General features: G+C 42.4%; 10 protein-coding genes and 1 non-coding gene across 16 annotated transcripts in view; 8 read left to right on the forward strand and 3 right to left on the reverse strand.

The window, feature by feature from the left end:
- The window catches only part of vsnl1a (visinin-like 1a), a 17490-nt gene extending 16652 nt beyond the window's left edge, over positions 1–838 (forward strand). For both annotated transcript variants that reach the window (XM_047022223.1, XM_047022222.1), the window contains exon 4: positions 1–838. This exon is cut by the window's left edge and continues 1094 nt beyond it. The gene's annotated coding sequence lies outside the window, so the exon portion shown is untranslated.
- Positions 839–2005: 1167 nt separating this feature from the next.
- Positions 2006–3590, reverse strand: sf3b6 (splicing factor 3b, subunit 6). Its single transcript, XM_047022224.1, has 4 exons — positions 3466–3590; positions 2970–3088; positions 2627–2765; positions 2006–2470 (listed from the first exon to the last, which is right to left on the reverse strand). The coding sequence occupies exons 1-4, from the start codon at positions 3493–3495 to the stop codon at positions 2381–2383; spliced, it is 378 nt and encodes a 125-aa protein (XP_046878180.1). The 5' UTR covers positions 3496–3590; the 3' UTR covers positions 2006–2380.
- A 2536-nt stretch (positions 3591–6126) lies between these two features.
- Positions 6127–15087, forward strand: tdrd6 (tudor domain containing 6). The gene is made up of 14 exons (XM_047021664.1): positions 6127–11968; positions 12063–12187; positions 12272–12349; positions 12432–12495; positions 12601–12677; positions 12801–12875; positions 12976–13027; positions 13150–13217; positions 13300–13348; positions 13538–13665; positions 13830–13869; positions 14064–14116; positions 14192–14240; positions 14405–15087. Exons 1-14 carry the CDS (start codon positions 6151–6153, stop codon positions 14518–14520), a joined length of 6792 nt encoding a protein of 2263 aa, XP_046877620.1. The 5' UTR covers positions 6127–6150; the 3' UTR covers positions 14521–15087.
- A 205-nt stretch (positions 15088–15292) lies between these two features.
- On the reverse strand, positions 15293–21217 carry pla2g7 (phospholipase A2, group VII (platelet-activating factor acetylhydrolase, plasma)). Its single transcript, XM_047021667.1, has 11 exons — positions 21132–21217; positions 20698–20822; positions 20416–20566; positions 20202–20295; positions 19944–20012; positions 19069–19237; positions 18553–18666; positions 18164–18258; positions 17850–18020; positions 17021–17169; positions 15293–16476 (listed from the first exon to the last, which is right to left on the reverse strand). Exons 1-11 carry the CDS (start codon positions 21193–21195, stop codon positions 16376–16378), a joined length of 1302 nt encoding a protein of 433 aa, XP_046877623.1. The 5' UTR covers positions 21196–21217; the 3' UTR covers positions 15293–16375.
- Positions 21218–21698: 481 nt separating this feature from the next.
- ints9 (integrator complex subunit 9) lies at positions 21699–28297 on the forward strand. The gene is made up of 17 exons (XM_047021666.1): positions 21699–21790; positions 21977–22104; positions 22249–22309; positions 22391–22453; positions 22810–22949; positions 23047–23133; positions 23217–23337; positions 23557–23691; positions 23887–23998; positions 24391–24571; positions 24816–24876; positions 24986–25157; positions 25417–25541; positions 25688–25855; positions 26119–26217; positions 26458–26595; positions 26812–28297. The coding sequence occupies exons 1-17, from the start codon at positions 21782–21784 to the stop codon at positions 26986–26988; spliced, it is 1977 nt and encodes a 658-aa protein (XP_046877622.1). The 5' UTR covers positions 21699–21781; the 3' UTR covers positions 26989–28297.
- On the reverse strand, positions 27720–29632 carry glrx5 (glutaredoxin 5 homolog (S. cerevisiae)). The gene is made up of 2 exons (XM_047021676.1): positions 29180–29632; positions 27720–28603 (listed from the first exon to the last, which is right to left on the reverse strand). The coding sequence occupies exons 1-2, from the start codon at positions 29472–29474 to the stop codon at positions 28431–28433; spliced, it is 468 nt and encodes a 155-aa protein (XP_046877632.1). The 5' UTR covers positions 29475–29632; the 3' UTR covers positions 27720–28430.
- A 466-nt stretch (positions 29633–30098) lies between these two features.
- On the forward strand, positions 30099–30385 carry LOC124469247. Its single transcript, XR_006956271.1, has one exon. It is a non-coding gene; the product is annotated as a small Cajal body-specific RNA 13 (non-coding RNA).
- Positions 30386–31004: 619 nt separating this feature from the next.
- clmnb (calmin b) lies at positions 31005–35748 on the forward strand. Its single transcript, XM_047021665.1, has 10 exons — positions 31005–31253; positions 31721–31782; positions 31927–32016; positions 32196–32279; positions 32403–32495; positions 32719–32939; positions 33011–33204; positions 33386–33468; positions 33722–34971; positions 35152–35748. Exons 1-10 carry the CDS (start codon positions 31169–31171, stop codon positions 35267–35269), a joined length of 2280 nt encoding a protein of 759 aa, XP_046877621.1. The 5' UTR covers positions 31005–31168; the 3' UTR covers positions 35270–35748.
- Positions 35749–36917: 1169 nt separating this feature from the next.
- Positions 36918–47757, forward strand: LOC124468744 (alpha-1-antitrypsin homolog). 3 transcript variants are annotated; one of them, XM_047021668.1, is made up of 7 exons: positions 36918–37022; positions 37576–38254; positions 38454–38724; positions 39391–39538; positions 39789–39973; positions 46864–46931; positions 47182–47757. In XM_047021668.1, the coding sequence occupies exons 2-6, from the start codon at positions 37585–37587 to the stop codon at positions 46886–46888; spliced, it is 1299 nt and encodes a 432-aa protein (XP_046877624.1). In that variant the 5' UTR covers positions 36918–37022; positions 37576–37584; the 3' UTR covers positions 46889–46931; positions 47182–47757. The 3 variants fall into 3 exon arrangements, 2 of the variants coding, with proteins under 2 accessions (XP_046877624.1, XP_046877625.1); XR_006956223.1 differs by lacking the exon at positions 46864–46931 and having other exon boundaries at positions 39789–40302; positions 47530–47757; XM_047021669.1 differs by lacking the exons at positions 46864–46931; positions 47182–47757 and having other exon boundaries at positions 39789–40364.
- On the forward strand, positions 44367–47757 carry LOC124468746 (alpha-1-antitrypsin homolog). 2 transcript variants are annotated; one of them, XM_047021674.1, is made up of 5 exons: positions 44367–44395; positions 44972–45647; positions 45847–46117; positions 46784–46931; positions 47182–47757. In XM_047021674.1, the coding sequence occupies exons 2-5, from the start codon at positions 44981–44983 to the stop codon at positions 47371–47373; spliced, it is 1278 nt and encodes a 425-aa protein (XP_046877630.1). In that variant the 5' UTR covers positions 44367–44395; positions 44972–44980; the 3' UTR covers positions 47374–47757. The 2 variants fall into 2 exon arrangements, with proteins under 2 accessions (XP_046877630.1, XP_046877629.1); XM_047021673.1 differs by lacking the exon at positions 44367–44395 and adding an exon at positions 44413–44718.
- Positions 47758–51687: 3930 nt separating this feature from the next.
- On the forward strand, positions 51688–55110 carry LOC124468745 (alpha-1-antitrypsin homolog). 2 transcript variants are annotated; one of them, XM_047021672.1, is made up of 5 exons: positions 51688–51716; positions 52293–52971; positions 53180–53450; positions 54121–54268; positions 54485–55110. In XM_047021672.1, the coding sequence occupies exons 2-5, from the start codon at positions 52302–52304 to the stop codon at positions 54674–54676; spliced, it is 1281 nt and encodes a 426-aa protein (XP_046877628.1). In that variant the 5' UTR covers positions 51688–51716; positions 52293–52301; the 3' UTR covers positions 54677–55110. The 2 variants fall into 2 exon arrangements, with proteins under 2 accessions (XP_046877628.1, XP_046877627.1); XM_047021671.1 differs by lacking the exon at positions 51688–51716 and adding an exon at positions 51939–52039.
- The last annotated feature ends 12341 nt before the right edge of the window (positions 55111–67451 follow it).

Consider the following 67451-nt stretch of genomic DNA (forward strand, 5'->3'; position numbering starts at 1 on the left):
TGCACCTGTGGGTGTCATGTTTCCTTGTAGATAAAGGTGTATGTGGCTATAAAGTCCCTTTCGCACTCCCTAGTTTAGATATATTTTCAAGAAGGTAGATACTGAATATGGAAAATAGACATTAAAAAATCTACTGAAAAACATATTTGGCCCCACAGATGAATAATACAGGAATAATCATGCAATGGACAATTAGAAATCAAACACATCATTGAATATAAAGGCATAATTTTACCTGGAGGTTTAGAGAGTGAGACATTTTGATAATTTCCATCCACCCACCTATTGAGAAAGTGCATGTTGTCCGACCTTTATTGCCCACTTAGTCATGGCTAAGTTAATTATGTCATTTATTCAAGACAGCTACAGGTTGCTTATCAATGTGCTGAATTCAATGACGTTTCCACATGCCAGTAGTGTAAAGGAGACATGGAATTAGGCCACTGCAACACTGTGTGAAACATTAATTGTTATGTCACTTTCTCTGTTCGTCTCGCAGTTAAAAAAATAAGTGTTGAAGTGTTGACCTGTGTCGAAGGAACAAGTGAATGCCATTCCTTATGAATTGTAACGAGAACAACGCTTGAATTGTAACGAGAACAACGCTTGAAGACATGTTTGGTATTTGGTAGGCTATACAGTTTTCCCCGAAGTGAACCTCGCTCCTCCTAACTAACTTTTTGTACTTTTTTATTACCCTCTCTCATATTGAAGCATACAGACTGTATAGAAGCTAGCTCTTCGCCCCCATACAGGTGCTGCATCTTAGCCCATCGTCTTTCCCCAAGATAGGAAATAACCTACGATCCCACCGGTCTTGACTGGCGCCAAGGGCCTAGGTTTGTTTTCAAATGTGGGTGGAACAGCTTGTTTTTTTTTTTTACTGAGTATGCGGCCGTTAAATATAATTTCATATTAAAAAAAGTGAGGGACAGATTTGCCGGTTTAGAGAAGTGGGTGGCATGTTTAATGAAACCTACGCCTTGACTGGCGCACATAGAACTTCACTACATGCCAGTATGTTAACGACTGCGGAATACAGATACAGATCGTTTCCTTCCTGCACAAATATTATATTGCAGTGTGGTGAAGACAACATTTATTTTATGAGCCATCTGTGCATATTATCTGATTCATGTTTATATTCCCAAAACACTTAAATGCCAAGACCCAAACACAACACCTTGTTTCCCTACATTAGACTCTTCAGTTTCTAATCTGAATTTTACATAGACATATTTGCCCAGAAATGTTTATACCTAAATCTGTAGTATTATTGCAATTAGGATACCAAATGCTAGCACGGCAACTGTGTAAAATGATTATTTTGTACATGTAGCATGTATTGTGTCCCCAATTACATGGCTGCACTACTCCTATTGTGTTGTGATTTAAACTAATAAAAGATTATATGGGCTGTTGTCTCAAGTGTAAATTGGAGTCACATAATCAAGGTGTTTTTGTTAACAGAGCCATTCTCTGCATGGAATGGACATATGCATTTCCATGACCTCTTCAAAGACAGGAGAAAGCTGATGGTTCCTCCCTCAGAGCGAATTGATGAACCTGACCATATAAGTAAATATTTGGAAGACTGGAATTTGGCATGAATCCTGCATGCCTCTTGACGTTTGGCTTAACTTCTGATGTGACATGGCTAAACACACTGTGGTTGAGCACAAGCTCTACTTTATCCAATGGTACATTACTAACTTCAACAAATGTAAAGGAAGGAAATATTTACATTTAGTCATTTAGTAGACACTCTTATCCAGAGCGATAAGAGCGAATTTACATGTATGTGGTAAAACACGTTCCAGTCAGAGGTATAAAGTAACTGCTGCACTGCATGCTACCACTAAATGTTGCCGACACTTTCAAAACATGTGAGTATCTTGCAGTGACTTTTAGCAAGAGTGCCTGACTTGGACATGACCACGATTCATGTGCTTGTAACATGCACATGAATCAAAGTCATGTCACATGAACTGTATTTATGCAAGTATTATGGTCAGAGGTTTTAATAAAATGACATTTTATTACACACAAAAATCTAAACAACACAATAAGACAGGACTAAGTAATGAAAATCTACCAGAATGCATTAAAATAAAAAATGAGGTTCAATGGGAATTCTCCACAGGATAATAATCAATAATTATCCTCCTGACAAAAAAAAAAAATAGCCAAAAGCCATAAATTGGTAAATGCAAAGATGTTCACTAATGATGAGTGTGCAACATGTGTTTACTGTACCTTGTGACAATGACAATGTTCTTGAGTGTGTAAGTGATCACTGACGTGTAAATTTGTACATATGTGTAATTTAATTTGTTTTGTTTTGTTCTTATCAAAGAGGGATGAAAAGTCTTCAAGGTAGCTACTTCGGTGGGTCTGTATTGATGCCATATTTCTCTTTCAGCAGCTTCAACTGCTCCTCCTTCTTCTTTGTGTCCATTTTCTGGAAAGCCTGCAACAGTTCAAAGATATTTGCATGTTACTTACATCAATCTTATACATTATATAGAACAGATAACTACATATGACAGTGACAACCTTTGGGATGTACTAGGACAAATACCCCAAATGCAACAAAAGTTATGAAAAACTGATAAGTGATAATTACCCGGTTAGCGTTGTAGTACAAAACCACCAAGTATCTGTTGCAGACGTTGAAACCTGACAAGTGATCACACGCGTTCTTGGCATCAAATATGTCCTCATAGACTACATATGCTGTGCCTCTTGATTCTGGTGTATTCCCCCTGGAAAACATAACATTACATTTTAGAAGGCATTTCAGTAGGGAAACAGGGAAAAATAATTAATCTGCTTGTATGTGCTTTAGTTTTCTATTCAATCATTTTATTAAGTCCGCAGTATCAGACAAGGCAATATAATTCTTTCAAGTTCCAACACTTGACCACAGCTCAATACCACGTGTACTTTAACTTAACAAATATACATACACTCGAATCTGACGAATTGGTCCATATTTCCCAAAGATGTCGTACATCTCTTCAGCTGTGATTTTGTATGGCAGGTTTCTTATGTACAGGATTCTGTTAACTTCTGGAGGTAATCGTATCTGTGGAGACAGGAAACATCCAATGTTGGTACTGTACTACAGTCTGTAGCTAGCTATGCTAGCTAGCTGTTAATATGTGAACCAACACCCACAAATAAATATTTCCTCATTAATTATTCGTCAATTATAGTACAAGACAACATTTCCATTCAGTAGTTTACAAATATTTTGTGTTCCATTACATTTGGATCTGTGATTAGAATACATTAGTAAAGGAAGCTAGCCTGTGTGGCTTTGCCCCCGTAACACTAGCCTAACTTACTAACGTGCTACTAGCTAGCTTGTGAGCATATTATTAGTATGGGGCTAAGCCATTTCGTTTGCTAACATCGACTAATCAGCTAACATACTAATCTTCAACTAATATATTAACTTACGTTAGCTCGTTTTGCTGCTTGCATAGCCATGATTAGATACACTCAAACTATCACGCCACAAAAGGCCTTGAATTTTTTTTTTGTGTTCTGTTTAATGGGCGCAGTATACTGACGTAGTCAATGACCTACATCCGTTTACAGACGGAACTGCTACACGCCTAGTCAGAGCCAGAGCCCGAGCCGTTGAAAGTGTATTGCACCGTTTGTATTTTCATTCGCTTTGCTTTTGCCCTTCTTAAAAAACTTACTAAGACGACAGCATATTTTCTATGTAAAGCACTAACAATAAATAATCAGCATAATTAAGAGGTAGAGAAGTGACCATATTAAACACGTCTCTAAAGTGTTCTAATACGACACTGGAGACCATCCCTAGAGCTCTAGTCACACCATAGATATAGGATTATAGAATGTAGGCCTAAACTCAAGTTTTTCAATGTCAGAAACTGTAACTAGATTATTCTTGTCTCAAGCAACACCAAAAAAATAAAACACACGATTATCATAGTGATCCCATTGACAGTTTTCGCCGAAAAGGTGTAATGGAATGTATCTTCAAATCGGATGACATTGACAAACGTTAAACGTTAAAACATGAAATGTTTTCATGTTTTGTTTATAACTTAAGAACAAAATCAAAACAACAAAAACAGGCAGTTTTTTGTTTTCAGATTTGGCATTTGTAAACCAAAAATCAACCATTTTAATTGTTGGATGCAAAATTATTGAACTGACTGAAAGGTCAGCCATCCTGGGCCCCGGATGAGAGGGAAAAAACCCCGATTGAACGTCATTTACAGACATGCGTGACACATCGTGCCGAAATAGCCAGCCAACATACTGTATCACTTTCAGTTAAATTTGTGAATACGTTGTCGGTTATTAAGAGTGGGTATTTGTTTAAGAATCCACCGCACAAACTTTAAATACTTTCTCTAGTTAGATGAATTGGGCAATTAAACTCCCGCCGTGGCGCAACGGCTAAGAGGGCCTGTGCAAACTACTAGCAATTGTGAAATCTCATTGGAACGAGACGGCAAGCTAGCTGTTAAATCCAGCATGGGGACGGCCCAAAATCTCGGAAAACTTCGTTGATCAGTAATTATTTCAGAATTGGACCACTTAGGAGGAACCGAGGTGAGTAAAATGTAGCTAACTTGTACAAGCCAAATTTATGGTTTTACTAGTTCTGCATCACAAAAATGGCTTACTGCAGTAGCTAGCTAGTGCAAGCAAGCTAACAATATAGAGTTAGCTAAGCTAGCTCTTATCAGTTTTTCCTTCTGGTTGTTAGAATAGCAAACCAGACCGAAGGTCAGCCAGATATGGATTATAATGTGATTGTCAACTGGATGATCATCCGTGTCACATAATTGTCTTCAGATACTTAGCTAGTTACCTTTATCACTTAACCATCCAACAAACGGCGTTAAGAGGGATAGGTTATATGCATTCACACTTTCAAACCATTGAGAAACATCGTAGCTCGTGATTATCAGGACTTTTGGTAAATCCCATCAAAGTCCCTTTTATTTCAATGCTGTTTTTGGCAATATAACTAAACAGGGCTGCCAACTTTTCAAAAACTTGGAATGAGATTTGGTAGGGCCAACCAAAATGTTGCTGCATGCAAAGCAACCCCCCCCCCCCCCCGACGAAATTTCACAGGTGTTCGCGCGTCTATGTTGCTCCACTCGGTGTATCTGATCTGCGCCTCGTCTATCACTGCTTACAACGTTAGCGGTAGAACTAGTTGGTTGGCGTAGCCTTCTGAGCGTGAGAAATACAATGTGTGGCGTGAGAACTGTGAACTGGTAAAAATGCGTGTCTCACGACCAATGCGTGACAGTTGCCAGCCCTCCAACTAAAGCAAAAACAATGTGTTTGTCTATATTTGGCTTTTACATTTTCTGTCAAGTACACCCAGTTAATTTATACACATTTAGCCAGACGGTTTACTTTTGCCTTACTACTTCTGTGAAGTAATCTTATTTGCGAACGATACTCTATTTTTGAACGAGTCTTGAATTAGTGAATGAAATGAACTGAATACTCCAAAGAGATTAGTTTCTTTAGTTTAGAGTCTGTTAGTCTAATCGAATTGAATGAACTAAAAGACTAATCAATTTTAGGTCAAAATTATAATTAAAATACACTTGTGAAAGATTGTGAAACCACCCCGAATGTAAAAGCCTACATAGCAAACATTGTCAAGTGTCAAATAAAATGCACATTAATCTATACTGTTACAATACTTTTGTACTTCTGGTAGACATTATTGTAATTATTTCATACTAGGTTTTCCAACTCATTGGTCAGTGTTGTAACTTAATTCAATATCAGAATAAGATTCTTAAAATCATGATGTTTTATGAGTGTAGCCTCTGATGGTCAGTAATCAGTTAAGTTTAGCAATGTCCGATTGTATTTCTTAAATAATATTATGTAGCCTATACAGTAGACAATAATTGATTTGGGTAGGCAAACAGTGGTGTCAAACTTAATGTTAATGTAGTATACTGAAATGAACAGTACAATATTAGAACCCACTGTGGTGATAATATTTAAGTGATTGTTTTCCTATATGGGTGTTTTATTTTTGTCTTTCAGATTAGTCCGCCATTAAAGCAGGTTGCTATGGGAACTGAGAATTGATGGAAGGCTGGATTGTTTAAACAAATCAAGATGTGTTCAATTCCTGAACTCCCAACACCTGGTTCAAATGTATCAGTTCTCATCAAGAGAGTGAATTTGAATCCTCTCTGTGTTCTCGTAGAGTTCTGGTGTAACTTTGATCAAGAGAGGAAAATTGCTCATCAATGTTTACGAAAAGATATTCAGTGTCCCAGAGAAGCCTTTCAGGAGCTGGAGGGAAATCCAGGGGACCAGTGCTTGGTCAGTGTATTTGAAACATGGTACCGGGCACGCATAGTATCCAAAAATGGCTCAAACTACAATGTCTTTCTCATTGATGAGGGCAGAAGCTTAAGTGCCACCACTGGCATGTTGGCATGGGGTCACAGTGAGTTTTTTCGTCTACCACCAGAGGTCGAATTCTGTGTTCTCTCCAACGTGTTACCGCTGTCTACAGAAAACCGGTGGTCCCCAGTGGCATTGGAGTTCCTGAAATCTCTCTGTGGACAGCAAGCCACTGCTTCTATCCAAGATGTCCTGGTGCCCCACAGAACCTTCCTCCTGGATATCCCCAGCATATCCAGGCAGATGTACGAAATGGGATTTGCCAAGAAGCTTCCAACTGAAAGATTCAGGCTCTTTGTTTCAAGGTCATTGCAGGCACACAGTGGAGCAGCAACGTCAAACCAACCTCAGCAGATCTCAATGAAAAATGATCCACTGGACCGACACGAACAGATGGAAAAGCAACAACAGTACATGTATCCTGAGCTTCAAACGGAAACCGTGGAGACTGTTATCATCACTGAAGTCACAAACCCCCTGCGTCTTTTCTGTCAGCTAAAGGTCTTCTCGCAAGAGCTGAGGAAGCTTACCGAGCAGATCACCCAGTACTATGAGGGCAGAGTTCAAACGGGCCTCAGCAGACCTCAAACCCTTGGCTCCCCATGTGCCTCACGAGGAAGTGACGGGAAGTGGTACAGGTCAGTTCTACAACAGCTCTTCCCAGCCAACAGTGTAGTGGAGGTACTGCAGGTGGATAACGGGAAGAAACAGTTTGTTCAAATGGAAAACATTCGATTCCTGGCTGCAGAGTTTTTCAGGATGCCTGTTGTGACATACGTCTGTTCCCTCCATGGCATTATTGACAAAGGAGTCGGATGGACAGTCCCTCAGATCGATTATCTTAAAACCCTTATCCTGAACAGGACTGTGATTGCCAAATTTGAGTACCAGAGTCTCTCTGAGGGCGTGCATTATGTGACACTCTACGGAGATGAAAACATGTGCATCAACAAAATGTTTGGCTCTAAGGAGAAATGTATTCTTGAGTGTGAAGGATCTCATGGAGATTATGCTGTGTGTAGCAATACTGCACCAAAACTTCAACACTTGAGTGGGATAGAAACTCAACTAAGTCCTTCCTCTGGTGATGCGACTGAAACACGGGTGAAGTTCACAGCAGAAGATCTCCAGCTCCAGTCTTCCCATGTGGCAGTGGTGCAGCACGTGAACAACCCATCAGAGTTCTGGATTCAAACACAGAGGTATGCTGTTGAGTTTGATCAGCTGATGAATGACATGTCTGACATGTACAGCAACCCAGAGGGTGCAGACATGATCAAACATCCAACAGTCGGTCTTTATTGTGCCGCCAAGTCTGAAGATGATGCTTTTTACAGAGCAACTGTGTCTGGCATCACTGGCCACCAGGTTACGGTATTTTTTGTTGACTATGGAAACACAGAGATTGTTGAGTGTGGCAATCTCCGGGTGCTTCCGGACAGGTTGAAAGAGTTACCTCAGCTCGCCTTGAAATGTAGCCTAGCAGGCATCAGACCAAAAGATCGAAAATGGAGTCAAGATGCTTCTGACTTTTTCACAACAATAGTGGTAGACAAGATTGTCGATGTGCATATAACTTCCAAATGGGATGGCGGTTATGTTGTTAATCTTACAAATTCATCAAGTGATGGAGAGAGGGATCTTAGTGAGCTGATGTGCACAGCTGGCTATGCAGTAAACAACGAGAAGACATCAAAAGTCGTCAGTGGGCCTACTGCTCTCCCCACGGCACTGAACCCAGGAGACATTCCATATGACGCATACAAGACAAGTTTCACAGCTTTATCCACTGAGGATTCAACTGGAAAAGAAAGCAGAACTGCCTTCAAGGAGCATTTATTCCCAATAGGAAGCTCATTTGAAGTCAACGTGTCCTTCATTGAAAGTCCAAATGACTTTTGGTGTCAACTGACAAAGAATATGGGCCACCTTAAACTGCTCATGCAAGACATCCAACACTTCTACACAGACAGCCAGTTTCTGCCCCCTGTGGAGACAGCTTGTGTCGCCCGTCACCCAGACAATGGAATGTGGTACAGAGCCTTGGTCATCCAAAAGCATGCTACACCTCATGTCGATGTACTGTTCATAGACTATGGTCAAACTAAGACTGTCTCCATTCAAGACTTGAGAAATATAAACCCTTCCTTCCTGAAACTCCGAGGTCAAGCTTTCCGATGCAGCCTGTACAACCTCATTCACCCCACTTCCCATAGTACTGTCGAATGGACAGAAGATGCCATAGCCCAGTTTCAGGACTTTGTTGATACTGCAGCAGACAACTATGTGGCACTGAAGTGCACCATCTATGCAGTCATGTTTGATGCCCAAAAGGTGGTCTTTAACGTAGTGGATCTGGAAACACCCTTTGTGAGTGTCTGTAGCCTAATGGTTCAGAAAGGACTCGCCAACCGTGCTCCGTCTAAGAAAGCACCTCCCTACCCTTTCAGGTTGGACACGTACTACTACTCCACCCACGGCATCAAAACAGGAATGGAGGAGTTGGTGACAGTGACTAGTGTGAAAAGTGTTAATCACTTCTACTGCCAGCTAAAAAGGAATGCCACAATCATCGAAGGACTGGCGGAGAGTGTCAATGCCCTGTGTCATCAGCTGGAGCGTTCAAACTGCCCCCAAACATTTGGAACAGTTTGCTTTGCCAAGTATACAGATGGACAATGGTACAGAGGACAGATCAAGGCTACACAGCCCACTGTCTTTGTTCACTTTGTGGATTACGGAGACACCATTAAAGTTGACAAATCGAACTTGCTTCCAATCCCTATTGAAGCTAGTGAGATCATGTCCGTCCCCGTGCAAGCTGTGGAATGTGGACTGTCGGATATCCCAGGTGAGGTTTCCAATGAGGTCAACAGCTGGTTTGAAACTTACATGACTGACTGTACATGCAGGGCTCTTGTGGTGGCAAAAGAGCCAAGTGGAAAACTGCTTGTTGAGCTTTATGATGGGAAAACACAAGTTAATGCCAAGACTAAGGAGGAACTTCGCATTAAAGAGCACAGGATTGAAAACCAGGGACACAATGACAAAGTCACCAACCAGAGCGCTCCTAAAGCAACTGGACCAGCAGAAGAAATCCCTAAAAAGAGAAGGATTCCCTATCAAGCACCTTACACAACACCACATCAGAGGCAGACAACTTTCAGGAATGGAAATGTCCGAAATGGTGCAGAGCCAAGAGAAGTCGGTGTCATTGAGATGAAAACTGTTCCCCAGACCGAGACAAAGCGTTTCCCAATTCCCAAGTCACCTCTCAGCCCAGCTCAACAAACTAACTATTTTGGGCCAAAAGCACAAGTGCAAACTCTTCCGAAGTTATCAGACTTGCCCGCAAAATGCATCGAGACTGGTTTGGAGACAGATGTCTTTATTTCGCACTGCAACAGCCCGTGGAGCTTCTTTGTACAGTTGACCAATGAGGAAGATGACATATTTTCCTTTGTAGAAAAACTCAATGAAGGACAACAGATGACTGAGACTGTAGATGTCAGAGATTTGCATCAAGGTGACTTGGTGAAAGCCGTGTTTCCAGATGATTCTTCATGGTACCGTGCGGTGGTACAGGAAGTATCAAGAAGTGGGACAGCTTCTGTGGAGTTCATAGACTTCGGAAACACAACCACTACTTTAGTCTCCAAGATGGGTAGACTCGACGCATGTTCCATAGAATGTCCCAGGTTTAGCATTCACTGCCTGCTAAGTGGAACACCAGCTCAGGAAGAAAAAGATGAACTGAACCGAGAAATCTTGTCCAAATTCAAAGAAGAAATTGGAGCAGGTGGTGACAAAGAGCTGAAATGCAAGTTTGTGAAACAATCTGGATCTGTGTGGGAAGTCAGCCTTTGGGACAGTGGCCGACAGGTCACATGTGGCATACCTCCTAAACATCCAGGAACCTTATCTGATGCGACACCAGAGAGCACCATGGCACTCAGTCAAGTAAAAGAAAATCCCCAACAAAGTTGTTCGGTAAAAGAGTTGGCACCAGAGAAAGTCCAATTGAGCAACATTGAATCTGGGTGTTTCTGCAAAGCAGAAATTGCAGTGGGACAGACCATGGAAGCCTATGTCTCAACTGTCATTGGCCCTCAGTCTTTCTGGTGTCAGTCGGCTAATTCAGATGAACTTGACAAGATCACAAAAATGGTCAGTGAGGTGCAGTACAAACCAGTTGAGATTGACACCCTTTCCACTGGAAGTCCATGCATTGCTATTTTTACAGATGACGAGCAGTTGTATCGTGCAGAGGTCAGAAGCATAGAAGGAGATTACCTATCCATTCTCTTTGTTGATTATGGAAATGAGTCCCGAGTTAACATAAAAGATGTACGAGCATTGCCTCCTCTGCTGTTTAAGATTCCTCCACAAGCTTTCCTCTGCCAGCTCGAAGGGTTTGATGCATCTCAAGGCACCTGGGATGACAAGGCAGCAGACCAGTTATCGGAGCTGATAACAGACAAGCTTCTTCACCTGACTTTTTTGACAGTGTCCAGTGATGAAGCGGGCCAGACCACATGTCTTGTCCAAGTGGAACTTGAAGGCCAAATGGTAAATGAGGTGATGAAAGCTTACTGGAAGAGCAATACAGTGGACGAACCAGATGCCACAGGCGAGTCAACTCCATGTGCCAATCCGTCACTGCCATGTGAATCAGTGCAGATTGGGGAACAAACAGCTGTGATGGATCCTTGTCCACAAGAACCATCTAAAACCACCACAAAACAAACATTTGACACTTTAGTTCAGAGTACAGTTCAAGAAGAACTTGACGATGGTTTCCATGAGGGCCACAAGGATTGTCCAACAATCATTCCAGGTACAGGTCAGAAGCATGCTGACGAGGACCCATACTTAGAGAGCACACCTGAAAATACAGATTTGGACATTGGCCAGAAAGATGACACTGAGTCAACCACAGATCTCCTGGATAAAGACAGAGAACCAACTGAGAAGGATGAAGTACTGCAGACAGTTGAAGAGAAGACAGATTTGCCTGTAGTGTTATCCAACATTGTGGAAGATGATACAAAGACGGTAACCGTGATTGAGATATGTAAAGAGCAACTCAACGAAGCAGAACAACAGACAGATTGTTTGTCAGACAGTGGTGTTTCCAGTGGTGATAAACTTACAGTGGCCTTGGTTGCCAACCAGAACGTGCTCAAAGAAGACTGTGTGGATCAAGATAGGTTGCAGGTTTCATTGTTGGACCAAGCGTCAAGTGTGGTTGACTCAGAATCTGCCCGGTTATTGGAAGAGATCCCTAAAGAGACGACTTTGCCACATCGTGACCAGAGCCAAGATGATATGTGCACAGAAGTCTCCAAACTGCATGTAGAGAATACCTTGGAGAGCCCAGAGACCAGTCACACTGCCCCACAGGATCTTAAAAGCAAAGATAAGGACTCTTGCGTCACATCTGAAGAACTCAAAAATCTGTGTGAAGAACATGAGTCCATAGACCTGAATGAAGAGAGCATCTCTGACACTGTTCTTGAGACTGGTAAGTGACACCCTTGAAATTATAATCACATTTCAAGTGTTAACGACCCCTGAATTGATGCACATGACTAAATGTTGGGTCAATTGTCTTTCAGAGTTTGGTCGACTTCAGAGGGCCGGGGAGAACATTGCTGTTGGATCCAGTTATGTAATCTGGTCGATAGCCAGGAAGACCTGGTGCAAAGCAAAGGTTTTGAAAGTCTTTGAAGACTCTGTCAAGGTAAGATAATGTCCTTGTAATTATTTTTGATTTATTTACATTAATTGTTGTGACAATTAATTATGATTGTTTATTTTATTTTAGGTTCTTCTGGTTGAGCATGATTCTGAAATGGTGGTAGATCCGCAGAATATCTTATGCACGTCTTCAGAGTCTGAGCAAGTGTGTTTTGCAGCATTGAAATATATTTTTAAATATTTTTGCCAACCTTTAGCTCATTCAACCATATTGTGAATGTTTACAGAGTGAATCGGATGAGAGTGAACATCAGTTTGACACTGGCTCGTCAAATGAAGGGTCCCAGTATTGTGAGTTGGTCAACTTGGGGATTCCATGTCTTTGTAAGACTTGTCAGTGCAAGAATGTTTTGAATTCAGTTGAGTTTCTTTGTTTTATATTTTGATATTTGCCAGACTTGGATGAGGATGCTGACGACAGCGACAACACAATCTCAGGAGATGATCCCAACAATACAACTTCAGAGAAATTGGTAAAGTATTTAATAATTGGTCATTTAATGTTTGAAACAGTCAGTGTCAAGATGTTGGGTACCTGACTCAACATTGTTCGCTTGATTGTGAGAGATTAACAAGATACATTTTGTTTCTCTCAGGCTGTTTTGGAGGAGGTGGTTGGTCCAGACCAGACAGTTGAGGTGCCACCAGAAGACCCAGATCAACTGTGCAGTGTAGCGTCCCTTTAGATTTGAACTATACACACATTGTCAATTTACATCAATTTGCATTATATGCTACATTTAGAAACACAATAATTCTGAATCATCCCAGGTCCAGGACATTTTCGATCTCTCTCTTTCTGCACCATTGGAGGACTGTTGTGGTAGGTGCTCCTCATCAACCCTTGAAATGCAACACTGCAGATATGTTGACCCTTCCTATCTTCATGACTGGTGGTGTGTTAAGAATGTCTCATGTGAATGTGTACATTTTACTTATGTGCAGGGAAGAGAGTTGAGATTACAGATGCGACCACAACGGATGCTCTATCCTCTTTCCCTGCACAGGACAAGGTAAAGTTTTGATGGCGGTCACACAGTTTCGATTCATTTAACATATCTGTCCTTCATATCATTGCTTTGTTTTTTGTTGTAGTTGAGGGTGGACGTAAAAGAGGTGCAGCTTTCTTCTGAACCAAGTACAGGTACTCAGTTTGGATGTGAAATGTGTGGCACACTTGCAGAACGATTTAGCTATATGTACATCAGGGATGTATCACAATAAACAAAAATTCTACAACAAAAAAAGGATTAAAGGCGTTTTGTATGAATATAAGACAAGAATCCAATGCGAACAGTAACAAAACAACATGAAGTTGACTTTTCAATATCAGCTTACGATACACCCGTGTCCGAGACTGAAGAGGCAGTGTCCGAGACGGAAGAGGCAGTGTCCGAGACGGAAGAGGCAGTTGCAGCTAATGTGGAGAGCGAGTCCAGGGTTATTACCCAAGAAGACAAGGTAACAAAACTATTTCAGTGAACTCTAGAGTAAACTCTTTTCATAAACTCTAGATAAACTCTAGAGTTCTAAAGAGTTTACTCTAGAGTTTATGAAACCATGACTTCATTTACCACAAAAAAAGTTTAAAATCGAAACTTGACATTTTTTCTGTTGTTCTTCAGGATGTTTCAGAAGGCTCCTGTCCTGAACAATGTAGATATGGTACGTTGTACTAACTTGTGACAAAACTGGACCTGCTTGGAATGTCTGTTAATCTTTTTTAATTTATTGGCCTTCTTCAAGATTAATCTTAAACTGTCTGTTAACCCTAGTAAAATACTTTATTCTGTATTGAAAAAGTCTGATTTGCCATCTGCTAATGGGTTATTTACTGTCTCCAACATTTGCGCTGAAAGAGTTTGAAGGGACCGAGGCAGATATTGTGGCCAATGCTGTCTCACAAGATGGGGTAAATGCAAACATATAGGTTATTAGTTTAGTATTATGTCACAATTATTTTAACAATACTCTTGTCTTTTAAAAGGATAATGTGCTAGCTGATTATGTGAAGGCTTCCAATCTTGATGATTTTGGTGAGTGATCTTGTCAGTCTATCACAACATTCATGTGCATTAGATGAGTGACTTCTTGGTAATTTATAGATCAGAGTTCAAAATCAGTTAATCTTGTCAGAGTTGGATTGAACTAATGTAACTGTATTGTCAGGTAGTATGTTCTCTCTTTGTAATGTGTTCAGAGCATCAGATGAACTCTGTGACCCATCTCACCTTGAAAGTTGAGGACTGCTCTGACGAGGACAGTGTTATATTTGTGAGGGAGACACTCCCTGCCCATCAGCATTTGAGGGACTAAAGAATGGACTTCATCAGCTTGTCAGACTTGTTTTTTTTGTGTATGGAGATTTTCAAGTTGGGTTTGCCAGTTCATTAAGCTGCTTTCAGTCATCATACATGGCTCTAGCAAAATATTATTTTCAAGATGAGCAATTTGTTTAATTGCAGTTACTTGAATTAAACACTTTTTTTTCAGGTGGATTGGCTTTATGCCTCACTCATGTTGATTTGTGTTGATATACTAACAAGTGGGAAAGTTATTGTGAATACCTTTTGTCCCCACTTTTAACAGCTTTTGTTTGAGTATAATCTGCAACATTGTGTCTGTTTAAGTTAATTTAGAAATTTATTTTGTACAATTGTTAATGTTTCATTGCTGTTGAATGCACATATAACTGAATTAAGCTTCTGCTCACATCTGAAGTGAAACACGAAAGTGTTGATTTCAGAAGACGGATTGTCGTTTCTATAAAAGGAAAAAAAAGGAAATAAATGTGCAGTGTCATCTAAGTCATTTGTTTAAACAATAAATATCCGGACGTTTCAAAAGTGACTCTTTCTAGTTTAAACTGAACTGAACCCAGAGGTTAGGCAAGTCAAGTGACACCATTACTACATCAAGTCAATTCTCCAATTACTTGTTTTACTCAAGTTTTCTGTTCTCATATTTTGAGTTTTTTTAGGATGTTAAAGTAGGGTGAGTTTCATTACCTAAAAGTTAAGGATTGAAAGTACAGAAATGTCATGGCATAATACAGGATGTTACAGGAATCTGCTTAGCCTAAAACCACTGAAAGTGTAGTTATTTAATAAGTACTTTTTTTTGGTTTGGTGTATACATATACAAGTTAATGCAGTACAGTTGTGTACAAAGTAAATTAAAGCAGTACAGTTGTGTACAAAGTAAATTTCAGACAGCATGATGGATTGCAAAACATGTAAAAGATGGTTAGAAAATCTGTTACATTTTGATCCAGCCAGGGACATGGTTCTTTAAGGCAGATGATGTATGGAGCTAGTAATCTTTAAGAAACAACTTATCATTCATCGCTCAACAAACTTTTAGTGTTTAAAATGTTTGGTTTGTCTATCAATTCACTAACCCTGACTTGTAATTAAGTAATCTGTGCAATCATGCTTGATAAATACATATTAGTTCAACAATGAGGTCATATACAGTCTTCAATCTACAAAATGTTGAAGTCATCCAGGTGCCTTGGCCAATTATCTACAATCACACTGCAACCATAGTTAACATGTTAAAAGAACACAAGCTAAAATATGTTCAATGACTATGACAACTGATGCATACAATCAAGTATTTGTATGTCCTGTATACATCTATGTATATAAACATCCTAGGAATCAAACTCATCGTAATCATAACATTCCTCACAAGAAATTACATGCCCAGGCATGGTTCAGATTGACAAAAGTTTTTGAATGTTTTACATTAGACCATCAATCACTCACAACATGCAAGGCTGAGAGTGGCACACAGGTAAAGTGAGTGAGTGCACTTGTATTGACTTGCTAATAACCTCCACTGACAACTAATCCCACTGGTTTAGAGTAAGGTACGGTGGGTCAGATGGAAGACTGGAGCAGAGTGAGTAAGGTACGGTGGGTCAGATGGAAGACTGGAGCAGAGTGAGTAAGGTACGGTGGGTCAGATGGAAGACTGGAGCAGAGTGAGTAAGGTACGGTGGGTCAGATGGAAGACTGGAGCAGAGTGAGTAAGGTACGGTGGGTCAGATGGAAGACTGGAGCAGAGTGAGTAAGGTACGGTGGGTCAGATGGAAGACTGGAGCAGAGTGAGTAAGGTACGGTGGGTCAGATGGAAGACTGGAGCAGAGTGAGTAAGGTACGGTGGGTCAGATGGAAGACTGGAGCAGAGTGATGTTGGTTCCTGGTATGAGGTTCTCATCCTTCCCATCAATTAGATGATCCCACTGGTTGAAGTCTTTCTGAAGACCTGCAAAACAATTCCACTTTTGATCATCAGCATTTGCTGACATTAGTAATCCTGTTTCTAATCAAATTATATCCCTGTGGTGACACAGGTTTTGCTTTATTAACCAAATGTACTTTTTTATCTAACAGATGCTTTTATCCAAATGACAAAATATAGGCTACAGAGGATGTTGGTAAATGGGGATTAGCAATGTCGACATGACTGAGAATAGAGACATTCCTGTTCACCCATGACCATACTGTATATGAGGGAGATGTTCGAAATTATCATCAAAAATGATTCCCGGCAAATGTGCCGAGTGTCTACAGTGGTTTTTGTTGTTGTATTAATATGATGTGAGGTCCAGTTACCTGCGTCATACCAAAACAGGTGTAGTAATGGCTACTTTTCACTTTGTCAGAGCCCACACTTATCTACTTTAACGAGTGAAAAGGTGTAGTCATTACTTCAACTTAATAAGACCAGAGTCTTATTAAACATGAGTATCTGTACTTGTACTTGTGCAAGGATGTGTGTACTTTTGCCATCTCTGCTTCCTTCTCACCCAAGTGTCTTTGCAGGAAGGCTAGACAGGCTTTGTTACAGAGGTCCATGGCAATCAGGGGGTCGATCTCTCCTTTCAGTTTAAGGATCTTTCCAATCCAGTTTCCTGTTAGAAAGGTGAAATCTGGGAAGCTCTGATGGACTGTCCCCCTGCAGAGGAAGCATAGAGATGTGATCCAAAAGCAAACATGATAGACATTTACAAAAGCACAAAATTATTACAATAAATGACTTTAATAAAATAAAAATATATTTTTTTAAATTGTGTTAATATCATGATCCTAAGCCACTAAAGGTGCCATTTTAACTTGGTTGCTGTGTCAGTGAATAACCATGAGGGGGATCTTTCGGACGCTAGGAATGCATGCTCGAGTAACCAACAAAAACACAGAGGCCTGTCCTCGACCCACAAACCGAAACTCGTTGGCCAAACTCCTACATTTAGGCTTTTCTGTGTAACTGGAGCAAGCTATTTTCAAGAAGTTGTCTTTACATCGTAGCAGCACAACAAATATTTATGAGGTTCATATCGACATTTAAAAGATAAGGGTTAGGCTGGAGCCCCCCCAAAGTTTCATTAGCCCCCCGAAATGTTTTATATAAACCTTCATATTTTAAATATAAATGTGTTAATTCTTCTTCCTAACCCAACTAGAGGACACTATTTAAAAATATATTTTCAAAGATTTCTTCTGGGGGAATATGCTCCCAGACCCCCCTAGTTTTGCTGGATCACAGGAAAAATTATAGGTTTTATCTAGGGGCTTAGCCCCCCCAAAAGTGGGAACCTAGATTCGCCCCTGGTAACATGTACAGTATGAGCATGCTACCTTATAGTAATCATTTTCCTCTGAATGACAGCGGAGTCCAGCTTTTTCATTCGGCTGATGTTACCCGCCCACTGGAACTTCTCAGAGTTTATGAAGAAGATGGGCTGCTTCACTCTTGGGTAGATCTCATCATCCAGGGGAAACATCCACGCATCCAAAGCAATTCCGCACCTGCACAGGTCAAAGGGCAAATATTAAGAGCAAGATGGTTTTGTCAGTAGTTGTAATGTGGTATGTTTAGTTGAACAATATCCATGTACTGACCGTGCACAGACCCTATACACAGAAAGCCTAATGTTTCCACCTAAACATACCTGAATTTGACATCCCCCTTGCAAAGAGCTTCAACTACAGTTGCTCCCCCGAAAGAATGCCCCATCACTGCTATCCGACAGAGGTCCATGGAGTTCTGAGGGAGAGGAGGGGAAGAGAAGAGGGAGGTGGAAAAGAGAGGAGGGGAAGAGAAGAGAGGGAGATAGAAAAGAGAGGAAGAGAAGAGAGGGAGGTGGAAAAGTGAGGAGGGGAAGAGAAGAGAGGGAGGTGAAAAAGAGGAGGAAGTCAGTCGTTGAGGACAACAAGCACTTCACACTGGAGGAAGTAGTTCATGAGGTTTCAACACAACTACGCTGATGATTGCAAGAACTAATGCTGACACATTTTGGAATCTGTAAGGACCAACCGATTCATGACACTTGAGGTTTACCTCTAAAGTTATCCAGTCGAACTCTGTCTGCAGCACGTTCTCCACCGAGTTTCCTGAGTGAATTTCAATAAGTCTGTCCAAGGCTTGGATGCATTCCTCCGCACGTTGTTTCACCTGAAAAAAATAATGACAAAAAACAGGCCAGGCGATGTTTATTGATTAAATGTATTTTTCAGAATATCAACAAACTCTTCAGGCTGAGATACAGGGATAGGTATGAGCTCAGTGCTGGAGTATTTCAATTAAAGACCAAGATGTCCAAGGTTCAAATCCCCTCTTGTACGCCTCTTTGGAGACAAGTTTGACTGGACCACTTTAGAAGTAAACGTCTAAGTGTGGATAAAATATCAGATAAATCAATCCGTCATTCATAATCAAGACAAGCTGAATACTTTACAATACAAATCATGCTCTTGAGGGTTTAGGTTGGGCTAGGTGGAGTACTATCTGTGTATGTGAAGCCCACTGTAACATCGCTTGAAAAAAGGGCCATACAAAAAGTTTGATTTGATGAACCTGTTTATTCCTGAGAGGGAATTCTAACTCCCCAGGCTTCAGGGATCTGTAGTACATCCACTCCTCCACCAGGTTCTCAGGCACGTGTGGAGGGCCTTTCGGAGAAGTCTTGCCCTTCTCAGAATCAGGCTTCTCATGGTAGAAGTATGTAGCAGACGCTGATTCATCCCTGGGTTTAAACAAGACGAAAAAAACACACCTCTATACCTTCATATTTGTTTTCAAGTTTTTTTTTTTTAAATTGTCAGGTGCACAGAACAACACAAGGTCAGACTGGGCACTAAAATTCTTAGGACAAGACAACGCATAGCTTTGGTGTTTGGTGTTCGTATTCTTTCATGTTTGTTCGATCCGTGGATCAGGAAGATACATTTTTTTTGATATAACATCTATAATTAGTATATGGTGGATGTTTTCTTGCTCTAGATAAGAGACACAAATAAGACATGACAAAATACGCACATATTTAAATCTAAATAAAAAAATAAAAATGTTGAACTGGGTCAAACTGGAGCAAGATGAGGCTTAACCTAAACTATAGTGTGCGGCTTTAGGCTGGACTACCATCCCCCATGCAGGTCATTGCTACATGGTCTCTGTAGTCCATACTGGTAAAAATGTGATGACTTGGTATGTACCATTGTCCATGCAACCTTTCCACCCATAGCCTAAAATAAACAATAAACGTCCTGTGGGGAAGGGAGGGGGCACGGTGTACCTATTGTAAATGTTTTGTTATTGTTAACATGAGTACACCAACCGTCTAATGCAATCTCTTCCATGTCTGTTTAATAGGCTCATACCAATGTATTGTATCGTGAAATAGCCTTGAATGAAGTGGTGACGGGTAGCAGAGACAAAGGACAATAGCCTACCTGTGCTCCACGGATGCCACTATGAATCCCTGGGACGCCAATTCGGCACATATGGCTGAATATAAGGTTCTGTAACGCAGAAAACAGACAAAGCCTTCTGAATGAACTATTTGCAATAATGATTAGATTGGTCTGGTACTGAAGCTATAGAAGCTGGCAAGGCAACGATTACATGATTCCAAATTGGAGAATAACTGATATAAAGTGTGTGCGTACATTGTGTGGCAAAAAAAACATTACATAGATATGTTAATGTACCTGAAAGCTCCGAGGCCATGGGAGAAGACTACTACTGGGCATTTCTCATTTGACTTAAATGGAGCATTCAAGGCTGCAGGTATTTTGTAGGAACCTTTCAAAATAAATCAAAATGAGTGTTTGTCATTTAAACTCTCATATCGGTAAAAACATAGATATAAATATACATTTGGAAGAAATATGGCAAAAGTTTATAAAAAATGTTTTTTTTTACCAAAGAGGTAATTGAAAATCCTGTCACTTATGGTTCTATTGATTTTCATGAAGTCCGCCAGACCATCGAAATACTCGTGTCTTGGGATCCAGTCAGGCGTGTCTGGATTCTCTGTCTCGGCACAGGGATAATACAGACGAAAAAACGTGCCCTGTCGACAACAGTTGATTATATGCTATTCGAGTGACGCATTTCATCTGTTAATAGGCTGTTTGTCTTCGAGTAGGCTACTTCTTTTCTCTGAACTTTGTCAATTGTAAACAACATAAAACAATGTGTTACCTGCACAGTGTGATCCATCATGAAATCAGTGCATCCAACTGGATTTGGCCCTTTCGCTCGGGGGATTCCCAGGTCATTGCTGCAGGTATTTCCCATTGCTAATAAACTTAGCTTACACCTGTGATCTGTGAATGGGAAACGCTTCAGGGTCAGTTGAAAAGATATCTTCTAGCAGTCCCTAACTTTTAGTGCGAAGACAAATTTGTCACAATCTTAAATGTTACTAGCAAGTCAGGGAAATCAATTTGCTTCCTCTAGTTACAGTACTTGGTTGTACGAGCTCTGTCAGTTAAGTTGTCATCTCAGTAGTATTAAGTCATATGTGAAGCGAAGCTAGCTAAAGCCATCGTCACTGTCTCCAAATGACCTCAAGTCAACTAATGATACGACGAACCACATTAAGTAACTGTCATACACACTTAAGCGATCCATACCTGTCCTTGACCACTCGTAAAACTTCTTTGCTACCGACTGTATAAGTCCTCCATTAACGAACATGAACTTCTGGAGGTGTAGCTTAGCTACCTGTTAGCTATCCTGGTTAGCTAACGCCTACTAAAACAAGCCAGCCGCTATAGAGTGGCACAACGGGTGTTTCGTAACATTTGGCCAATCTTATGCGGGTGTGGTTTGGCAGGTAGCTGGCGTAGATCCTTCCTGCTAGGTAGAACCAAGACTGTTGTAATATCGCTCCGACAGAACGAATAACCCACGAACAAAATAGCTGGTAATGTCATGACGTTAGCTAGGCAGGGTCTGCCTGTGTGGCCACGTGCCTTTGTTGATTTGTCTTGTGGTCGGCTGCTGCAGTCTGGGTTGGCCGCTGCTATAAAGTAATGCATGTTGGAAAAAGAATAGCAAAACACGTTGGTCTATATAGCTCAAACCAACTGTCTTCTTTACTTTCACTAAATGTATTTTGACATATGAACATAATATATTCCAATGCTGTAGGGGGCAGTATATGTAAAAATTACTATTTACACAATGTGGGACAAAACAAGATACGTAGCAGCCCACATGAAATTGACGCTACATGATTGATGCTACTGTAGTGGAAGCTACCTAGCAAACAGCTTCTACGATGAAACTGGTGAGTGGAGCTACAGCTGGGGCAATTTTCATACCGTTTTATTTGTATGCTACAAACCAAGACCAAACTATCTTTAAACTTGGTAGCTAGGCTGCCAGCTTACTAGCTAGCGTTCTCGCGTTGTTGTTGCATTTATGCTTTCTTAGATAGCATGTGGCTAATTTTATATTTGTTGTCTGCTGTTAGTACTGCCTATCTGGACACCCTACATTGCCATGCAATGTTCTCAAATTTAAATCCACCACCATCATGTTGGACTGTGGGCTGGATACCACGTCTGTCCTTAACTTCCTTCCCCTTCCTCTGGTGCACAGGTGAGTGTGGCCCACACTGTGGGTCTATCGGAACGCCATATAAAGCAGTGTTCGTCATATCCATATACATTAACACAACGCTACATTTGTGCTTTACTTTTCCTTTAACTTTTCCTACTGCCTATGCTTTCTCCTTTCTTTCAGTCCAAGGCTCTCCAAACTACCTGGTTGGATTTCCAAAGATGGCACGGTTAACCTGCAGAAGGTATTACGAAATTGTGTACCCAAGTTATCCACGTTTTGATGACTATGTATTCAACTGATGTTGTACCTGTCGGTCTTTCAGGAACTCAAGGAGTGTTCAGGTCGTGTGTTTGTGGACTCACAGCCAGAGTTCTGTCTCCCAGAGGTAAAAGAATTAAGTTGTACAGCCTTTACCTTCTGAATAAATAGTACATGTTATACTATTTATATACAAAATTGTTATCATATATAATTTATCAGTTTGTGAAGCTTGCAAATGGGGCAGGGGGGAGTACATTAGAATAGTCTTAGTCGTGAAGCACCAAACCAGCTGTAAGACAAACTACACGGCACTGTACACAGTGTTTTGTTTCACCACCTATGTGCAGATTGATTGTACATGTTTTCATTACAGACAGTTAGCCATATTTTGAATATTCCACTTAAGTTCAGATCATCATTATGGGTCTCTGATAACAGCTGTTTACTTTTAACTTTCTCTCTTCTCTCTGTCTTCCTCAGAAAGAGCTGCTTGACTTATCCACCATTGATGTCATATTGATTTCTAACTATCACTGTATGATGGCCCTCCCCTATATCACTGAACACACCGGTTTCACTGGAACAGTGTACGCCACAGAGCCAACTCTCCAGATAGGCAGGTGAGGGAAATTACATCATCACAGTAACAGCTCTGGAGAATATGTATCATCAAACAGAGTTTGAGTGAGAGTTAGAACTTGACTTCAACATTTTCAGATTGCTAATGGAGGAGCTGGTGAATTTCATGGAGAGGGTACCCAAGGCTCAGTCTGCCGTCTGCTGGAAGAATAAGGAAATACAAAGGTAGGCAAATCTTCTCAAAGATTGTCTCCTGAGTGGGGTCTACCAACTGTTTTGGGTCATTCTGTGTAATGTTGTGTTTGTAGGCTGCTACCTGGAACACTTAAAGATGTTGCTCATGTGTGGGCATGGAAGCGATGCTACAGCATTCAAGAGGTGAACTCTGCTCTCAGCAAAGTCCAGCTTGTGGGCTACTCCCAGAAAGTGGTGAGAGTTTCCTCCTGAAAACATTCAGCACAACACCCACACTAACCATAGAGATGCTTATTTGATTGTGTTGCTTTGTGTAATAATAGTGCAGTACGTTAAGCAGACACATTTTTTATTCAACGCAACATACAGGAGGGGAATTTGAACCTGCAACCTCTTGATCTGCTGTCAAAAGCTGTACTGACTTAAAACATATCCAATATCTTTGCTGCCCAGGAACTGTTTGGTGCTGTGCAGGTCACACCCCTAAGCTCCGGCTACTCATTGGGCAGCTCAAACTGGATCATCCAATCCCATTATGAGAAAGTGTCCTATGTGTCTGGATCCTCCCTTCTCACCACTCATCCTCAGGTGAGTCTCACACACACAGCCACTGGACTGTGCATTGTGTAGATTTTCAGATGCGGTACATTAGGCTAAATCTTGAACTTCAAAGAGGGAAAGATATTAATTTGAATAAAGCACAAACTGTATTTTCACATAACTGGAAAAGTGTTGTTGTAGATTATATTAATGTGAGTATACCTCAACATATCCCTTTTCCAGCCAATGGACCAGAGCTCACTGAAGAACAGTGATGTTCTCATCCTGACTGGCCTCACTCAAATGCCAACTGCCAACCCAGATGGCATGCTGGGGGATTTCTGCAGTAACCTGGGTAAGTAGGCTTTGAACTGAATATCTGTCCTAGCTACCCAACAATGGGACCCTGAAGATTTCTCAAAATCTCTTTTTATTTGTGGTGTGTGATTCTAGAAAAAAAAGAAAAAAAAAAACATTTTCATTTATTGGGAACTTTTATCCAGACCGACATACAGAGGGGGATTTCAACCTGTGACCTCTTGATCTGCAGTCAAATGTTCTGCTGCTGATCTATACCCATCCTTAAACACAAACATGTACAGTCGTATAGAATGAGCGAGTTTGCAAACAAAGACACACAGGAGTCTGCAAAAACTCCACTGAGTAACCAACTGAACCAGAATGATGCTAAAGTGTCTCCACTGGTCTTTCACATGGTGTGACTGAACTGTCCACTATTGTTTGCAGCCATGACTATTCGCGCAGGGGGCAACGTATTGGTGCCTTGCTACTCCTCTGGAGTGATCTACGATCTTCTGGAGTGCCTGTACCAGTTCATAGAGAACGCCAACCTCGGAAACACACCTTTCTACTTCATATCCCCCGTGGCCAACAGCTCCCTGGAGTTTTCACAAATCTTCGCTGAGTGGTCAGCATATCTACATTTGATAAGTTTGGCAGATGCTTTTATCCAAAGCTACATATACATGCCCTGAGCTTTGGAAGAATGTAAGATGGAATATGTGAACAGATAATAAGGCAGTAGCTAATTTACTTATTGTGACTAACATACTCACACAGGAAATCCTTGATTTCTCCTTGTGTACAGTGGTTGTGTGCTTGGTTTGGGCAAACGTTCCCTTCTTTACCAGCTTGTCTTCTCTTTAATTCAGGCTCTGTCACAACAAACAGTCAAAGGTCTATCTTCCAGAACCTCCTTTTCCACATGCAGAGGTAAGACCAGAAACAGTTTCATTATTTATTAGTATTCAGTTACTAAAGCCCTTTGGTTCCCAATTGGGGCAAACTCTAATAGTTAAATCTCTTTAACCGGTCTGTTTAGCTGATCCAGACCAACAAGCTGAAGCACTACCCCACCATCCATGGCAGCTTCAGCAGCGAGTTCCGTCAGCCATGCGTGGTGTTTACCGGTCACCCTTCCCTGCGTTTCGGTGATGTGGTTCACTTCTTGGAGCTGTGGGGGAAGTCCAGCCTCAACACCATCATCTTCACTGGTGAGATTAATAAACCTGCGTTGCAGGAAAAACGTATCTCTCACACACACACACAATGGCAATGGCATATGTCTTTGTGTTTTAGTTTGACCTGCACCAATTGAAATGTGTGTATGCTCGGGATTGAAGATTTAATTGAAAAAGGCTAATCAGAGGGGGTTGTGCACTGCATTTGCCAGTCATAATTGTCAAACCATCAGTACAATTTATTCACTGTAGTTACAAGACTGTGTGTGACCCTGTTTTTCTACCTCCCCAGAGCCCGACTTTTCCTACCTAGAAGCCCTGGCCCCCTACCAGCCCCTGGCCATGAAGTGTGTCTACTGCCCCATCGACACACGCCTCAACTTCCACCAGGTGTCCAAGCTCCTCAAGGAGGTCCAGGTATCCACCGCACACCTCTAATACCCTCATTTTATCCATATCAGATTGGAATTGATTCAGAAAGTAGCTGGGGTGAGTTTGTTTTGAAAAGTGATGGTTGAAGCACTACAGGCCCATACGTGCACTCTCGTTCGTGCTCCACACAGCCCCTTCATGTGGTGTGCCCAGAGCAGTACACCCAGCCTCCCCTGGCCCAGCCTCATCGTTCAGACCTGATGCTAGAGCTGCAGCCTGCTCCCATGCCGTACCGGCGCTGTTCCGTCCTGAGCCTGCCCTTCAGACGGCACTACGAACGCATCCAACTGCTGCCTGAGGTGGGGACTAACGTTGATCAATACTTATTTTTTAACGGTATACATTTATACCCTCAATAAAAAAGTATTTATTGAGGGTATAAAGGCTCTTGTTCTGCAGTCAAATACTGAGTTAATAGCACTGAGTAATGCTCACCCAATAAACAGGATGTTACTGGTTGAATGGTACTGCAGAAATTTGTGTCAAAGGGAGACTAGGCCCAAATAGCCTCAGGTTGTGTGCGTCCTGTGTTCTGTAATGAGTTAAAGGTGTAATTCTACAGTTGGCCCGGTCCCTTGTTCCCTCTGAGATCAAGCCTGGCATCTCTGTTGCAACAGTGTCAGCTGTCCTACAGTCCAAGGACAACAAACACATGCTCCAGGTAATACAAGATTGGGGTACGCATTTATGAAAGGAAAATGTTTCAGACCGAGTACATACAAGTCATTTCATTTGATATATATATATAATATATGCAGTTTACCTGCTTTTAAATTGATTTATTATGAATACAGAAAATATAACAGTTGTCCTGGAATTCACTTGAATTTTTGACTTTCCTCATAAACTGATAAGTTGTGTGTGTACAACTGATCTATCTTTGATCTCTGTGCATGGCCAGTCGGTGCCCAAGCCCCCTCCCGTGCCCCCTAGTAAAAAGAGGAAGAGGGTGATGGAGGAGCCCCCAGAGCTGCTGGCCCCCAAACCTCTCCTCAGTGGAGCAATCCCCCTGGAGGCCTTCCTGGCTGCCCTCCACAAGGTGAGTCTTGTCAAAGCTTTGACTGCTGGCAGTACTGCTGGATTTCCTATTCTTTTAATCCATTCTCCTAATCTGTGTACGTATTACTAGGCTTCCATCCCCGTTACCCCATCATATCATACACACCCTTTCTGCCCTCATCCATAGCGACGTACAGAGGTGGTGGGGGGGACCACTGAGCCACAACCATTTAGTTTGCTTCCGTCCTCTCTGCAGCACGGCATCACGGAGGTGAAGGTGGAGGAGACGGCAGACGGCCACATGCTCCACCTGCAGGCCGAGGACACTCTGATTCAGCTGGAGGAGGACGGGACGCACATTGTGTGCGACAACAACGAGACGCTGCGCACCACCCTGCGAGACCTGGTGCTGAGGTTCTTACAGAAGCTCTGAATCCTGACCTCAACATCCCCTTCTCCCTCCCCTGTCTGTACCTCCCTCATCCTCCAGGACTGAGTAACAGCTGGTCTTTGATATTTCCTCTGTGCTCTATTAATACCTAGGACCTATTATAAGAGAAGTTTGGATTTGGGAAGTGTTTAGGTTGACACAGTATTTGTGGTCAACCCATATTGTTGTGTGTTACCATTATCTTACAGTTAATATTTGTAAAATAGCTTTTTTGTTATAAAATTCCAATTTGGAATATGTATTTTTAGACTTAACTTGAACCTCAGCTTTGGTGTTTCTTAAGTGAACATGGGACATTGTTAGACTTCTATTTGGGGTTTTGGCAGGTAACACTAGACAGGGCAAAAGGTGCCTTAAATAGATTAAATCCAACAGTTGGTTAAGCTGATAATCCTCAATACAGAAGCTTTTTTAAGGACACATCGTATCTTTCTGTGCTACTGTGCAGGCGAACAGAAAAGGCTTGAGTTACATTTAGCAGACGCTCTTATTCAGAGTGACTTACAGTAAGCACAGGGACATTCCCCCGAGGCAAGTAGGGTTAAGTGTCTTACCCAAAGGCCCAATTCCCTAACTGCTTAGCCATCTGACCCCCCTTATAGAGTTATAACACCGTGACTGAGCACTATTTACAAGCTTAGCAAAACATGTAATTTGAGATCATATCAGTTTTTTCAGGATGAAGGTATCAAATTAAAAGGTAACTTCCAGGATAATCATCGCAAAATATTTTATTCCATAATTCCTCAGTTTACATGCTGCTAAAATACATATATTTTCAATGTACATTAACTTAAATATACAGCGTTCTACACAAGGGTAGCTTGGATAACACAGATGTACTATATGCAGAAGATGGAAAGGGTGTTGTATAGGAAATAAGTGGTTGTGAAGTTAGTGTGAGCAAATTAACTTCTCTTCCCTTCATTTGTCACGTTAACAGATACTACAGAATTTGTCAGGAAAAAAACTGCTTCCCTTACATTGGGAGCTATCTGTAAGCAGGAATAGAAGTTTGTGAAGTGTTTAACCAGTTTAAAACAGCTACTGGTGGCAGTGCGTCTGGGAGGACACTAGCGCTCGTCCACCAGATCTCCTCGATAACCTGAGGGCAGTTTGGTCTTCAGCAGGTCGCATGACGCACCTTCATACATAGAGGTTTATGTGAACTTCAGGTCAACGTCAGCTGTTTCTCTAACCTATAGATAGGCACTTGTAGATCTGAGAGGCTGGAGCAGGTACAAGCGACATTCTACCATACTTGTAAACCTTTAAACTGAAATCAAACAAACAAAACAACATTGCTTGAGAAGGGGTTTTCGCCACATCGATCTACAGAAGTGTCTAACAGGTCAGTGTCCATGTGAGTTCGATTGGTGATGAGTAGTTACAGTCAACCTCCGGATTTGTATTGGTGCCCATTTCTACTTGGACTGCTTCTCTGCGTCCATCAGTGCAGAGCGGATACCAAGCTTCTGAAGTTCCTCCACCAAGTCTCCACTCTGGTGCATCTGTAACAGGATATCACAACCCCCGACAAACTCCCCATTGAAGTACACCTGAGGGATGGTGGGCCAATTAGAGAAGCTCTTCACGCCTGTGGGAGACAAGGTTTACTGTAAATTACATTTATTGTTGCGTATAAATGCTCATACATTGTTTATGACATTATTTTGATTCATTGACCAGTATTTCAACATTTGAGTGGTAATATGAATATCAAATGACAAGTCTGGTACAGTAACCATGACTGTCCAGCTAGCAAAGCATTTGTCATAGCTTCCTTGTTTTTTGCAAGTTTGCGCAGATAGAGCTTGCGCAAGTAGAATGCCACCGGCATTATTCTTGGTATTGTCAACTGTTGTAACTAGTCAGGCACGTCATGTCCAGCTTTCTACATGTAGGCCCACCACCACGCCCATGGGCCGGCTGCAGAATACTGATAAAACGTTAGGAATAAAAAGCTACCACTACCTTCAAGTCAAGAGCCAAAAACGGAAAACACAAAAAACTGGCTTGAAATAAACGTTTTGTAAACGTTGTCGTTAAGCTAAGGCTAGTCTTGGCTAAGAAGCCCAAAACGTCATGAGTTTTAGGATGAATTCACAAAGACATCCAAAACCCAACGAGCAAAACAACAAGCTAGTACAGTACAATAACTTGTCACACTGACCTTGTCTCAGATCCTGGTCGTCCAACACGTTGTAAGCAGCATAGTCATCCACTCCATGCATCCGGAGGATTTGAACAACGGCATTGCTGAAGCCACACATCGGCTGTGCGGGTGTACCTTTCATAAACACAACAACTTTGTCTTTCTTTACCATGTCACCAAGGTCTTTATGTTGGTCTGCCGCACACATTAGCCGGGCGGACACAAACGACACATGTCCATCAGCTTGCTTTGGCAGATACGCCAACGAATTCGCCCGCAGACAACGAACAGTCGACCTGAGGAGGTTGTTCATGTTTTCAGTCGACGTCAAACGAGAAATTGAATCACAAATTTAGAGATCTGATATTAACTATCGCCCTTTCACACACAACACAATTTACAGTCGCGACACAAACATTCTACTCCTCAGTAAGTCAAGGATGGAAGGAAGTAATATGTAAGAACGATCATTCATTGGACTTTACAAAGTCAGGCTTACGTGTCATTGGTTACATATTACGTCAATCACTTCGCTTACGCAAGTTCTAAAATGGATTTAAACAGAAGTTAAATTATTAGTTTAAAACAAAAATCGTACAAAGGATTTAATAAATGTATCTATATAATAGGCAAAATAAACATATATAACAATGAGGCAAGTTAAAATAACATGTCATTTTCAAACGGTTAGGTGTGTTTCCGGGGTGATACCATATACGCGTGTCTAAACCACAAAGCAAGAAGTCGTTGTTGACGCATTCACTCTGAATTCAACTGAAGTAAGCTACATGTAAGTATTTCAGGTGTTGCCGTAGAACATAATTGTTAGTCTTGTCAGATAATGGAATTTAGTGCTATATGTCTAAACATGCAGAACGTTTTTCTAGGAAGAACGTTTTTCTAGTAAACACGACTATCACAGTCCCACAGTCCCTCAATTGCCATCTTGTGATGTAGCTCCAAACAAAGAAAGTTGTTGGCAGCTAAACAAGGTAGCATAAAGTAAAGTCAAAGAAGCTAAGGCGTGACTTCTGGAGTCTCAGGAGTTTCACGTGCGATGTTCCTAGTACATTTCTCCTTAGGAATCCCTGCTTTCCACGGTGGTGACGGTGCCGTTTAGTAACCGTCACCTTTCTTGAAGCAGGCAGAGAAAGCATTGCGCGGGGGGCAGAAATTGATTGACAGGAAGAGATGTACCTGACAAACAGTTCGGCCTCCACATCGTCTATCTGACCAGGGCCACCACATCTCTTCTGAATTTCAATTATGCCACTATCCTCAATCATTCGAAAATAATGTATCTACCTGCTTTTTTTTATTATTACAGGTTAGACCCACTTTTCCCAAAGCAGAAAATTATAACAGGTAATTAATCAACCAACCGAGAAATTGCCCAATATTAAATGTATTTAATGGGTCACCTAATATATCTGTATGGGTGTGCTTCTTTTCCAGGAAAAGCTGAACCTCTCTGGGCTTCAACTGACCAGATATCCAATAGTGAAAGGCCTCTTTGTACACCAATTGCCTGTAAATTTGTTTCAAAATAAAGTTGCTTTCAATCGGTCACGGGTGTCTGCAACGTTTCATTGAAAGTTAATGCCGTAATGTAACTTTCCATCAAAATTACATAAATGTTTCAGATGCAATGAGAAACTTGGTGGAAAGTTGCACTTGACGAGGTATCAGTATCACTCCAAGCATCCGACATGCGCTTCTGACATGACAAAAACAAAAGTATAACTGTTTCTTCATCCACTCAATAATTGGGTGGATGTTAAGAGGGATGGTGAGATGTAGGAGGAGATTTGGCGTGTTGAGGCAAGGTACTTAGCTGCTTATCACTATTTCACAATCTCATTCACTGAGCTTCTATCTCACCTTATCCTCCACCGTCTTGGGAGTTTTGTCACACATGTTCTAGGGGAACATTTAATTGTTCTTGGGAAGTCTTGCAGTACTAGTTCAGCTAAGGCTGTTGCCTTTTTGTGAATCGCTTGTCATGACATGTCTTTAATGGCAAGGCACCTGGATAAGAGCTTATTTGATCAGGGGGAATCTACTGGACAGACTAATGTTGGCGTACTCCAAGGTAATTGCATTGACCAGAAATGGGATGTTGAAGTGACGGGTGTTAACTTTGTTACTGATTTCAGGCGTTGCAGTTTTTTTGCAGTTTTTTTTTGCAGTTTTTTTTTTGCAGTTTTTTTGAACAATGTAATTCTTTACAACTTTTATTACATGTAAATACTTTTTAGACACTGTCCTTGGCTTGGTGACATCTCGTTGCAAAACCACGTAACACCATTCAAATTCATTAAAGAAAAAGGTGCATTGAAACCAAATAAAGGATTACTAGTAACCCAGGGTCATATTTAAATTCAGCTTTCTGGATGCACATATTTGCAGTACCGCTCAGGTCTCATCATGTTCCCTTAGTCATCTACTTGGCCTTTTACAGTCACAGTTATGTTCACTTTAACATATGTAAAGTTTCTTCAACCAATGTGTACAGTTGAGTTGTGCAAGTCAAGACAAACCACCTTCTTCCTCTGCCAGGTGAGAGGGAAGCTATTCAGAAAAGAACGTTCACCAGGTGGATAAACGCACACTTGGAAAAAGTAAGGCACACAGAAAGTTGTCTGAACACTTCTCATCTTACTTGTTGCCATGTTTTGACTTTGAATGGTCACTGGCATTGATTCACATAACTTAAAAGTATGATATGTCAAGTATCAGTCCAGCCAACTAAGTATCTCCTCCAGTTTCCAATAAAGGTTGAAGACCTCTTCACGGATATACAAGATGGGAGAGTGCTCCTGGCGTTACTGGAGGAGCTGTCGGGATGCAGACTGGTGAGGAATAACAGTGCTATAGGTGGACTGACTAACTATTGAAATGGAGAATGTTTCTACACAGAGTCAATGATTATGTATGAACATCTATCAAATTGTCAGTGTAACTGACATGTGACCATTCTCTTCATTACATATCTACTGTTTAAGTAAACTTTTACTCTTGTGTTCTTTTGCAGTACCACAGATTCAGACCATCCTTACACCGCATCTTCCGACTCAACAACATTGCAAAGGCATTGGCTTTCCTTGACGACAGACATGTAAGTGACAACTCTGCTTTTCCTTGAGCAATAGAGGGCCAGACTGGCATAATTGGCAATATATCCTTGTAGATCAAGATGTAGTTGTACTTTTTAAGTTTATTTGTTTTGGTTTCTTTACAGGTGAAGCTACAGAGCATTGACGTTGTTACTATTGCTGATGGCGTTCCCTCTGCTGTCCTCGGCTTGATCTGGAATATTATCCTATTTTTTCAAGTGAAAAACACTCTTTCTCTCTTCCTCTTTCACTCCCTCTTTCTCCCCCATGCCTCCCGTCTCTCTGACTTGTCTAACTCTCTCCCTCTTTCTCTCTCCCCTCACATTTCCTTTCCTTTCTCAACACTTTCTCTCCTTTTCACTCACTCTCTCTCTAACACACATACATTCTAAATCAGTTAAGGTACCTTTATGTTATGGTATGTCATCTTTTTCCTCTCAGATAAAAGAGGTCACAAGTGGCCTCCAGAAACATCTCTCGTCCAGCCTCTCATCATTACCCATCAGCTGTTTCCCTTCACCCTGTGACCTTTCACCTGTCACTGATGACTTCAACCACCCTAACACCCTGCCTTCCAAGGGCAGGAAGGCTGCCAGCAACCAACAGCATCATGGAAAAGCTATCAAGACACTTCTGCACTGGGTACAACGACGCACATCAAAGTAAGTTAGGAGATATACGAGAGAGTTATAAATGTGTTTCCTTGTCTGATTGACTGCCTCTTGTCTACCAGGTTTGGCGTAAGTGTACTTGACTTTGGAAAGAGCTGGAGCAGTGGTCTGGCTTTCCTGGCTCTGGTTAAATCCGTAGCCCCTGGCCTGGTGGACTTGAGCAACAGCCTCTCCAGAGACCACAGAGATAATGTGAGGGAGGCCTTCATGATAGCTCAAAGCAGACTGGGGATCCCAACTCTCCTGCACCCGGACGGTGGGACAACAGCTTCCTGTTACAATCATCGTCGCAAAACTCGTGTCAAAGAAATATGATAAACCAAGATGGATTTATATACATCAAATCAAAGAGTAGTTGTATAGCTCTTTTTTAGAAGCAATGTCACATAGGGCTTTATCACTGGTTTGACTCTGCTGTGTCTTCTGTTTTGTTGTAGATGTGACCCGCTGTGGCCCAGATGAGCGCTCCATCATAACCTACGTGTCACAGTTTCCTGAACATTACCCTGGCATTGATGAAGTAAGCAAATCAAAATTAAATCAAAGTTTGTTTGCCGGAGGAATACTTTGCAATGAAATGCTTACTTTGCAGTGTCTTCGACAGTGAAACAAAAGTTAATTCAAGTATGAAAACAGCACACTATGAACGTCAGTAAAATAGTAAAAAATACAGACATGCAATTATAGCCTGGTTTAGACCACTGGCTATGGGCTGGTGGTACAAAATACTTTAGGTTTCTTTCGAACACACTCATATTTTATTTCCATTACAGGACCTTCGCTCTGATTTTGAATCAAGGAAAACTTTATTAACAGGGAGAGATGTCCAACCAACGCCAAAGCCCCATGGCCTAACCCCAGTGAAGTCAGTTAGCTTTGGGTCCACATCCCCCTCTTCTGAAGAAGCACAGACCTTGTCCATAAGCCAGGAGATGACCAATGAGCAGCTACCAAGGATGAAACAGACCAATGGTCCTTCAGATGAGCCTTGGCTAACCCCCGCCCACCTGCCTGAAATTTTTGCTAAAGTCCTTAGTGTTCCATCCCTTCATCAGTCCAAAAGTCCAACACCAGGAAGCAATTCCGCCACTGAAATCAACATTGACAGCCCTGTTTCCTTGACGTACACTGAGTCCAGTCGCCCATTGGGTCTGAGTGCGGAGAGTACTGACACAGGAGTGGTGTTCTGGATGGAGACGACTCCTGAGGAGATCTCCAGCGGGCGCTGCGTAGACGAGGGGATCTTCTCCCAGAGTTCGGAGGAAGGCATCTACATGCTATCCACGCTGGACTCAGATGAGGAGGAAGCGTACAATTACATCCTTGGTTTGAACAGGGAGGTGTGTGATATCTTAGGGCCGTCCAATCAAGACTATGGTGAAACGCTAACTTCAGGACTAACTCCTCAGCTTGCTCAAGAGCTAACTCCAGGACTAACTTCTGGGTTAACTCCAAGACCATCTCCGGTACTAACTCCGGGACTAACTCCAGTGCTAGATCAGATGGTGGCAGACATGGAGGCTGTCTACCAGAAGGATGAACACCCAGTTCCTGAGCAGGAGATAAACAAGGCTGAAAAAGAGCAAGATGGAGGGATGAATCCAGTTAGCAATGTTAGTAAAGCTAATGTGAGGAGGATGTTTGCTATGAGGATGGAGGAAGAAGACAGAAGGGGGGAGAAAAGCAAAGGGGAGGAAGACCTCAAGGAAGATGGAGGGAGAACAAGTACATTTAAAGAGGAGGAGGAAAAAAAGGAGCATGCATGTCTGAAATCATATTTTGAAGTGAGGGAGGAAAAGAGTGAGATGAGAGAGGTGTTGGAGGAAGAAACTGGGAGCTCAGACCTAGAGGAGGAAGAGGTCTTGAGAGGAGGGGAGGGGTCTACTGTGAAAGACATGGTTAGAGTTCGATGGAGGTTTAGAGGAGGGGAGGACAGAACCGGGGAGGAACAAGTGGGAAGTAGCCAGCATGAACGTGAGTCTGAGAAAGAAGAGTTGGAAGAGGACACAACAGAACTAAAACGGTAAAGTAATTCTTTAAAAACGTTTGCCGTAGAATACAAAATGTAATGGGTCTCTATTTTACATTTATATTCATTTGCACATGCTTTTATTCAAATTGGCATTCAGCTGTTTTTCTAACGGGTTCATGTTTGATCTCTCAACCTTTTAAAAATTCTGACTTTTGAAATTCAATTTTGCAGCATTGGGAGAGTGTATTTTCATAATGTGGCGCCCTCTAGTGGTGAACTGGAAGTACTGTTCATCTTGTGGATCCTGTTCTACTGTAGTCTTCTCTTCCTGCAACTGGACCTTCGATAGCCTTCTCAGGCGCCAGTAATAAACTCTCACAGAACTGGCACAACTCACAGTTTATTTAACCCTTGTGTTATCTTCGGGTCATTCTGACCCATCAGTCTTTGTGACCCACCACTGTATTGCGACAACTTTACCGCATACAAAAACAAAGTGAAGCTTTTTCTTTTAACCGTTGGGCTGTCTCAGACCCCCCACATTGCGAAGATTATTTGTTTTTGTATTGGGTAAAATTGGGTAAACGGAACGATCCTGGATCTTCTGCTGTACTTTCCATATGCAGTTTAAGTCGCTTGGATAAAAGCTAGCTGCTTTTAAAGACTCCATATACACACTGAAAACTACCAAGTAATTATTTTATCATTTACACAGGCTATACACACTAATCAGTCAAAACAAGATTGAAAAGCTTTATCATATTACATTTTATATTTTATGGAAAGTGCATTGTGTTCACTTTTAATGTAATTAAATGTGTCAATAAGTTTTGTTGTTGATTGATGGTTTGATTACAAACAGTTTAAATATTTTTTTACAGTGTATGGCAACCGTAAAAGTGAACAGTACAGTTTTACTAAGCCAGATTTTACATAAGAAATACACAACATGTTTGTGTAGTTGTGTGTGGTGTGTGTGTAAAAGAGGGTACTGAGTGTGTTCTGTCAGCCCACACCACATATTCAGGTCTTCTGAGAACCACAAACCAAGGCTGTTTGTCTGGAGTTTGGCCCCTCAGGTCAATAGCACTAGCAAGCAGAGACCAATATTCTTTCAACACCCTCGTGTTGGAGTTTGGACAGAGCTGCGCAAGAACTTGTCTCGGCTCCATGGGGGGGGGGGGGCATCGACAGGCAATGACCGCCCAAATGGAATGCTGTACCCCCTCAAAAAATTATTTTGTTAAAGTATAAATAAGAAATACTGGCATTGGCTATATCAAGATGCCTACACTTTCCTGCAGAATATGTAGGTCATGCTCTTATTTTGACTCTCATACTTTGTAAATGCGTGCCCCCCCTTGTGAAAAAAAATGCCCACCCATTTAATTTGTTCTGGAGCCGAGTCTGGAGAGAACATGCTCTGAGCTAGCAAGGAGCTGGGAAAGGATCACAAGAGGATGATGAAGATGAGGACAGAGAAAAGGAGCAGCAGGTAGTCACAAGAGTAGTAGGTGGTCACAAGAGAAGACTGATATTCCCATTAGCCTCCCCCTCAGTTCAGCAGTTATTGGGTTCAACTAGGTTTAGTCTCTCCACAGACCCACTGTACTGTGCCAGCATGTGACTGACATGCTGAGATTAGTTACAATTATGACTTGAATTGGACACAACATTTGTCATGGAGTGAAAAATATGTCAGCTGAATAACTGTATGTTCATACTCAGCAATGCCAAACAGGATGCTAATATTAAGGCTGTTTTGGGGACCTACTGAGGAATCACAGATCATATACCAGGAATCAAAGGCTGTAAAATGTTTAGTTCATTTACTCTTTCTAACACTGATCCATTTTATTGTGTTTACTGGGAATGTGTCACCCCCCCAACCCACATTGGAAGTGGAGACGTTGCTGTGGTGACGTTGGTGCTGTGGTGCTGGATGCATCACTGGATGTTGTTCTGCTGCCAAATCTGAAGACACATTAAGGTCAGACGATGGTTGGTCTGGGTTAATAATTAGCCAGGTGTGGTCGACTCAGAGGGGCATATATACACTCAGCTCTGCCCACAAACGCTCTCCGGCAACAAAGATATTGACGGTAAGGACAGGCTCTCTCTTGACTAAGGCCTTTCGTTGAGCATTATCATCATTATTTATATATACATCAAGTACATACAGGGCCAAAATGCTTTATTCAAAGGAGTGAGCTCAGATGGGGAGAAACTGTATTTCAAGTCACAGAAGCTGAAGGGATGAAGAAAATGCATTGACAAGTTAGATGTTTACAAAATTGTGTGCAAGGTGAACATTTTATTAGGCCTCTGAAGAATATTTTCTTCAGAGGAAACAGTCTGAAACAGTTAAATAACTGCAATTGACATTGTGCAGTTAAAGCGCATCCTTATCAAAGGATATAACACGGTTCCACCTCTTGGTTGGCCGACTGTAGGAACGAGGTGTTCCAGTCATGTACCTCATTCACACTAGACTGTGAGTTCAAATCCTGCTCAGCCCAAGGAAGTAAAGTTACACCGTGTGCTGCTGCACAGCTTGTGCACTGTATCGTGTCCCACACCTCTTCCATGCAAAGTGCCATTCTATGAAAGTGTCTGCTGAGTGAGTAAATGTCGCTGTGTGTGTGCCTGCTCTAGGACCTGAACATGTGGGGAAAAGCTATCTGTGGTGTGATTGCAGCCGTGCTGCTGTCCGTGGCGTGTGCCGCCCCTCATGAGGGGGACCACGGGGGCCACAGCGAGGACCACCACCACCACCACCTCCACCACGGCCCCAACGAGCCCCACCACTCCCATGGACAAGGGGAGGATGCCTGCCACAAGCTTTCCCCCCACAATGCAGACTTCGCCATGGCGCTCTACAGGTCCCTGAGTGCCAGGCCTGACGTCAAAAATGTATTTTTCTCCCCCTTGGGCATCGCTAACGCACTCTCCATGCTGTCGCTGGGAGCCAAGGGCGAGACCCACAGCCAGATCTTCTCCACACTGGGCTACTCCAAGCTGACCCCGGAGCAGGTCAACGAAGCCTACGAACACCTCCTCCACATGCTGAGTCACGCTAAGGACACCATGCTGCTGGACATGGGGAACGCTCTGGCCATGAGGGACGGCTTCAAGACCCAAGAAAGGTTCCTGAACGACGCCAAGCACTTTTACTCCAGCGAGGCCTTCAATGTCGATTTCAAGAAAACGGAGCAGGCTGCGGCTCAGATCAACAAGTTCATCGCTCAGAAGACACAGGACAAGATCACGGACATGGTGCAGGGGCTGGACCCTGATACCGCCATGGTGCTGATTAACTACGTCCTCTTCAGAGGTAGGACGCCTGATGTTCCCCCTTCAAACGGCAGCAGCAAGTTTGAGGGTTCGGGAGGGTGTGTTCCGTGAACGTGGATGGGGATAAGAATTCATTCAATTCTTTATAATTGAGATTACATCTCAAATGTCTCTATTCCAAAAATTCGGAAAAAAGGTCAACAAATATACATACAATAAAAAAGTGTTATTTTCTGTAGGAAAGTGGGAGAAGCCATTTGAAGCTAAACTGACGGAGAAGGCCTCCTTCCAGGTGGATGAGAACACCAAGGTTGAGGTGGACATGATGAAGAGGACGGGCCGCTTTGACTTCTTCCAAGATCCAGACAACTTCACCAGCGTCATCATGCTGCCCTACAAAGGCAACACCTCCATGATGGTCATCCTGCCCGACCAAGGCAAGATGAAGACTGTAGAGTCGTACCTCAACAAGGACTACATCAAGCACTGGCACGACTCAATGTTCAGAAGGTTGGTCTCTTACAAATTAATTAATTTTGATGAATGTATCAGGGGCTCAGGTTTGTTTTCAAAGGTATGTAGGACAGCCTTCTTTTCTGAACTGAGGATGCTGCTGTTGAATGTAATTTTCTTAACACAGAGGGGGACAGATTTGCCGTTTTCAAAAAGTGGTTGGGACATTTCCGACTCATGTATAATGAAACCTACATGCCTGGAATGAATGACTGATTTTCACTTTCGAAGATATGAGTTACTGATAAATAACTATAGCTTGTAGATCAGGGGTGGTTAACTATGGTTTTGGGGACCCTTGTTGTGTCTTAATGTGTGTTTATTTACCCGATTCTGATTCAGGTGTTGTTGTTTACTTTAGCACACAGAGGGAGGGGTTGGATTTAAACTTAAATGTCTAATCTAAACTAAAGCAATTTAAAGAAATCTGCTGTTTAATGTTCATGTTCTTTTTAAATATTTGTATATTTTACAGGTACATTTATTCTAGCTTACATTTCCAAGGCAGAATCATTTGCTTCCTTTATTCAGATACTTTAGTGCTGGAGTTGTGTGTATCCTAATCCTTTTTTTTCTTTGGTAATCTCAATGTTACCTGAACACATTTCTATGGGGATCAAGGATCCAAAACAATTTAAATTTCAACTTGTGTCTGTTTTTCAGCTCGGTGGATCTGTTCATGCCTAAGATCTCCATCTCTGCTTCCTCCTCGCTGGGCGACATTCTAAAGAACATGGGCATGGTGAATGCCTTTGCAGACAGAGCTGACTTCTCTGGCATCTCTGTGGAGACCCAACTGAAGGTGTCCAAGGTACAGTACCATCCAGTACACACCCCCTGTGTATGGGGTCTAAATTATGCAGTGATTCAGGCATTCATTTTTTAGAGTTTAAATGTCAGAAATAACTATTTAGGGTTCCAATTAATACCCTACATACTATTTGTTCCGGCACTTCTACTTTGAAGCCTTCTGGATGGTTTATTTAGTTACTCCTAAATCAGTAACCAGACTGATTCAACTCTTCACAAAACACGACAAATCTACTTCCGGTCCCCTACAGATTTCCCACAAGGCTGTGCTGACTGTTGACGAAACCGGCACTGATGCAGCCGCTGGCACCACCATTGAAATCATGCCCATGTCGCTGCCAGACACCATGAACCTGAACAGGCCCTTCCTGGTGCTGATTGTTGAAGACTCCACCAAGAGCATCCTGTTCATGGGGAAGATATCTGACCCCACAGCTAAGTAATCTGACCAGTCACCTGGGAAGGTCACCTGACCACAGACAACCACCAGACAAGATGTTCAGCTGTGGTGTTGTAGTACAGAACACATCTGTAACTCTTATAAAGTCAAGAATCTATTTACATCAAGGAGTGTTGTGTACTTGCTCCTTGAAGTTGAGAGAATATGTGTGTACATAACACATTAATCCCTGAACCAATGATGGCAACATGTAATTACTCTTCCTTCAGATCGTTTGGCTTCACCTTAATACTAACATCCTGTACTAGTTTGTTGATGAAAAGGAGAATGTGTCATCCTTCAGTACTTCTGCCACCTGCATACCGGTACACGTAATGCTCCTCCTCTGTGAAATTTTTTGTTGGATGATAAAAGATTAAAACTCAAAGGAAGTGACTGTATTGTTCTTTGTGTTTTCACAGTTATTGTATACCAAAGGTAAATAATGTTTGCCATACCACCATTACCGTGTGTACAGTCAAAATCAACGTCTGAAGAAATGTTTTAGAATAATGAACCCCTACCAGATTTTCTTTTCCGACAAATCAAACATATCCAAGCGTTTTCATCAAAGAAAAAGTACACTGGTGGTTCCAGAGACGATCTTTCGGGGAGGGGGGTAGGGGGGGATCTTTTAGGGAGGGGTTTTGGGTTGGGTTCCTCCAGAACTCAACAGGGGTCAATATATCTGGGCCCTCCATGCTACAGCATGAAACAACATGTTTGGTGTCCAGGATAAAAGAAGGAGCACTTGATTAGTTTAGATTGCTTTGAGGAGAGAGGGAGAAGACAGAAGGGGGGAGACCAGCAAAGGGGAAGAAGACCTCAAGGAAGATGGAGGGAGAACAGGTACATTTAAAGAGGAGGAGGAAAAAAAGGAGCATGCATGTCTGAAATCATATTTTGAAGTGAGGAAGGAAAAGAGTGAGATGAGAGAGGTGTTGGAGGAAGAAACTGGGAGCTCAGACCTAGAGGAGGAAGAGGTCTTGAGAGGAGGGGAGGGGTCTACTGTGAAAGACATGGTTAGAGTTCGATGGAGGTTTAGAGGAGGGGAGGACAGAACCGGGGAGGAACAAGTGGGAAGTAGCCAGCATGAACGTGAGTCTGAGAAAGAAGAGTTGGAAGAGGACACAACAGAACTAAAACGGTAAAGTAATTCTTCAAAAACATTTATTGTAGAATGGAAAACGTAATGGGTCTTTATTTTATATTCACATTAATTTGCACATGCTCTTATTCAAACTGGCATTCAGCTACCATTCTAATGGTTTCATGTTTGATGTCTCAAAAAATGTTTCTGACTTTTGTAATTCAATTTTGCAGCATTGGGAGAGTGTATTTCCAGGATGTGGCCCTCTAGTGGTGAGCTGGAAGTACTGTTCATCTTTTGGATCCTGTTCTACTGATGTCTTCTCTTCCCGCGCGACCTTCGATCATAGCCTTCTCAGGCGCCAGTAATAAGCTGTCACAGACCTGTTCATAACTCACACAGTTCATTTAAAAGCAGGACCTATATGTTATTTGAAAGAGATTTCGGAAGAATGTATCAGAACTATTGTTCCACCGTGCCTGGTAGCTGAAATGTGGTGACTTAACACTGTGTGCCTCAGTGCCTGGTACAGACCGTTTCTTGACTCACTAAAATACTGTTAGGCTACTTAGTAGAACGATGCACTTCTGATCCTTGATCTTCTGCTGGACTTTATATATATGCAGTTAATGTCGCTTGGATAAAAGCGTCTGCTAAGTGAATACAATGTCATCTGTAAATGTAGGCGTAAATCACACAAAGTAGTATTTTTCCAAATTAGTTTAGTTGAAGACCCACCAGATGGCAGTGTAAGGCTTGCTTGACAACCATCTGAGTATAACGAATTAGCTTTCATTGCTAAACCCTCATGTGTTAAGTCATTACTATCCCTGCTTTATTTACTAAAGCTAGGTGCTTTTAAAGACTCCTCACTGCTTCATTTACACACTGAAAACTACCAAGTAATTATTTTATCATTTATACAGGCTATACACAGTAATCAGTCAAAGCAAGATTGAAAAGCTTTATCATATTAAATGTTACATTTTATGTACAGTGCATTGTGTTCACTTTTAATGTGATTAAATGTGTCAATTATTTTTGTTGTTGATTGATGGTTTGATTACAAACAGTTTGAATATGCAGTGTATGGCAATGTAAAAGTGAACAGTACAGTTTTACTCAGCCAGATGTTTCATAAGAAATACACAACATGTTTGTGTAGTTGTGTGTGGTGTGTGTGTAAAAGAGGGTACTGAGTGTGTTCTGTCAGCCCACACCACATATTCAGGTCTTCTGAGAACCATAACCATGGCTGTTTGTCTGGAGTTTGGCCCCTCAGGTCAACAGCACCAGCAAGCGGAGATCAATATTCTTTCAACACCCTTGTGTTGGAGTTTGGACAGAGCTGCGTGAGAGTGTGCCCTGAGCTAGCCAGGCAGAGGGAACAAGGAGCTTGGAAAGGATCAGAAGAGGATGATGAAGATGAGGACAGAGAAAATGAGCAGCCAGTCATAGCTGCTGCAACTTTTCTGTACAAACTTTGTAGGTGGTCACAAGTAAAGACAGATATTCCCCATGGCCTCACTGCTGGTTTGACCTTTGACCTGTGGTCAGAGTCCTGCCTAGAAACAAGCCCTATCGAATTCTATCCACCCCCCTGTACCCACCCTTGGCTCCATCAAACACTCCTGACCCCCTCCACCATCCCTCAGGTCCTCTCCCCTCCCATGGGCCCCTCCACCACCGCTGACCTCCTCCACTTCACCTTCCACTCGAACCTTGGTACACTGGCCTAAAGCTAACTCAGACTGTGTGTGTGTGTGAGTGGGGAGGTGGTAGGCGATGTGTGCTTCTGTACTTTTGTTTTAGTATGTGGGGGCGTCTATTGATTGATTGCCACTATGTTGAAATCCCTCTCTCACTCTGTCCCTTTCTGTTGTGGTATCTGTTTAGCACAATGATGAATGATCCTGGGCTGATTCCTATTCAGCAATAATTACAGCTTTGTGCTTCAGTAAGCGGCAGCCAGCATGCAGATTCAAGCCATAACAAGACAGCTGCTTAAACAGAATCCATAAACACATTGATTGTTGATTTCCCTGGGCCAGGACCCCCTCCCTCCCTCCCTCCCTCCCTCCCTCCCTCCCTCCCTCCCTCCCTCCCTCCCTCCCTCCCTCCCTCCCTCCCTCCCTCCCTCCCTCCCTCCCTCCCTCCCTCCCTCCCTCCCTCCCTCCCTCCCTCCCTCCCTCCCTCTTTCTCCTCCTCCCTCCTGCCTTTCATCTTTTCTGTTGTTCCTTGCAGTCTCCTCAGGCTGATAACAGAGGGCTCATGAGAGGAGGAACTCCTGGCCCATTTACCTTGACAGGCGTCACATGCTCATTGTTTACTCTACGTTTTCATGTTTCATCATTCGGTCGCTACTTTAATGTTTCCAACATCCCCACTTGAGAATTCAAGAATGTACGCTGTTGACCTTGGAACTTCTACAATTCCAGATTGCCCATGCCAGCCCCATCTCTGTATCTGCTTTTGAAAATGTGGTTGGTGGTTCATGTTAAATTATTTAATGTATTGGTTTGTGAATTAAGACCAAATAACAGGCCATTACAAAATGCAGCTGCAAGAATTGGATTTGGCTTGTTTGATCTCCATGATTTAATGTGGAATTTTAGAAGATTATACTGTAACAAATTTTCATTAATTGAGACTTCAGGTCGTTTTTTTTTTTTACTGCAAAACACTATTAAAGAGGGATTTATCCTGTCTGAACCTGCACTGCTTCAGGCTGGATTTTACATTACGTCACTCAGGTCATTTTGCTCGAAAACCAATTAAAGCTAAACAACCACAGCACCATAACACATGTTCAGAATCAGCAGTTATTGGGTTCAACTAGGTTTAGTCTCCCCACAGACCTCCCACTGTGCTGTGCCAGTATGTGACTGACATGCTGATATTTCTTGAAAATATGACTTAATTGGACACAGCATTTGTCATGGAGTGCAAAATATGTCACCTGAATGCAATTTTCCTACTCAGCAATGCTGAATGCAATCATCATCCAATCAGGATGCTTATATTAGGGCTGTTTTGGGGGCCTACAGAGGAATCACAGATAATATACCAGGAATCAAAGGTTGTAAAATGTTTACTTAATTTACTCTTTCTAACACTGATGCATTTAATTGGAGGTATTGTGAGACTGGTGCTGTTGTGCTGATTGCATCACTCGATGTTGTTCTGCAGCCAAATCTTTAGATACTCTAAGGTCAGAGGATGGTTGGTCTGGGTTAATAATTAGCCAGATGTGGTCAGCTGACTCTCATAGGGGCATATATACACTCAGCTTTGCCCACAAACGCTCTCCGGCAACAAAGATATTGACGGTAAGGACAGGCTCTCTCTTGACTAAGGCCTTTCGTTGAGCATTATCATTTTTATTTATATATACATCAAGTACATACAGGGCCAAAATGCTTTATTCAAAGGAGTGAGCTCAGATGGGGAGAAACTGTATTTCAAGTCACAGAAGCTGAAGGGATGAAGAAAATGCATTGATAAGTTAGATGTTTACAAAATTGTGTGCAAGGTGAACATTTTAATAGGCCTCTGAACAAAAGTATTACGAAGGATATAACAGACCTCTTGGTTGGCACCGCTGTAAGAACTTCACCCTACTTGGATCGGGGGGAATGTCCCTGTACTTACTGTAAGTCGCTCTGGATAAGAGCGTCTGCTAAATGACTAAATGTAAATGTAGGAACGAGGTATTCCAGTCATGTACCTCATTCACACTAGACTGTGAGTTCAAATCCTGCTCAGCCCAAGGAAGTAAAGTTACACCGTGTGCTGCTGCACAGCTTGTGCACTGTATCGTGTCCCACACCTCTTCCATGCAAAGTGCCATTCTATGAAAGTGTCTGCTGAGTGAGTAAATGTCGCTGTGTGTGTGCCTGCTCTAGGACCTGAACATGTGGGGAAAAGCTATCTGTGGTGTGATTGCAGCCGTGCTGCTGTCCGTGGCGTGTGCCGCCCCTCATGAGGGGGACCACGGGGGCCACAGCGAGGACCACCACCACCACCTCCACCACGGCCCCAACGAGCCCCACCACTCCCATGGACAAGGGGAGGATGCCTGCCACAAGCTCTCCCCCCACAATGCAGACTTCGCCATGGCGCTCTACAGGTCCCTGAGTGCCAGGCCTGACGTCAAAAATGTATTTTTCTCCCCCTTGGGCATCGCTAACGCACTCTCCATGCTGTCGCTGGGAGCCAAGGGCGAGACCCACAGCCAGATCTTCTCCACACTGGGCTACTCCAAGCTGACCCCGGAGCAGGTCAACGAAGCCTACGAACACCTCCTCCACATGCTGAGTCACGCTAAGGACACCATGCTGCTGGACATGGGGAACGCTCTGGCCATGAGGGACGGCTTCAAGACCCAAGAAAGGTTCCTGAACGACGCCAAGCACTTTTACTCCAGCGAGGCCTTCAATGTCAATTTCAAGAAAACGGAGCAGGCTGCGGCTCAGATCAACAAGTTCATCGCTCAGAAGACGCAGGACAAGATCACGGACATGGTGCAGGGGCTGGACCCTGATACCGCCATGGTGCTGATTAACTACGTCCTCTTCAGAGGTAGGACGCCTGATGTTCCCCCTTCAAACGGCAGCAGCAAGTTTGAGGGTTCGGGAGGGTGTGTTCCGTGAACGTGGATGGGGATAAGAATTCATTCAATTCTTTATAATTGAGATTACATCTCAAATGTCTCTATTCCAAAAATTCGGAAAAAAGGTCAACAAATATACATACAATAAAAAAGTGTTATTTTCTGTAGGAAAGTGGGAGAAGCCATTTGAAGCTAAACTGACGGAGAAGGCCTCCTTCCAGGTGGATGAGAACACCAAGGTTGAGGTGGACATGATGAAGAGGACGGGCCGCTTTGACTTCTTCCAAGATCCAGACAACTTCACCAGCGTCATCATGCTGCCCTACAAAGGCAACACCTCCATGATGGTCATCCTGCCCGACCAAGGCAAGATGAAGACTGTAGAGTCGTACCTCAACAAGGACTACATCAAGCACTGGCACGACTCAATGTTCAGAAGGTTGGTCTCTTACAAATTAATTAATTTTGATGAATGTATCAGGGGCTCAGGTTTGTTTTCAAAGGTATGTAGGACAGCCTTCTTTTCTGAACTGAGGATGCTGCTGTTGAATGTAATTTTCTTAACACAGAGGGGGACAGATTTGCCGTTTTCAAAAAGTGGTTGGGACATTTCCGACTCATGTATAATGAAACCTACATGCCTGGAATGAATGACTGATTTTCACTTTCGAAGATATGAGTTACTGATAAATAACTATAGCTTGTAGATCAGGGGTGGTTAACTATGGTTTTGGGGACCCTTGTTGTGTCTTAATGTGTGTTTATTTACCCGATTCTGATTCAGGTGTTGTTGTTTACTTTAGCACACAGAGGGAGGGGTTGGATTTAAACTTAAATGTCTAATCTAAACTAAAGCAATTTAAAGAAATCTGCTGTTTAATGTTCATGTTCTTTTTAAATATTTGTATATTTTACAGGTACATTTATTCTAGCTTACATTTCCAAGGCAGAATCATTTGCTTCCTTTATTCAGATACTTTAGTGCTGGAGTTGTGTGTATCCTAATCCTTTTTTTTCTTTGGTAATCTCAATGTTACCTGAACACATTTCTATGGGGATCAAGGATCCAAAACAATTTAAATTTCAACTTGTGTCTGTTTTTCAGCTCGGTGGATCTGTTCATGCCTAAGATCTCCATCTCTGCTTCCTCCTCGCTGGGCGACATTCTAAAGAACATGGGCATGGTGAATGCCTTTGCAGACAGAGCTGACTTCTCTGGAATCTCTGTGGAGACCCAACTGAAGGTGTCCAAGGTACAGTACCATCCAGTACACACCCCCTGTGTATGGGGTCTAAATTATGCAGTGATTCAGGCATTCATTTTTTAGAGTTTAAATGTCAGAAATAACTATTTAGGGTTCCAATTAATACCCTACATACTATTTGTTCCGGCACTTCTACTTTGAAGCCTTCTGGATGGTTTATTTAGTTACTCCTAAATCAGTAACCAGACTGATTCAACTCTTCACAAAACACGACAAATCTACTTCCGGTCCCCTACAGATTTCCCACAAGGCTGTGCTGACTGTTGACGAAACCGGCACTGATGCAGCCGCTGGCACCACCATTGAAATCATGCCCACGTCGCTGCCAGACACCATGAACCTGAACAGGCCCTTCCTGGTGCTGATTGTTGAAGACTCCACCAAGAGCATCCTGTTCATGGGGAAGATATCTGACCCCACAGCTAAGTAATCTGACCAGTCACCTGGGAAGGTCACCTGACCACAGACAACCACCAGACAAGATGTTCAGCTGTGGTGTTGTAGTACAGAACACATCTGTAACTCTTATAAAGTCAAGAATCTATTTACATCAAGGAGTGTTGTGTACTTGCTCCTTGAAGTTGAGAGAATATGTGTGTACATAACACATTAATCCCTGAACCAATGATGGCAACATGTAATTACTCTTCCTTCAGATCGTTTGGCTTCACCTTAATACTAACATCCTGTACTAGTTTGTTGATGAAAAGGAGAATGTGTCATCCTTCAGTACTTCTGCCACCTGCATACCGGTACACGTAATGCTCCTCCTCTGTGAAATTTTTTGTTGGATGATAAAAGATTAAAACTCAAAGGAAGTGACTGTATTGTTCTTTGTGTTTTCACAGTTATTGTATACCAAAGGTAAATAATGTTTGCCATACCACCATTACCGTGTGTACAGTCAAAATCAACGTCTGAAGAAATGTTTTAGAATAATGAACCCCTACCAGATTTTCTTTTCCGACAAATCAAACATATCCAAGCGTTTTCATCAAAGAAAAAGTACACTGGTGGTTCCAGAGACGATCTTTCGGGGAGGGGGGTAGGGGGGGATCTTTTAGGGAGGGGTTTTGGGTTGGGTTCCTCCAGAACTCAACAGGGGTCAATATATCTGGGCCCTCCATGCTACAGCATGAAACAACATGTTTGGTGTCCAGGATAAAAGAAGGAGCACTTGATTAGTTTAGATTGCTTTGAGGAGAGAGGGAGAAGACAGAAGGGGGGAGACCAGCAAAGGGGAAGAAGACCTCAAGGAAGATGGAGGGAGAACAGGTACATTTAAAGAGGAGGAGGAAAAAAAGGAGCATGCATGTCTGAAATCATATTTTGAAGTGAGGAAGGAAAAGAGTGAGATGAGAGAGGTGTTGGAGGAAGAAACTGGGAGCTCAGACCTAGAGGAGGAAGAGGTCTTGAGAGGAGGGGAGGGGTCTACTGTGAAAGACATGGTTAGAGTTCGATGGAGGTTTAGAGGAGGGGAGGACAGAACCGGGGAGGAACAAGTGGGAAGTAGCCAGCATGAACGTGAGTCTGAGAAAGAAGAGTTGGAAGAGGACACAACAGAACTAAAACGGTAAAGTAATTCTTCAAAAACATTTATTGTAGAATGGAAAACGTAATGGGTCTTTATTTTATATTCACATTAATTTGCACATGCTCTTATTCAAACTGGCATTCAGCTACCATTCTAATGGTTTCATGTTTGATGTCTCAAAAAATGTTTCTGACTTTTGTAATTCAATTTTGCAGCATTGGGAGAGTGTATTTCCAGGATGTGGCCCTCTAGTGGTGAGCTGGAAGTACTGTTCATCTTTTGGATCCTGTTCTACTGATGTCTTCTCTTCCCGCGCGACCTTCGATCATAGCCTTCTCAGGCGCCAGTAATAAGCTGTCACAGACCTGTTCATAACTCACACAGTTCATTTAAAAGCAGGACCTATATGTTATTTGAAAGAGATTTCGGAAGAATGTATCAGAACTATTGTTCCACCGTGCCTGGTAGCTGAAATGTGGTGACTTAACACTGTGTGCCTCAGTGCCTGGTACAGACCGTTTCTTGACTCACTAAAATACTGTTAGGCTACTTAGTAGAACGATGCACTTCTGATCCTTGATCTTCTGCTGGACTTTATATATATGCAGTTAATGTCGCTTGGATAAAAGCGTCTGCTAAGTGAATACAATGTCATCTGTAAATGTAGGCGTAAATCACACAAAGTAGTATTTTTCCAAATTAGTTTAGTTGAAGACCCACCAGATGGCAGTGTAAGGCTTGCTTGACAACCATCTGAGTATAACGAATTAGCTTTCATTGCTAAACCCTCATGTGTTAAGTCATTACTATCCCTGCTTTATTTACTAAAGCTAGGTGCTTTTAAAGACTCCTCACTGCTTCATTTACACACTGAAAACTACCAAGTAATTATTTTATCATTTATACAGGCTATACACAGTAATCAGTCAAAGCAAGATTGAAAAGCTTTATCATATTAAATGTTACATTTTATGTACAGTGCATTGTGTTCACTTTTAATGTGATTAAATGTGTCAATTATTTTTGTTGTTGATTGATGGTTTGATTACAAACAGTTTGAATATGCAGTGTATGGCAATGTAAAAGTGAACAGTACAGTTTTACTCAGCCAGATGTTTCATAAGAAATACACAACATGTTTGTGTAGTTGTGTGTGGTGTGTGTGTAAAAGAGGGTACTGAGTGTGTTCTGTCAGCCCACACCACATATTCAGGTCTTCTGAGAACCATAACCATGGCTGTTTGTCTGGAGTTTGGCCCCTCAGGTCAACAGCACCAGCAAGCGGAGATCAATATTCTTTCAACACCCTTGTGTTGGAGTTTGGACAGAGCTGCGTGAGAGTGTGCCCTGAGCTAGCCAGGCAGAGGGAACAAGGAGCTTGGAAAGGATCAGAAGAGGATGATGAAGATGAGGACAGAGAAAATGAGCAGCCAGTCATAGCTGCTGCAACTTTTCTGTACAAACTTTGTAGGTGGTCACAAGTAAAGACAGATATTCCCCATGGCCTCACTGCTGGTTTGACCTTTGACCTGTGGTCAGAGTCCTGCCTAGAAACAAGCCCTATCGAATTCTATCCACCCCCCTGTACCCACCCTTGGCTCCATCAAACACTCCTGACCCCCTCCACCATCCCTCAGGTCCTCTCCCCTCCCATGGGCCCCTCCACCACCGCTGACCTCCTCCACTTCACCTTCCACTCGAACCTTGGTACACTGGCCTAAAGCTAACTCAGACTGTGTGTGTGTGTGAGTGGGGAGGTGGTAGGCGATGTGTGCTTCTGTACTTTTGTTTTAGTATGTGGGGGCGTCTATTGATTGATTGCCACTATGTTGAAATCCCTCTCTCACTCTGTCCCTTTCTGTTGTGGTATCTGTTTAGCACAATGATGAATGATCCTGGGCTGATTCCTATTCAGCAATAATTACAGCTTTGTGCTTCAGTAAGCGGCAGCCAGCATGCAGATTCAAGCCATAACAAGACAGCTGCTTAAACAGAATCCATAAACACATTGATTGTTGATTTCCCTGGGCCAGGACCCCCTCCCTCCCTCCCTCCCTCCCTCCCTCCCTCCCTCCCTCCCTCCCTCCCTCCCTCCCTCCCTCCCTCTTTCTCCTCCTCCCTCCTGCCTTTCATCTTTTCTGTTGTTCCTTGCAGTCTCCTCAGGCTGATAACAGAGGGCTCATGAGAGGAGGAACTCCTGGCCCATTTACCTTGACAGGCGTCACATGCTCATTGTTTACTCTACGTTTTCATGTTTCATCATTCGGTCGCTACTTTAATGTTTCCAACATCCCCACTTGAGAATTCAAGAATGTACGCTGTTGACCTTGGAACTTCTACAATTCCAGATTGCCCATGCCAGCCCCATCTCTGTATCTGCTTTTGAAAATGTGGTTGGTGGTTCATGTTAAATTATTTAATGTATTGGTTTGTGAATTAAGACCAAATAACAGGCCATTACAAAATGCAGCTGCAAGAATTGGATTTGGCTTGTTTGATCTCCATGATTTAATGTGGAATTTTAGAAGATTATACTGTAACAAATTTTCATTAACTGAGACTTCAGGTCGTTTTTTTTTTTTACTGCAAAACACTATTAAAGAGGGATTTATCCTGTCTGAACCTGCACTGCTTCAGGCTGGATTTTACATTACGTCACTCAGGTCATTTTGCTCGAAAACCAATTAAAGCTAAACAACCACAGCACCATAACACATGTTCAGAATCAGCAGTTATTGGGTTCAACTAGGTTTAGTCTCCCCACAGACCTCCCACTGTGCTGTGCCAGTATGTGACTGACATGCTGATATTTCTTGAAAATATGACTTAATTGGACACAGCATTTGTCATGGAGTGCAAAATATGTCACCTGAATGCAATTTTCCTACTCAGCAATGCTGAATGCAATCATCATCCAATCAGGATGCTTATATTAGGGCTGTTTTGGGGGCCTACAGAGGAATCACAGATAATATACCAGGAATCAAAGGTTGTAAAATGTTTACTTAATTTACTCTTTCTAACACTGATGCATTTAATTGGAGGTATTGTGAGACTGGTGCTGTTGTGCTGATTGCATCACTCGATGTTGTTCTGCAGCCAAATCTTTAGATACTCTAAGGTCAGAGGATGGTTGGTCTGGGTTAATAATTAGCCAGATGTGGTCAGCTGACTCTCATAGGGGCATATATACACTCAGCTTTGCCCACAAACGCTCTCCGGCAACAAAGATATTGACGGTAAGGACAGGCTCTCTCTTGACTAAGGCCTTTCGTTGAGCATTATCATTTTTATTTATATATACATCAAGTACATACAGGGCCAAAATGCTTTATTCAAAGGAGTGAGCTCAGATGGGGAGAAACTGTATTTCAAGTCACAGAAGCTGAAGGGATGAAGAAAATGCATTGACAAGTTAGATGTTTACAAAATTGTGTGCAAGGTGAACATTTTAATAGGCCTCTGAACAAAAGTATTACGAAGGATATAACAGACCTCTTGGTTGGCACCGCTGTAAGAACTTCACCCTACTTGGATCGGGGGGAATGTCCCTGTACTTACTGTAAGTCGCTCTGGATAAGAGCGTCTGCTAAATGACTAAATGTAAATGTAGGAAAGAGGTGTTCCAGTCATGTACCTCATTCACACTAGACTGTGAGTTCAAATCCTGCTCAGCCCAAGGAAGTAAAGTTACACCGTGTGCTGCTGCACAGCTTGTGCACTGTATCGTGTCCCACACCTCTTCCATGCAAAGTGCCATTCTATGAAAGTGTCTGCTGAGTGAGTAAATGTCGCTGTGTGTGTGCCTGCTCTAGGACCTGAACATGTGGGGAAAAGCTATCTGTGGTGTGATTGCAGCCGTGCTGCTGTCCGTGGCGTGTGCCGCCCCTCATGAGGGGGACCACGGGGGCCACAGCGAGGACCACCACCACCACCACCTCCACCACGGCCCCAACGAGCCCCACCACTCCCATGGACAAGGGGAGGATGCCTGCCACAAGCTTTCCCCCCACAATGCAGACTTCGCCATGGCGCTCTACAGGTCCCTGAGTGCCAGGCCTGACGTCAAAAATGTATTTTTCTCCCCCTTGGGCATCGCTAACGCACTCTCCATGCTGTCGCTGGGAGCCAAGGGCGAGACCCACAGCCAGATCTTCTCCACACTGGGCTACTCCAAGCTGACCCCGGAGCAGGTCAACGAAGCCTACGAACACCTCCTCCACATGCTGAGTCACGCTAAGGACACCATGCTGCTGGACATGGGGAACGCTCTGGCCATGAGGGACGGCTTCAAGACCCAAGAAAGGTTCCTGAACGACGCCAAGCACTTTTACTCCAGCGAGGCCTTCAATGTCGATTTCAAGAAAACGGAGCAGGCTGCGGCTCAGATCAACAAGTTCATCGCTCAGAAGACGCAGGACAAGATCACGGACATGGTGCAGGGGCTGGACCCTGATACCGCCATGGTGCTGATTAACTACGTCCTCTTCAGAGGTAGGACGCCTGATGTTCCCCCTTCAAACGGCAGCAGCAAGTTTGAGGGTTCGGGAGGGTGTGTTCCGTGAACGTGGATGGGGATAAGAATTCATTCAATTCTTTATAATTGAGATTACATCTCAAATGTCTCTATTCCAAAAATTCGGAAAAAAGGTCAACAAATATAAATACGATATAAAATATATATTTTTTTAATTTTCTGTAGGAAAGTGGGAGAAGCCGTTTGAAGCTAAAATGACGAAGAAGGCCTCCTTCCAGGTGGATGAGAACACCAAGGTTGAGGTGGACATGATGAAGAGGACGGGCCGCTTTGACTTCTTCCAAGATCCAGACAACTTCACCAGCGTCATCATGCTGCCCTACAAAGGCAACACCTCCATGATGGTCATCCTGCCCGACGAAGGCAAGATGAAGACTGTAGAGTCGTACCTCAACAAGGACTACATCAAGCACTGGCACGACTCAATGTTCAGAAGGTTGGTCTCACAAATTAATTAATTTTGATGAATGTATCAGGGGCTCAGGTTTGTTTTCAAAGGTATGTAGGACAGCTTTTTTTTCTGAACTGAGGATGTGGCTGTTGAATGTAATTTTCTTAACACAGAGGGAGACAGAGTTGCCGTTTTCAAAATGGGGTTGGGACATTCCGACTCATGTATAATGAAACCTACATGCCTGGAATGAATGACTGATTTTCTCTTCTGAAGACATGAGTTACTGACGAAGAACTATAACTTGTAGATTAGGGGTGGTTAAATTTAGTTTTGGCGACCCGCGTTGTGTGCAGTCCTACTGTGTGTTTACTTTACTGATTTTGATTCAGGTCTTATTGTTTACTTTTGCACACGAAGGGACAGGTTGGATTTAACCAAAAACACGTTTTTAATTTTTATGTTCTTTTAAAATATGTATATATTTTACAGATTCATTTATTATATGTTACATTTCCATGCAGAATCATTTGGTTCCTTTATGCAGATACTTTAGTGCTGCAGTTGTGTGTATCCTAATCGTTTTTTAACTTCTATCATCTCAATGTTACCTAAAACACATACATTTCATGTGATAAATGTCATGAATGTCATGTCACAAATTTGGATCAAGGAAACAAAACAATTTAAATTTCAACTTGTGTCTGTTTTTCAGCTCGGTGGATCTGTTCATGCCTAAGATCTCCATCTCTGCTTCCTCCTCGCTGGGCGACATTCTAAAGAACATGGGTATGGTGAATGCCTTCGCAGACACAGCTGACTTCTCTGGCATCTCCGAGGAGACCAAACTGAAGGTGTCCAAGGTACAGTACCTTCCAGTACACTCCCCCTGTGTGTGGGGTCTATATTATGCAGTGATTCAGGCATTCATTTTCTAGGTACAGAACATAATTCTTTTTCTGGCACTTCTACTTTGAACCCTTTTGGATGGTTCATTTAGTTACTCCTTAATCAGTAACCAGACTAATTCAACTCAAAACAATTCAAAACACAACAAATCTATTTCCTGTCCCCTCCAGATTTCCCACAAGGCTGTGCTGACTGTTGACGAAACCGGCACTGATGCAGTCGCTGGCACCACCATTGAAATCATGCCCATGTCGCTACCAGACACCATGAACCTGAACAGGCCCTTCCTGGTGCTGATTGTTGAAGACTCCACCAAGAGCATCCTGTTCATGGGGAAGATATCTGACCCCACAGCTAAGTAACCTGACCAGTCACCTGGGAAGGTCACCTGACCACAGACAACCACCAGACAAGATGTTCAGCTGTGGTGTTGTAGTACAGAACACATCTGTAACTCTTATAACTTTTGTTTTTGTAACAACTGATTTCTACAGTATTTACTACAATTTTACTGTTTTACTACAATCTATTTACATAAAGGAGTGTTGTGTACTTTCTCCCTGAAGTTGAGACAATATGTGTGTACACAACACATTAATCCCTGAACCAATGATGGCCACATGTAATTACTCTTCCTTCAGATCGTTTGGCTTCACCTTAATACTAACATCCTGTACTAGTTTTTTGATGAAAAGGAGGATGTGTCATCCGTCAGTACTTCGGCCACCTGCATACCGGTACACGTAGTGCTCCTCTGTGAACATTTTTGTTGGATGATAAAAGATTAAAACTCAAAGGAAGTGACTGTATTGTTCTTTGTGCATTCACATTTATTGTATACTATCTTGTGTAACATTGTCAGATGTCTATAGTATCTAAGTATGTTTACCTGAATTCACAATTTAAAAAGTTTCCCCTGTACCCAAAATACAGCAAATTCCATCAAAGAAAAAAAGAAAAAACGGTTTAACTGCATATTCAGAAACAAACATTCTAGCTGTGGCTTCAGGACAGGAATGATCCAGAACCAGAGCAGTTGCTCCAGCAGCAGTTGCTCAGTGGACTCCAGAGAGAGAGAGAGAGAGAGTGGCTCTGCTGACAACAGCAACCACCCCCAGGTCAGACAACCCTCGGACATCGAACCCAGCCAGCCCCTGGTCAGCCCCCGTCTTCATGTGTTTCCACACAATCGATTGGTGGCTTCTGCCCCCCCCCCCCCCTCCCCCGTGGCCTCTGGTGCCCTCTCTCCTGTGACCCCCCGCCTTTTTAAATATTAGTTTTCGTTTTCAACATTACTGAAGGACAGAAATAGTAGCTTTCATGTATGAAAGTGAAAATGATGTCCCTGCACTTGAGGTAGGTAAAAAATGTTTGCTACCACGGCACAGCTTGTACAGTCAAAATCAACGTCTGAAAAAGTGTATTACAGCAACGAACCCTTACCAGATTTTTTTACAAATCAAACATCCGAACACATGCTTTCATCGAAGAAAAAGTACACTTTAGTGGTTACAGAGATGATCTTTTAGGCAGGGGGGCGAGGGTGTGTGTGTGTGGGTGAGGGGTGAGGGGTGGGGTGGGGTGGGGGGGTTGGGGTTCCTCCAGAACTCAACAGAGGTCCATATGTCTGGGCCCTCCATGCTACAGCATGAAACAGACAAAATGTCTGATGTCTAGGATAAAAGAAGGAGCACTTGATTAGTGCTGAGGAAGCTTCTCCACCCAGCCCCAGTAACTTCTATGCTCTCTGCTTCTTATCTGCGTAACAGGGTTTACAGATCAAACGCGCACATCCGTAGTACTAGCCGATTGAACAGAGGGAAGTTACCATCTATAATGCATCGTAAAGGGCTGGAACAGGGTGTCAAGCCCGACTGTGGCTCTCACATACAGTTGTGTGAGAGCTCATCATCTTCGGGGTGATCACAGAGACTAAAGAAGCAGATGAGACTACTGCTGGGTGGGGATAGGGTGGAGAGAAATTGATGAATAGTTACGATCAAAGTTGACTGAAAATAAAACTTTGTCTTCTTTCAAGCCAACTATCACTTCATGTTCAGATCGGATCGAGCGTTCGTTAGGCTATAGATGTAACGAATCGAAAAATTATTAAGTCGCTTAATAACAGGCCAAAGAAAATCACTTCTGAAATGTGTAGGCCTTTCGCACACACACGCACACGACACACATCTACGCGTACACGCGCTCACGCGCTCACGCAGACAGCACTACCCCCTTCAGTCACTAGATGACACTGTTGCGTCTCTATAATGGCTGTTGACGTTCTGCCCATTTGAGTTTGCAATTTAGAGTCAAATTACAGCGCATCCGCCTCCTCCTAATTCATTAGTCTGCTATACACATCAGAGTCAAATGAGTTTGGAAGGTCGCGGAATTGTTCTTTCTCATCATCCCCAATTAATGTGTGTCGCTTATACAACAAAGAGACAACCTAGACAGGGAACAAACATTAAAGGCCTGTCTTCTTTTCCTTCTTTCTTTTACTCTGGAGAGGGTTAAACTTGGAGTTGCCTATAAAGAGCGTTTCGCGACAAGGGTATTGGCATTACAATCAGGTGGACCTTTTAAACTCGATGGGGGACTGCTTTGGCACATCCTAAATGAAGCTGCACATGTAGCCTACCTGCTGCCTAGATCAAGCCAACACAGCTTCAGGTGGCCAAAGCGGAAGAGATTAGACACCAGACCACACCATGGCTGTTCCAGGGCTCTCAGGTTTTATTAAAACTTTGGCGTGAAATTACCAAAGGCTACCTGTTAACGTTTTGGTAAAAATGTGTGTGTGCTTGAGAAATACAAGGTATTGCGTGAGAGCGTGAGAAATAGCTGAAATGCGTGGGACTTGAGAGCCCTGCTGTTTAGTACCATATATCACCAACTGATTGTACAGTACACAGCATACAGAGTTGTAGTTTTTGATAAATATGCAACAGGTTATGCAAAGATAGAGTAGCCTATGTAGGCTATGGATTTTCCAGCATTGTCGTTTGATCTTTTAAGACACTGACACCTAAATGAAACCAATAAGTAATACGAAAACTAATCATCTTTATTTTCTTTCAAAGGGAACTCTGAACAGGATGCAAAATAATTATTCATGCAAGTTAACATAATCAAGCCGGCGTAAAAATAACCACTTGCTCACTAGAAAAAACTGACGTTCCCAATTCCACACGTGAATTGGCATAAGATGCCATACGAACCATAATTAATAAATGTGATTTTTAGTAAAGCTATATTAGTTTTCCTGCCATTCTGATAGTCTTCTGTTCATTTAACACACCCAGACTACTGCTCTTTAAGGACATGGTTTTTCCAGTACTGATCTGAAACAATGTTTGGGTTGCATCAACATCAACCCCTAAAACCTGTTCGTCAATGCTGTTGACTAAAGGGATCAAACATAATCTGTTTGGACAGACACCTCACAGAATACACAGACGCAATAACGAAACCCATACAAAAGGTATTTTGGAACATGGGAAAACACGGTAAGAAAAGATGTTTGAATAGTGTTCATTAATAATTATAAAATGTTCAATGAAATAAATAACAGGAGTTATAATTTATAATACCACTGACAGATTTCAATAAAACACAGTCACAGCGCTCATTCTCCAAGGACACAATGCCAACACACAAACACACACACCAGCACACAAACCCTTGAGGACCTCCAACAGCTCATTTAGGCATGTTCCATGCCTCACAAGCACTGCTAAGTCCTGTGGACCTTGTTGTTGGTGACAGTCGGATCATCCATTTTCCAGAACAGTGGCACGTGACACCGTAGACGACTATTGGCTGTCAGTTACAAACACTTACGATAAATTTATGAGATCATAACCCCTAAAAAACACCATGTTCTGGAGCCAAATCTGCTCCTATCAACCAGAAGCTTGAAACATGGTATCGATATTGATGTCCACCTCCCCACCTACACACCAACATGAGATCCTTCACTTGGTAAGAGAGCTTGAGCTGGCAACATCTGCCTGGTTGCCAACGTGGACAATGCAGTTTCCTGTCTCTTCCTGTGCTTCCCAGTCCTGTGGCTAACCACTGCCTGAACTGAGGGGTGCACATGCAGAGCGCTGTGGATGCCTTACTGATTCAGAACTCTGGATATCTGTGTTTCACCAACCATTGAAAAAACGAATCTCTACTATTACTGCATAATTATGTTCAGCCTATGGTCTGCACATCCCTGTGTGCCTGACTGTCTCTGGAGGAAGGGAATCCTTTACTGAATGGCTCCTCCCAAGGTTTCTCTCATTTATTCCAAGGATATTTTCTTTCTTTGAGGGTTTAGGTTTGTTTACTGCAGTTCTATCGACGTGTGCGAAACCCTCTGTGATGATGCTTGTAAAAAGGGCTATGCAAACAAAATTGTTATCAATCATGTAGTCACACAAATAATTCATTGTATGGATAGATGAGTATTTTAAATGACAAAAAAGACTAAATGTAGATATTTACATAAACGTAAATGACTGGACCTTTTTGTGTCTGTATATATTACAGTCATGGCATGATATGCAGATGCCTATAGCTTTGTGCAACTTAAATGTATCTTTTAGACTTTATAACGCCACATAAAGCAGATCTGATTTACACAGGACAGGAAGTGGCTGACTTCCATGGGGTAGCTTATTCCTGTAGGCGGGAGTGGACTGTTATCATGATGGATGCCCCAACTCTTCAATCCCATCTAGTCTTCTGAGGTAGGATCAATGCATCATCTGTTATGTTCCAGGCTAACGAAATGACTACTGATGTCTATGGGGTTGCCAAACAGAAGCCAGATGGTTTTCTGCTTTTGAGTTGATGTCACAGTGAATTAAGGTCTTGCTCTCTCCAACCCTGCTGTTGATGACTGTGGCTGTGAGATTCATAAACACAATAAGCACTTGATTTATGTAATGATCGCACCTTATGCAACAATCTTCTTTCACACAAAACTGGGGTCCACTGAAATTTTTATGACTGTCCTGCATCTGTAAACACATTTACATAGTGATCATAAAGCTCATAAATCAATAATTTAGTTATGGCCTCATTTCTTCTCACACAGAAGACGAATAAAGCCTCTCTTATGCATCATAAGCTTGTTAAAACGATACTGCCTCCAGGTTTAAATCTATCTTTGTCCTGGCATTACACCCCTCTCCTGGGCTCTGGAGACTGTCGACTGTGGGGTATAAAATGATCCGTTAACAGGCCATTTTACAAGCCGGATGTTTGTACATGTAAAACCCCCAGGTTTATGATACTGAGTGGTGGAGAATACTTCATGGTGGAAGGCAAGATAAGTGTCATGTCTATGACTGAGTGTTTAGGAAAAATAGGAGAGATATAGATCAAGAGGAAAAACAAACTGTAAATATTATAGGGAGAAATAGACAGAAAGAGGTGGAGAGAGACAGAGTAAAAGATAGAAAGACAGATCAAATAGACAGAAAGAGAAAGAACGATAGACAGAAAGAGAGAGGTCGGAGTGAGAGATAGAAGTGGAGAAAAAGAGAGAGAAAGAGGCACAGAAAGAAAGAGATAGAAAGGGAGAGCGAAAAACAGATAGAAAAAGAGAAAGAGACAGAGGAATATGTCAGGTGCATCTGGCAACTGTCACCGTCAGACAGAAACTCAGCAAACAGAATGAAATATTCATTTGACATACCAGTATTGTTTCTCCCTCTAATTGTTCTTCCGTCACATCCTTCCCTTCATCCTCTCTTATTTATGAAAGCTGTTGCGCTGCAAATCTGCAATCAATAAATGATGAAAACTTGGCAGAGGACTGTCACCCCTGCATTGTGGGAAAAGGTCTGTGGTTTGGGTTAGATGTAGAGTTATGTGGGGATCTTAGGCGCTGGAGAAGTACGGGAACAACGACTGCGTGTGAGATAGAGAGACAGTTGATCTACGCTGGGATCCAGAACGCAGAGGTAGAGGAGGAGCAGGAGGAGAAAGAGGAGGAGGAGGAGAAAGAGGAGCAGGAGGAGAAAGAGGAGGAGGAGGAGAAAGAGGAGGAGGAAGAGGAGCAGGAGGAGAAAGAAGAGGAGGAAGAGAAAGAGGAGGAGGAGGAGAAAGAGGAGAAAGAGGAGGAGGAGAAAGAGGAGGAGGAGGAGAAAGAAGAGGAGGAGGAAGAGAAAGAGGAGGAGGAGGAGAAAGAGGAGGATGAGAAAGAGGAGGAGGAGAAAGAGGAGAAAGAGGAGGAGGAGAAAGAGGAGGAAGAGGAGGAGAAAAGGGAGGAGGAGAAAGAAAAGGATAGGAAGTAGGAGACGAGTAGAGTCGAGTATGATGAATGAGAATAAGAAGAGAAGAGTTTTTCCCTGCTTCAATCCCAACAAGTTTCTACATCAAAGCCCAATCTCTTCTTCTTGCTGTGACAGCGACCGGAGCATACGTTCAAACGCTCTCGCACACTTTAACACTTTTCTAAGTTTCATAATTCATATCCTGGCAGAACGAGATCATCAAAGCAAACAAGGAAGCTTCCACTTTACTCTCTGGAACGCCCAGTAGCTCGTGCGCATCATGGTTAAGGCATGTTTCGGACAGTATTTTACTTTCAATTAAGCATCTTTGTATTAGTGGAGCATCTTTGTTCTCTTGACATAATGTCATTTGTAATAACTATTAGAGTTTTCATGCATTTCAAGCATGTTTCATGCTTCCGTGTTAAATAGTATGTGAGGCAAATGTAGCTTATCGAAAGAGATCTGAAACTTGTAAGTTGGTCACTGAAAACAGAAAACTATTCCCTTTGAAGAGGGAGGTTTAGAAGGTAATTTATGACTTTTAGATAGACATATAGATAATGATGCACAATTCAAAGTTATACACAATTACTCACTGCAGTGCTTTGTCACTTGTGACTACCTCATTAAAAAAAGCAGTTTGGTAAAATCCTACTATCTCATTGTGACACTGCTAGCTTTTCATTAGCATAGCGGCAATGCTATTCATTTAAAGCAAGCTAAGCTGCAGATTCGCAGGGTTGTTCTTATTTTGTCTGTGAGAGGACAGATTGATCACAGCATCACGTCAACAGAGGGTAGAAGCAGAGCTGATGAACGACATTGAAACACCTAGGCTTCTCCAACATTGGCGCATATATACGGTATCTCGTATCGAAAGCTCAACAATAAAACCGTAACCACAATCAAACCGTGTCAAACTAAGAAACGGAATTCTAAAAGCACGTGGATCTTTTTATACTTTTTACTCCATGATCCTGTTCCAACAGGTCCAGTATAGTGTAGCTCTGTGATGGATCTCGGCGAGGGGAGCGGAGCAGATCAGAGTAGCAGGGAGCGGGGGGAGCAGAGAGCGGGGAGCGGGGAGCAAGGGTGAGATAAATAGGCTCTGAAGTCTCTATTTGAGGTTAGACTGATCCTCTCTCCTGAGGGCCTCTCTCTCTGTGATTGCCACCGGCATTCCGTGTTCTATTTGATGCCAAACTTTTGTCAACTGACAGTATAAAAAAAGGAATGTTTTTTTGTGGGTTCTCAGAGAAATGATTCAAGCAAGCAAACTTCAGTAAGCAACATGTAAACTCGAGGAGAGATGTATATATTTTTAAATAGTTAGGTTTCATTTTCAGGTGCCGGGATCATGAATTAAAGATAAGTAGGCCTATGGCATTTTATAGTGTTTGACGGTAATGCATATTGAGTTAGATTAATCAAATCAAATCAAATCAAATTTATTTGTATAGCCCTTTTTACACGCAAGCATGTCACAGAGGGCTTCACATGCGCCCATAGAACTGCCCCTCAACCAACCTAAACCCTCAAGGAAGACAAGGAAAAACTCCCAGAAAAACTCCCACCGGGAGAAAAAATGGAAGAAACCTTGGGAGGAGCAATTCAGAGAGGGATCCCCTCCTCCAGAGACGGTTGGTAAGAGAGAGGAGCAGAACACAAGCTAAACATAGTCATACAGTGTCAATGGGTTTTGAAACACCAAAATCCATTGTTCGGCTTTATAGACGTTGGATGGGACCGGGAAACTCGCTGTTGGCCGTCATGGAGACTGGATTCCGGGTGACGACCTGGTTCAGCGTTGGCAGACCGACGACCAAGCAGGTCCTGACAGCTCAAACCCCCCACACCACAGGGAATGTGTGGGGGGGGGACAGAGAGGAGAGCAGGGATTAGAGAATGCCAGGAGCAGCTAACAGTTACAGTCAAAATAGAATGAGATCCCCACCGGTCAAGTGTGGACTAGTGCAGCAATTTAACAGAGCAAAAAGGGTATTTGATGCAGCCCCACACACCAAAACAACGACAGCCCCCCTCAGTTGGAACATGAAATCTGTTCCAGGGGAAAGAACTCTAAAGTAGGTTATACTTATACGAATAAGGATGAAAACAGCCAGTCCCCCGTTGTCTCCAACTAGTAATAAAAACTATAACAGTAACAATATACAGCAACGGAACTATAATAATAATAATACTAACAATATACAGTAACAGGTTTACTTTATTTGTAACATCTAGCTGGGCAATGTGAACATAAGCTATAATTAAAATTTAAAAGTTACATGTGATACACACATAGGCAAGCACACATCCCAGGTTTACATAGAAAGTACACACATACTTCCCTTTAACAATCATAGAATTGACTAAACAAGAACGTTTTTAATCTAGTTTTAAATGTCGAGACAGTATCAGCTTCCTTAATTGAGATGGGTAATTTGTTCCAAAGAAGAGGTGCTCTATATGAGAACGCCCTACCTCCAGCAGTTTTTTTCTTAACTTTGGGTATTACCAGATAGCCGGCATTTTGAGATCTTAGAGACCTTGCGGGGCAATAGGGTGCAAGGAGACCGGAGAGGTACAGTGGTGCCAATCCATGCAGAGATTTGTAAGTTAGTAGTAGAACTTTGAAATCAGCTCTGGCTTGGATAGGGAGCCAGTGTAAAGAGATAAGAGTCGATGTTATATGATCAAACTTTCTAGTTTTAGTCAATAGTCTAGCAGCAGCATTTTGCACCCGCTGTAAGTTTTTTAGGTAGGTAATTGGGAGGCCAGAGAACAACACATTGCAGTAGTCCAATCGGGACGTAACAAAAGCATGTATTAGTTTTTCAGCATCATCCTTTGAGAGGAATTTTCGTATTTTGGCAATATTACGTAGATGGAAAAATGCTGTTCTGGTGATTTGCTTAATATGGTACTCAAATGAAAGGTCTGGGTCCATTGTGACTCCCAGATTTTTTACCAGCTGGCTTTGAGATACTTTGACGCCGTCTAAGTCTAAGGTTAGATGGGATAAATTATTTCGGTGTTTTTTCGGACCAAAAATTTGAACCTCGGTTTTATCCGAATTAAGAAGAAGGAAATTTGCAGTCATCCAAGTTTTCAACCCGGAAACACAGGTTTCCATAGCATGTGGAAATTCTCCCGGCTTTATAGACATGTATAGCTGAGTATCATCTGCATAGCAGTGAAAATCTACCCCAAAACTTCTAATTATGTTTCCTAAAGGCAACATATAGAGTGAAAATAACAGAGGGCCTAAAACTGAACCCTGTGGTACTCCGTATTTTACAATGGAGCTCCTGGATGAGCAACCATCATAGTGGACATATTGTGATCTATCAGATAGATACGATCTGAACCACTGAAGTGAAGTACCAGAAATCCCAACATAGTTCTCCATACGTTCCAGGAGAATCTCATGATCTACAGTGTCAAAAGCTGCACTTAGGTCTAGAAGAACAAGGACAGAGCTAAAGCCCGCGTCAGAGGCTAATAATAGATCATTGACTACCTTGGCTAATGCAGTTTCAGTGCTGTGGTGAAGACGAAATCCAGACTGGAGAGGTTCATAGAGCTGATTTGAGGAGAGGTGCTCAGTGAGCTGTTTTGCCACAGCTTTTTCCAAAATTTTGGAGAGAGATGGCAAATTTGAAATGGGCCTGTAATTGCTAAGACAACCTGGATCCAGGTTTGGTTTTTTAAGAAGGGGCTTGATAATAGCTTGTTTGAAATCGTCAGGGACTTGTCCAGTTACAACAGATTCATTAATAATACTAAGCATGGGCGGTCCAATAATATGGAGAAGTTCCCTACAAAGTTTGGCAGGGAGGGGATCGAGAAGGCAGCTAGTGGGTTTCGAGGAATCTATCAGCTTGATGAATGCTTCCATAGAAATAGGGTTAAAGTGAGTGAGAGTCTCAACATGCAGAATGCTGGGTACAGAGGGAAAATCAGTGTTGATGGACACTCCTCCAGGACTAGTCTGTAGTTTGTCCCTTATTGCATAGATTTTTTGGTCAAAGAAATCTAAGAAATCATTGGGAGAGAGATCTGAACTAACACAGAGTGTACTTTTCTTAGTGAGTTTTGCAACAGTATCAAATAGGAACTTAGTGTTGTGTTTGTTCTTACTAATCAACTTAGAGAAATATTCTGATCTGGACCTGATGAGGACTTGCTTGTACTCTATTTGGCTGTCCTTCCAGGCCAGGCGGAAAACCTCCAATTTAGTGGTACGCCACTTACGCTCTAATTTTCTAGTGGACCTCTTGAGAGTGCGGGTTTCCTCTGAATACCATGGAGCCAGTTTCTTGTCTATTCTTTTCCTTGGTTTGAGTGGAGCAACAGAATCTAGGGATTGCTGAAGAACCAAATTCAGATCCCTTGTTTTAGCATTTAATGATTTATTCGGGACATCAAGTGCTTCTAGTGCAGCGGGTAGAATACTAGCCAGTTCCAGAGCTGTATTTGGGGTTAAGCAGCGGCTAATAGAAATATTCTGGGTGCCTCCAAGGCTCTGGCAGAGATCCATTTTAAAGGTTACCAGGCAGTGGTCTGATAATATAGGATTGTGGGTATGAACAATGACATCACTAATCTTGATTCCCCGCGTGAGAACTAAATCCAATGTATGCGAGTGAAGATGGGTAGGTTTAGAAACCACCTGAGTGAGACCTGTGGAATCCATAAGAGCAGTAAAGGCCTTACTTAGAGGATCTTTTGGGTCATCGACATGAATGTTAAAATCACCCATAATTAAGATATTGTCAGTGTATGTCACAAGATCAGCACTAAAATCAGCAAATTCCTCAAGGAAGAGGGAGTATGGGCCAGGGGGCCGGTATAGAGTAACTATACAAAACGAAGGAGGGGGGGCAACAGTAGTAGAATTAGTCCTTTTTAAAGTAGTTGGTGGTTTCATACAAATTATCTCAAATGATTTAAAGGTATTGACAGATTTTAGGCTGAGGTTGAAGCTAGCTTTATATAACATAGCAACACCACCACCTTTCTTTGAAACACGAGGGATGTGTGAATACGCAAAATCAGGAGGCGAAGCTTCATTCAGGGGGAAATATTCATCAGGTTTTAGCCAGGTTTCGGTGAAACCAATCAGGTCCAGGCTGCAGTCAGACATCAGATCATTAATCAAAACGGCCTTTGTGGATAGAGATCTGATGTTTAGGAGCCCAACATTCCAGTATGGGTTTTTGGCAGCTTTAGACGTAGATAATACTTCTGAAAAGGTGGCACTGTTATCAAGAAACTGAGTTGGAAGAGCAACGGGTGAGCAAGGCTGAATATATATTAAATTGGTATAATTCCTAATAATTGAGGGCCGGAATTTGGAAAAAGGGCGGGGGGCCGACACCGTCTCAATGGGAAAAACAACATCAGCAACCACCCTGGCTACACTACAAGCTGAGCTATCGGGGCCCCAACAGCTCACAGCATGCCTATCAACATACCTATCAGACTCTCTAAGAGACTGTAGCCCGGCTTGTTCTAGTGAGTGTCAGGTCTGCTTTAGAATAGCTTCAATATTCCTAGACAAAAGAAAATTAAATTCTCGTTGTATTTTTGTATCCCTTGACTATGTGTGATACCATGGGAACACAAGAGTTACAGTTGCTCATACATAGCACTGCCATCATGTAGTCATGGTAACAATTACCTAAAGAAACTTTGGATTCACTCCACACAGGAAGTCCCTCCCTCCCTCAATAAAAACAGACCAGGCAACTCATTAAAATCAAATAATAGAAAGGCCAAAAAATGAAAGGGAGATGAGACAGAACATTTCTTTGAGAAAGAGGCCAGCTTTTGAGTTCTTCTGCAAACCCTGAGGAAGGAAAAAAAACATAAAAAGGATGGAAGGAAGATGTGTGTGATGTCCTCCAAAAAAGTGTGTGTCATCACAAGATGTGTGTGGGTGGATTAGAGATGATTGTGTTGGCTGGTGTTTGCCATGTCATCAGGGGAAGAAATGAGGACAACTCTGAGATGAAAACAAACAATCGTAGGTTTAACCAGCTCTCTCTGGGACCTCACATCAAGGTAATTAGCTGCTGGTATTTGAACAGGGGTGCCTTTTGAACTTTTCAGGTACATTTCAGGAATTTTTAATCATGTTCAACAGTAGGCTGCTTCACTGGAATGTTGTGGCCTATGCTAAAGTGACACAGGCTTGTGTCACTGCACGTCTACTATTTGTGTTGATCATAAGATTTCTCAAAGATTTTAGGTATGCCTCTGTATTGTTTGTTAGATATCAACACTAGGTCTGTGACTACAAATTAAGAACAAGTGATGACCTCTAGTGCTGACACTGAATTGGAGAAAGAGATTTAGCTTGGCTGATAGATAAAGAGAGAAAGACAGATAGTGAGAGAAAGAGAGATACAGAAGAGCGACAGAGAGGAGGGCACAGAGACAAACAAGGCAAAAGGATAGGGATGCAGAGAGGAAGTAAGCTTGAGAGAAAGAGAAAGACTGAGAGATTGAAGTGGATTTTTCTTGGATTTAGAAGTAAGGTCTTGCAAAACAAGCAGAGAGGTTCCCAGTTCAAAGAAAAATCAATTTTCACACAGAGAAGGGGGCGCACTGCCTCTCTGTCTCCCCTCCACGGGCTCCACACCCCCAGTCAGAATGAAGGGGGTAATGCCCAAAAGTACCGTTGTCCAATCCCAACAGTACTCTCAGACAGAAGCCAACGATCTCAGATGAGTGCGAAGCTGTCAGAGGATCCACCTGACTCTGGGGGAATAATAAAGCAATTTCTTCCTGTCAGGAGCCCGAAGGATAAGACACACAGCAGGGGAAAGATATAAATCACTCACTGGAA

This window comes from Hypomesus transpacificus, chromosome 6, assembly GCF_021917145.1.
Source record: "Hypomesus transpacificus isolate Combined female chromosome 6, fHypTra1, whole genome shotgun sequence".
Taxonomy (NCBI): Eukaryota; Metazoa; Chordata; class Actinopteri; order Osmeriformes; family Osmeridae; genus Hypomesus; species Hypomesus transpacificus.

Coding starts and splice junctions, on each gene's coding strand:
- sf3b6 (XM_047022224.1), bottom strand. CDS start 3,495: ATGGCTATGCAAGCAGCAAAACGAGCTAAC. Junction 2,766..2,969: donor CCAATTCGTCAGATTCGAGT/GTATGTATATTT, acceptor TATGTTTTCCAG/GGGGAATACACCAGAATCAA. Junction 2,471..2,626: donor TGTACTACAACGCTAACCGG/GTAATTATCACT, acceptor GAACTGTTGCAG/GCTTTCCAGAAAATGGACAC.
- tdrd6 (XM_047021664.1), top strand. CDS start 6,151: ATGTGTTCAATTCCTGAACTCCCAACACCTGGTTCAAATGTATCAGTT. Junction 12,350..12,431: donor CGTCTTCAGAGTCTGAGCAA/GTGTGTTTTGCA, acceptor GAATGTTTACAG/AGTGAATCGGATGAGAGTGA. Junction 13,870..14,063: donor TCCTGAACAATGTAGATATG/GTACGTTGTACT, acceptor TTGCGCTGAAAG/AGTTTGAAGGGACCGAGGCA.
- pla2g7 (XM_047021667.1), bottom strand. CDS start 21,195: ATGTTCGTTAATGGAGGACTTATACAGTCGGTAGCAAAGAAGTTTTAC. Junction 20,567..20,697: donor TGATGGATCACACTGTGCAG/GTAACACATTGT, acceptor TGTTGTCGACAG/GGCACGTTTTTTCGTCTGTA. Junction 18,021..18,163: donor AAGGGGGATGTCAAATTCAG/GTATGTTTAGGT, acceptor TGACCTGTGCAG/GTGCGGAATTGCTTTGGATG.
- ints9 (XM_047021666.1), top strand. Junction 23,338..23,556: donor TGGGCTACTCCCAGAAAGTG/GTGAGAGTTTCC, acceptor TTTGCTGCCCAG/GAACTGTTTGGTGCTGTGCA. Junction 26,596..26,811: donor TCCTGGCTGCCCTCCACAAG/GTGAGTCTTGTC, acceptor TCCTCTCTGCAG/CACGGCATCACGGAGGTGAA.
- glrx5 (XM_047021676.1), bottom strand. CDS start 29,474: ATGAACAACCTCCTCAGGTCGACTGTTCGTTGTCTGCGGGCGAATTCG. Junction 28,604..29,179: donor CGACCAGGATCTGAGACAAG/GTCAGTGTGACA, acceptor TGTCTCCCACAG/GCGTGAAGAGCTTCTCTAAT.
- clmnb (XM_047021665.1), top strand. CDS start 31,169: ATGTCTTTAATGGCAAGGCACCTGGATAAGAGCTTATTTGATCAGGGG. Junction 31,254..31,720: donor TAATGTTGGCGTACTCCAAG/GTAATTGCATTG, acceptor TTCCTCTGCCAG/GTGAGAGGGAAGCTATTCAG. Junction 32,017..32,195: donor AGCTGTCGGGATGCAGACTG/GTGAGGAATAAC, acceptor GTTCTTTTGCAG/TACCACAGATTCAGACCATC.
- LOC124468744 (XM_047021668.1), top strand. CDS start 37,585: ATGTGGGGAAAAGCTATCTGTGGTGTGATTGCAGCCGTGCTGCTGTCC. Junction 38,255..38,453: donor TAACTACGTCCTCTTCAGAG/GTAGGACGCCTG, acceptor TATTTTCTGTAG/GAAAGTGGGAGAAGCCATTT. Junction 38,725..39,390: donor CACGACTCAATGTTCAGAAG/GTTGGTCTCTTA, acceptor TCTGTTTTTCAG/CTCGGTGGATCTGTTCATGC.
- LOC124468746 (XM_047021674.1), top strand. CDS start 44,981: ATGTGGGGAAAAGCTATCTGTGGTGTGATTGCAGCCGTGCTGCTGTCC. Junction 45,648..45,846: donor TAACTACGTCCTCTTCAGAG/GTAGGACGCCTG, acceptor TATTTTCTGTAG/GAAAGTGGGAGAAGCCATTT. Junction 46,932..47,181: donor CCCAACTGAAGGTGTCCAAG/GTACAGTACCAT, acceptor GGTCCCCTACAG/ATTTCCCACAAGGCTGTGCT.
- LOC124468745 (XM_047021672.1), top strand. CDS start 52,302: ATGTGGGGAAAAGCTATCTGTGGTGTGATTGCAGCCGTGCTGCTGTCC. Junction 53,451..54,120: donor CACGACTCAATGTTCAGAAG/GTTGGTCTCACA, acceptor TCTGTTTTTCAG/CTCGGTGGATCTGTTCATGC. Junction 54,269..54,484: donor CCAAACTGAAGGTGTCCAAG/GTACAGTACCTT, acceptor TGTCCCCTCCAG/ATTTCCCACAAGGCTGTGCT.